Source organism: Poecile atricapillus, chromosome 1 (genome assembly GCF_030490865.1).
Source record: "Poecile atricapillus isolate bPoeAtr1 chromosome 1, bPoeAtr1.hap1, whole genome shotgun sequence".
Taxonomy (NCBI): Eukaryota; Metazoa; Chordata; class Aves; order Passeriformes; family Paridae; genus Poecile; species Poecile atricapillus.
Window position 1 is genome coordinate 174,751,298 of NC_081249.1, and position 54,878 is coordinate 174,806,175.

A 54,878-nucleotide genomic window follows, 5' to 3' on the forward strand; every position below is an offset into this window, starting at 1 on the left:
ACTGCCAGGACAGTTGGTGGTAGGAATTTTTACATACCCCTAGGCTCAAACAGCTACCACAGCAGAAAATAGCTTCCCTGATAGGTATCTAGAAGATAGGTAGTTTTCTTGAACTTGGCCAGATGAATCCATTGAGTTCCACTTCTGATGCCCAAAGTAAGAATTGTAGAACCTATCCATCATGACAGCACATTTATTTAATGACTTGGATGTTTGAGGGCAAGTCTCATAACCCTATGTATTTTAACTCACCATCCCAAACATCTAATTACTTACTTCATGATGAGATTTTAAAGATTAATTTACATTTGAGGAAATGGCTCTAAGGTCCCTAGGGAAATGGTCACAGCACCAAACCTACTGGAGTTCAAGAAGTGTTTGGACAATGCTCTAGGGTACACTGTGTGGGCTGTCCTGTGCAGGGCAGGACTTTGATGATCCTTATGGGTCCCTTCCAACTCAGGATATTCTGTGATATATCACAGACACACATGTAATCCTGAGCACTTTCCATGTAATTAAAAAGAGCAGCAAGTGTTACCCTGAGAGTGAGAGCTGGCAGAACCACCGGCTCCATCCCAAATACTTGTCATACAGGTTCTGAATCGCCCTGGGATGCACAGGTTGCATTACCTGAAAAAGGGTGCAGCAGTAAGGCAGGCAAGTTGTTCTGAGTATCACCATATGTGCAGAGCACACCTGGCCTTTTCCTGAGAACCTCCCCAGGACTGGGAGGATGTAACACTCCAAAGATGGAAGATTGATGGAGGTGGATTGCTGGCATTTTCAGCCGATTGAAAAAAAATGGCTCTTGGTGATGTCGTGGATGTTCTCAACTCACCTGCAACAAAGAGGACCACAATGAGAGTGAATTAATGTTGGCTATCACGTTGTTAAAAAGGCTTAGACCTAGCAAGAGCTCTGACCACTTGGCATTTTTATCAAAAGTGGGCATCCTACCCTGTAAAAATGTGCCAGCTACCCAATTATTTATAAAAGTAATCATAACTGACTACCATCAGTAGATCCTGTATTGTATTGAATTTAAGGTATCTCCCTTTTAGTCCTGCCTGAGGCATGGGATGGAGTTTCAGAGCCATCCTCACCCTTGGTTTGTTATCAGCCAGCTCCAAACAACTCTCTCATCTGCCTGCAGATCTCCTGGTCTGTCTGTCAAGGTATCTGCCTTTTCCACGAAGGATGAACACATTTCCCAAACTGTGGTTTCTTTTCCCTCTCTGAATAAAAAAATAATAAATGTTGTCAGAAAGGATCCTCGGGAATCTTTGCCTCCTCCTACTCGAGGGATGAGTAACTTGACACACCCTTGAAAATGAATCTGCTCTATTTCATAATCTTGGCAATTTGCGATCTTCCAAGGAAAAAAAAGTCCAGAACTGACAAAAGCACACATCTGTGAATGCAAAGGCAAATTCCCCTCAGCTGTACATCTTAAACTTTACATCCTGATTCTCCCAGCATATCAAATCCCTCTTCCCTAGGGATTTATTTGGCACATCTAAGCCTTGTCTTGTTACCTACACATGAACTTTTGAGCCTGATGGGAAGATTTGAACATGCTCCTCCCTTTCACATCACAGGATGCCACATGGTGAACTTCCTGCTCCTGCTCTTCAGGCTGATTCCCATGAATTCCTTCCCATTCTTGTGGTGTGGTGTGCATCCCTTTGATGAGACCAAGGAATCACAATGGCTCTAGTTTCTTGAAAAGAAGCTTTTTCTGTTGTTTTTTTCCCCCAAAGCTGTAATTCCTAGGATGTGATCTCCTTCCTAGGTGCCCTCCCAACTCTGCAATGCCCTTCGAAGTGGGTTGTTTTCATCCTTGGCTTGGGGATAAGGCCTTTGAACTGTCCCATAAGTGAGCAGGTTCTGCTCCTGGGGAACCAGAGGAGGAATCTCTGCTGCTCTCAGCGTGCTCCAACAAGAATCTTCCTGCTCCCAGGAGTTCTCAGCAGCTGTTTGCCCCTGCAGCAGAGTTGGCTTTCAGACACGGATGTAATGCCAATCCTGCACACAGAATTCGGTCCAAAGTGCAGTAAGTTCAGTTGATGCCAGTCAGGATGCAAGAACCTAATCCTTTCTTAAAGGACAGGTATCTTTAAGGGATCTGCAAAAATTTCAAGGATAAAAAGGCTGAAAGTACAGTATAACCACCAGAGTCCCAATGATGCATGGAAGAGGGAATCCTCTAATTTTGGGCTCCAGGTTGATGAAGGGCTGTGCACAAATTTTGGTTGGTTGGGGTTTTTTAATTCTACCCCTCCTCTGCTGCCTCGTAATAAAGTAATAAAGTAATAAAACATCACTATAAAATAATGCAGTGATGGGTGATGGCACCCAAACATGCTCAGGCACAAGTTAGCAACTTGTCCCTCCCATAGAAAAATGCTGTGGATAATAAAGGAAAGCATGGGAATGAAAGCAGAATCAGTTATTCCGGGTGAAAACAAGGAATTCTGCAATTTAATCCCTGGTAGCCAGAGAGAAGAAGTAACTTCCAGAAATGAGAGTTTCACACCCACAACTAGGTATTATTAGCTCAAACTTCAGAAAAAGCAGGAGCCTAAACCTCCCCCTCTTTTTCTATTTTTTTTTTTTAATTCTGTGTTTCTGAAAAAGAGCAAATGTACTCTGCCCACCTACAAAGCAACCAATGTCTCCCCTGTCTCCCCAAATTTAATTATTTTCAATTCCACTTCCTGGGATGAGGAAGCAAAAAAGACCAGGGATTTATTGTTGCTTTAGGATTTGTTAGTCTCTTTGAGAAACCACAGGGGAAAAATAAAACAATCACCATTTTCTCACCACGCAGTCAGCATATCACTGAATTAAAAATTTAAAATTACAGGAACATGGGAAAATGGAAGAAATGAAAGTATAATGAAACTGTTACCAAATCAGTATCTTTTCCTCAGTAGTAAAATTAAGGGGGTGGTAATCACATGTTCCACTCCCTCGCAGAGTTGTTCTGATGTGTTGCCAATTAAGAACTGTAAGACACTGAGATAAGTGTATTTTAAGATAATGTTGAAAATGGAATAATCTAATTTTTAACACAACAGAAACACTCCTTAATTAATGACATCTTATCTGAATTGTGTTTGAGGTGGCATGTGACAGGGTTAAATACATGGATTTAAGTTCACAGAAGAATGAAAGGACTATAACAACTACATTCCTAGAACAGCTTTAGAAAGGAGACTCCATTACTGCATCTCTTTTACTACTTATTTTCAACTTTTTTATTCTTGTTTGCTGTAACGAATCACAGCACTGCACACCTGGCATCAGCATACAACCACGCTGTCGCTAAAATTCTGTGCCTTTCCCAGATTATGTGCTGATACAGACATGCAGAGAAGAAAAAAAAAAGAAAAACCAGCCCAAGCAGCTGGGCAAACTCTGGAATGATGGGCACACTTGGCTCTCATCTAAATGAGGCAGCAGTATAATGAGAAATACATCTTGTGACATGAGAGCATGTGCTGCTGTGCCACCCTGGGCTAAAATAGCAACACACCAAAGCCAGCTAATTCCAGTCCCTGCAAAATCCAAGCTTGTAACTCCAAAGCAAAACACTGTTCAAACAAAGCCTGTGCTTTCTGCTTTTGGTGCTCATGGTCCCATTGCTAAGGTAATATTATTTGGGCCTTCATCTTTCAATTTATCCTGTCTGCCAAGGGATCAGATTTCTGAGGTACCCAGTCATCTTTCCCTATCATGCCCAAATGCCAAAGCACTGTGTGTGCACAATTTAACAGATTAACAAAGAAAATAATACAGGCAAAATGTTATAAAACACCACCACCACCAAAAAATGTTCTCCTGCATAGAGAACTTAGAGCATTATCCTGCAGAAATAAATGCATATCCAGGCTAAATTGAAATCAGGATATTGCAGCAAGTCGTTGAATTAATTTTTTACTGCAATGGTAAAATTTTTAGCATAGCAATTAGAACACTACCAAAAAACAAAACAAAACAAAACCCTCCCCCTAAAACCACAAGAACCAACCTTATTCTTTCCAAACTCCCGAGGATTTTTGGGCTTTTTGCCCATGCAGAATGACATAGTTGTTACATCTTACCTAAGAGAAGTGCTACATTGTCTCATTACATACATTTTTACTAAAGACAGCTCAATTCCTTAAAGTTCCATTGAAAAGGTCTCACTGAGATTCATGAGGAATAAATTCTACAGAGATAAGCAATATTTTAATACCTTAAATTGCTTACTAAGAAAAATACTGTGCAGGACTCAGCAACAACCAAGTACAACCTAAGTGAGCTGAAAACCCTTCAGTCTGTTCTTTCTCCCACTGTTGTAATGGTACATTAGCACTTGTCCTGCACCTTCACTGAGCTATTGCAATAGCTCATAGCTCATACTCAGGAACAAATTAAAACAATCTCAGGCTTTTTTTTTTTTTTTTTCCTTTTTTTTTTTTCCCTTTTTTTTTTTTTCCTTTTTTTTTGCTTAGAGCAATAAGCATTAATTAGAAATTAAATCCATTTTCCCTTATTCTCTCATGTATTTTTCAAGACTTATAATAAAACTTATAATAAATACAATCTTGCCTTTCCAAATCTGGGCACTCAGCTCACTAATTTCTTTAAAAATTCATAAGAAACCTGATATGGTTAGCACATTTTATTCATTGACATTCAAAAATCAGCTAAAATGAAGCTTTCCTCTGACTCTAGGCACTTTAACATCATTAATAATATAACACAACCCTAGCAGCATTAGAATAATTATTTCAACATGATGGCAGTCCTTCAGACCTCTGTGGATACTCCTTCCCATGCTTCCTCATGCTGGGAAATAATCTTAATTCTCTTGACAAAATACTCTCCTACATGCCTTTGGCACTAAAAGATTACTAGATTCAAGCTGTTTCTGGTGATGACAGAAAACAATCCCCCAGTCCTGTAGAACATCTTGACACCTGCTCCTTCAGTTTTATTAGGACATAAAACCAACTGGCTTCTGCTGACTGGGATAAACTGGTTTGCAATTGTTAAAAGCTTTACAAGGCAGAACTGGTGTGTTAAATACCAGTGCCCATTTAAGAGGGTGCCAAGCAAGATGTTCTGCTTCAAAAAGGAACTCCTGGTGCTGTTCCTATCACTGGGGCAGGGCTGTGACAGCAGCAGCTGTAAGTGGGATGAGTTCTGCACCTCATTTGCCATGGATTCCCACAGCTGTCTTGTCAAATCCTGCCAGCCTGCAGAACACGGCTGCGAGTGCACTGCGTTGCCAGGCATCCTTGGAAATGCACGTTACGGGAGTCAGCTCAGGCAGCCCTTGTGTGCTGAGCTGAAATGGATCCAGAACAGCCTTGGGGCCATCTTCTGCAGATACTACAAAGACACACAATTTCTGTCCAAGTTCAGCGTTAGGGCGCACCCCAACCTCCTCTTGGAGTGCCCACTGCAATCGTAACTTGCCTTAAAATGCACAGAGGTAATTTAAAAGCTCCCTCAGTATTAATGTCATGCCATTTTCACACTAACAGTTCAAAGTCAAAGTAAACAAGTTTCAGCCACACACACAAACACTTTCTGCCTTTTCAAGTTACCAAGCACATACCATAAAGACAAGTCTTGCTTTGTAACCACTGATTTTCCCTCCTGTACAGTTATTCAGATCCCATTCCAGAATTCGTCATCTGGTTAATTAACAGATTTTAGTTTGTTCTGTGTTTGAGGGGAGATTGTTTGTGGCTTGACTCTGGGAAAATGCACAAACGAGGCAGCAGCTTGTTTTTCAGCTCCTGTCTTTGCATTTTCTGCCCAAGAGCCAGGGAAGCATGTAAATTAGGAAGCACATGCATCTTGCAGGATTAGCATTTCTCAGAAGGCAGAGAAATGACAGCACACCTTCCAGTCTCAAGACAGAAAAATTCATCATGTACCATTTCGGGGGTGGCTTTTTTCATGTTTCTCTGCCAAGCTACTGATCTGAAATCTTATTTTTATTTCATTCATTCTTTCAGTAACAGCAGCTCCTCTTTTGGTAATACGATGCCTCAAGTGAGGTTAAGGCTGCATGATGAAAACATATGTCACATACAAATATACATAATGTACAATATAGGAAATCTATCAAGATTCATTTGGTGCAGTTACCTGAGCACTCTGCATAATAATCCCACAAGAAATATTTCATAATGTGAACATCAAATATGTAAAATTGCCTCAAGGCCAAGAGAATCAGAATGCACCAAATGAATTTCCTTGTAAGGATATAGTCCTTCAGAGATTTAAATTAAAATGCAAAGAAATTTTCCCAAGTAATCCCAAGAGTGTAAATTTAAGAAGGAAAAGGCCAAAACCTTTAGATATTTTCTTAGTAAATATATTCTGAAGCTAAAAGCTTAATTCAGATCAGCTTTTTTATGGTGCATAGGTATTTCAAGGCAAAAAAGAATTGATTCTAATGCTCATGGTACTAAATGAAATGTCTGCTTCTGGCACTTAGAATTTGAAACACAATGGTCCCAGGAGATCAACTTGATGCTGTGCTTATCATGGGCCATCAGATTTCAACCAGCATTCATCCAATAAAATAAAGCATAACTTCTGCTTGGCTAAAAACTAATTTTCAGAAATATATCTAATCTTCAACAGAAGACACGAAATGACGGCAAATCCTCATCTTCTCTTGGGAATGTGTTCTGGTGGTTAACCATGGAAAAACGTGTGTCTTATTTCCTATTTGAATTTTTCTGGCTTTTGCCTCTGGTCATTACTTCTTATTATGCCTTTCTTCAATAGATTAAAGAACCCTTTAATATCCTGTATTTCCCCTCAGGAATGTTCCTATACACTACAATCAGGTCACCACCAATCAAGTCAATTCTCTTCCAGATAACTTTAACAGCCTGAGCTCTTAAAACATTCCAGTGTAAGGCATTTTCTCCAACCACTAGAACATTTTGCTTCATTTTTTTGCTCTCTCTTATTTGCCAGTGTGCTTCTTAAAATCTGAAAACCAGCACTGTCTGCACTACCTTGTGATGATATTATTGAGGTCAAACATGAGAGGTAAAACAAACACTTTTTAATTCCTTTGTTTATACATTGATTAATCCTTTTCTACCATAGCAACATAGGAGAGCCCTTATCTGATTGTTTACTTATCTGACCCTTAAATCCTTCTCAAAGTCATTAGCTTCAGAGTCTTCTATTTTCCAGTTATGGTTTCCACAGTTGGGTTTTAGGATAGACAGCTATTTGGTTTGATGAACAAAAATTCACTAGGTTTGAACAAGCTGCCTGTATAAACTGTATTGACCAGTGCCCCATCCACATCATTATTTACAATTCCATTAATTCTGGAGCTGAATTTTTGCAGCAGTAGGTTTGGATCTGCTTCCAGATCATTGCTTAAAATGTAGTAGGACATGGAACCTGCTACTAGGACCTTTTTAGACACCATCTCTTTCAACTAAGTCATCATACAGATTTCTTCTTGAGACATGGCAGCAAATTCCATTTTTAAGGTTTGTTGGCATTGTATAATGAGACTATCACACAGCACCAAGTCAAATACTCCTCAAAACAGTATTGATAGATATTTTAAGTAAAACACTGTAGATCTGCATCATATTCCTTTGTTTCAACTTTTTATTATTTGAATTCCACATCAGATTTTCTCTTTTGGTTAGGGTAAATATTAAGCTAACCAGTTGCTTGGGTCATATTACTCACCCTTTTAAAAATGGCATAAAGCAACAGTTAAACTTTTGTTTTACCTCCTGATTTTAAGGCAAGACAAGAATACACAGGAGAAGCATCTATAGTACAAGCAGAAGCAACAGTGGGCAGCAGGTGTCCAGAGATCGCGTTTCTCACAGCATTTCCAGGATGGAAATCGCAGGAACTGCGGACTTGCAAAGTACCTGCTCACAAATATCCTGGTCCTGCTCAACTCCCAGCCCTGCACACACACACACTAAAGGAGATGTGGAGTCTCCTCCCGAGTATGGGGCCGGGATGAGACACGGCTCACGCCTCAGGCACTGCAGAACCTCCCCGGGCGGCTCCGCAGCCCTGCGGCCACTGCCTGCCTCCATCGCTGAACCGGCCTGACCGCCGGGGCAGTGACCGCTCGCAGCCTCCGCTTTCCCTCTCGTGTTTACACCACCTGATTGAGGCTCCGAGAAAACTTAAGCAGCACCAAGGGAGGTTTAGGTTGGACATCAGGAAGAATTTCTTCACTGAAAGGGTGAAGCTATTGGAATGGGCTGCCCAGGGAGCTGGTAGAGTCGCTGTCCCTGGAGGTATTTAAGGAAAGACTGGATGGGGCAATCAGTGCCACGGTCTGGTGGACAAGGTGGTGATCAGTCACAGGCGGGACTCAACGATCTCAGAGGTCTCCTCCACCCCAAGTGATTGTGTGTTTCTATAACGAAGAAGAAGGAGGAAAAGGAGGTGAAGGAGGCTCCAAGGCGCCACGGTACACACAGCACCGCACCGGCCGCCCTCAGCCGCCTCTGCCCCTCACGCCCCAGGCCACCGCGCTCCGCCTCGCGCTGTGCCGAGCTCCGATTGGCTACACTGCCCTTGGGGGCGGGACCGAGGGAGAGCCGCGGCCAATCCGCGCCGCGATGGACGTTTCCCGCGGGGTGGGGGCTGCGCGCAGGCGCGGCGGGGCGGGGCCGGCGCGGGCGTGAGGGAGGGAGCGAACGGGGAGGGCGTGAGGGAGCGAGCCGGGAGCGAGCGGTGGGGGGGGACCGGCTGAGGCGAGGGTAGTCCCGCGCTATCCGCGGCGCCTCGCCTTGCCTTGCCTTGCCTTCCAGCGGGTTTCTCTTCAGGGGCTTTCTTTTGCCGCGGAGCCCCTATCCCCCTCTCCGCCCCTCAGACGAAGTCCCCCGCCGCCCTCAGCCCGCCCCCGCTCCAGCCGCTATGTCTCTCGGCCAGCGCTTGGCCCGGCTGGCCGCCCACCTGCAGGACCCGCGGAAAGTGGCCGCGTTCCAGCGGCTGTGTGGGGTTGAGGGGCCCTCGGGCTGGGCCGGCGGGGAGCAACGGGGGCCGGTGGCGAACGGTGGCCCCGCGGGCGAGCAGGCGCATCCCACTGGGAACGGGGCCGTGCCCGGCGCGGGAACCCCGCGGCGCTGGAGAAGGAGGCCGCGCCGAAACTCGCTGACGGAGGAGGACGGCAGCCAGGAGTTCGCCACTCGCAGCCGCTTCCTCTACTATCTGTTCAGCCTGGGCACGGAGCTGGGCAACGAGCTCTTCTACATCCTCTTTTTCCCTTTCTGCATCTGGAATGTGGACGCCTGGCTGGGCCGGAGGCTCATCATCATCTGGGTGTGGGTGATGTACCTGGGGCAGTGCACCAAGGATGTGATCCGCTGGCCGCGTCCTGCCTCGCCTCCCGTGGTGAAGCTGGAGGTCTTCTACAACTCCGAGTACAGCATGCCCTCCACCCACGCCATGTCGGGTACCGCCATCCCCCTGGCGCTCCTGCTGCTCAGCTACGGCCGCTGGCAGGTAATGCTCACACCTCCGTGTCCTCATCCTTGCGCTTGCCAACCCCGGGCTGTCAGGATGTGGCAGACCTGATTTCAGGAGGGGAGGTGGCTGAGTTTGGTTGGAAAATGTGAGATTGGTAGCTTTTTCCTTGCCTCACTCTTTTTTCCCCTCTGTGATTTAAGCGAGTGCTCAGGTAACGAGAAGTGTTCTAGTAATTCTGTCTTGTGAATGGAGGTTATGCTGGCTTTGGGGATTAGCTCAGCACGCATGAAAAGTTGGCGGTAACAATCTGCTTTTTGTTCCTGTCAAAGTTTTTTTCAGCTTGTCTATTTGCTCAAAGTTTGGATAAGCATCCAGTGTTTTTACAGGCATTTTGTCTTACAGAGTGAGAGTTTGGTAGAGAGCCAGTAACTAAAGGACTTCTTGTTGATCCTTCTTTGCTTCGAGTCACTTTTTAGCGTCAGAGTTGTAGCTTTAGCCTTTTCTTTAATGATTTTATTTTCATCAACCACAATCTGGAAATGATTCTGGTATTTTTACTTTCAGGGAGTTCTGCAATCTATCAATTTGTTCATAATTAGCAGGAATTGATAATCAGTGATATTTTCAGCACCTTCATTCAGCAGAATCTCTAAAATCTGATTATTTTACTTGGGGTCAATAGATAAGTTAAAATAACACTGTTGATCGTCTGATTTACGCAAGCAGTGGCATGTGCTTTGGCGCTGGCTGCTGGAAGTATGGCAACAGCAGCAACTCCAAAGAAAGCACATCCAGCTCTAAATCACTGCACCACTTTCAGCAGTAACTGAGGGAGAAGGCTTTCCCAGATAAATATCCAGTGCAGCGTTTTGCTATGTAGTGTTTAAGTTAGGCAGTAATTCGACTCTTAAGTTGTTAATGTTTAGTAATCCTTACTGTAATACTTGCCTGGTTTAAGTTGGATATAAGTCATGTCGGTAGAGAGAACTAGCTCTGATTCTAACCTTCGTGCAGGGGCTTAACTCTTGTCTTCCCAGTTACTGGTAACAATCACCAGCTGTCTGCGGGTGCTGCCTGACACTTTGTGTCTCTATCTCGGCATCTAGAATGGGTGACTGAAAGGAGTGAGAGGATTAAGGGTTAGAGATTTTATTTGGCCTCTCCAACCAAAGTTTACGTATCTATTTCTGCATGTGCCTAAAAGGAAGCTTTTAGGATTCAAGTTTTCTAGGAAAAGGTGAAGTATTATCTGCTGGAGTTATGCAGGCATAATAATTACATATATATAATATTGTCATGTTTTGTGAGTGTTTGAAAAAAATATTTGAAGTTTTGCCACTGAGATGCTTAATTCCAAAGCTGTTTTTATTAAATCTGTATATTTGATTATTGCCTGTTAGATCTGTAGGGCTGGTGTCAGCTGGAAGAACAAACTGGATTTGTACTTCTCTGCATGTGGGAAAGCTCATTTAGCAGTACCAGTCGATCAGCTTTGCACAGACTGATGTCATGTGTGCAGAGGAGAACCTGTCTCGATTGCCTTTATAAACCAGCAAACAGGGTGTGAAATGGTGTTTTTGCCGATGAACCAAGTTTGATCTATGGTTTGCCACCCCTGCCACTGCAGTCTGTGAAACACTTTGCTAATTGACTAAACATATTTACAGTGAATGGTAAGAAATCATAAGCATTCAGCATTATTATTCATGTAGGACTGTGCTTAAGAAATTAAGAAGTGTTTGAGTCTTGATTTTAATTCCTTTTTCTTAGAAAGTGAGTATGAATAAGAGACCTCTCTGAAACCAATTTATATAATTTAAAAATATTCATGTAAGAAAAAAATCCCTTCTGATTTTTAAATTATTTCCAAAAATCAATCAGTAATTAGCCAATGGCATGTCAAGTCAATCATGTTTTGATTAACCTATAGAGTTAACCTTTCATCTGACACTTCTTGTGTCCTCCCTATTTTACTTCTCTTGAAAGGGAGTAGAACCTACGTGACATCTTTTTGTCATGGAAAATGGTATTTTTCTGTAGATGCTGTTAAAAAAGACTGACCTCAGAAGTTCTTGGAAAGCTATTAAAGATAAAGGAATTTTTAATACAGTTTTTATTAAGTTCTACAAATTTATCAGTAGATGCAGGTGGCTAGATTTAAACCTGTAAGCAAACTCTTTCTGTATATATTTAGTATAAAGAAGCCTTACACAGAGCCTGATTGTGATGAGACAGTATCTTGGGACTATTGGTTCAGCAAATCATTGTGGAGCGAGGCTGAGGATGACTTCAAGCAGATAAAGGTGTAACTCTCTGCAGAGACTTTTACTCTGCAATACAGGCAGCTTTGAGTTTGTCACTTTGAAGTTTATACTAAACCAAAGAAAGCTGCTCTTGCTCTAAAAGATGTTGCACCAGTGAGGAGGGAATCTCTTGTGTAGCTCATTTGCAGTTTGCTTTCAGTGATCTATGACTTCCTGCTATTGTATGATAGTTCTTTTCTGTCAAAGGCAATCTAGTTGGGTCTTTTTCTTGAAGAACATAGAGAACAGAGAAAATGTGCTCCTATTTTTCTAGATGTGGCCCAGATTGTCTATTTAAAAACATGTTTGGCTTACAGTAAGGTTTTTTTCTTAACCTGTTAAGTTTGTGCTTTTTGATTTTTCAATGCCTTTAAGCAATCCTGTTACAATTATTTTCTTTTCACATGGTATTCAAAAGGATTTTTGACTATAGAATTAAAATTCTTTCTATGAATGTAAGTAAAATATTTTCAGAGATAATGTATTTTAAAGATGGTTTTTGCAACTTATCACAATTAGAGACTTTGAGCATAGGGAATATTCAATTAAACTGTCTTTCAGACAGAAGAGAGTTACATATTAAGGTAACTTTCATAATTGCTAACTGTTTTATCTATTGTATCCAGTTTTTTTCAGTTTCTTATTGTATTATGAAAGCTTACTTTAAACTTTTGATTTTCCTTGTATAATCCATATTTATTTATTTCTTTATTTAATATGTTACATTTCTGCAGGGAGAGCCATTTGTTTCAAAGACATTTCAGTAACATTGAAATACAAGCTCATGTCAAAGACTAATGAAAATTTGGGAATGTTATAGATATTGATTTTTATTTTTTTTTCTCTTGTCTTTGAAGTGCTGGTACCCTGAAAGAGGAGAGCAAACACTTATAAAACAGTGAGGTTATAGATCTTGATACGATGTAGGAAAAAGTAACCTTTATCAAACTGGGGAAAACTTGCTTTCTTTGAAATAGTGACAGTTTGAGCCAGCCTGGTTTATATCATGTCCCAGATGGGGGGAGGAAGATGCAGTGTGGACTGCTAATTATCCACAAAATCTCCACAGGCTCAGGCTGAGACTACTGGAAAAAGTATTTTTCATATTTTGTTTATGTTGAACTGCTGATTTCAAATAAATGTCAAGATGTATTTTATTAGAAATGGTCTTTGATTTGGGATGGTACCTGAATGTGTCATAACTCTGCTGGCTTATTTTGAGGAGAAAAAAATATCAGCCAGGGGAAACAGAAAATTCACTTCTGTCCCAGAGTTCCTCCAGGAAGCAGCCTGGCTCTAGCAGTAGCTGTCTGCATTAGGAAATGATGGGTTTGCCCTCCTTCCTGAGCTCTGCATTAATGAGCTCAGTGAGGAACTGCTGACTCTCGCTGTAGCCACTGGGCAAACTTTGGTTGATATTCAGCAGGAGCCCAGAGCCTGGGCTGATGAGTAGCAGGCCTTTAACTAAATTAACCAATGCTGATTTACCTTCTGAAGCAGCTTGTGATACTGAATATGACAGCCTTGTCCTCCCTGGGAGTGTGTCTGGCAATGCCTGATGTGCAAAGCCTGTCATCAGTGGGTGCCTTTTCACCCTGCTGCTGCTAATGGTGACCTGGATAAACAGCACAGCTAAATTCACAGTAGGTGCATCTATTCTCCAATGGCCTCTCTGATGTATTTTTCATTTACAGTTTTCATTTACTCAGTGCTCTTTTGACTCTCTGTGGTACTGGTTGTGTAAGACTCTTATGTGGTACCATGTGAAACTCCCTTCCAGAAATCTTTCATCTGCACTGTGACTTTTATCAACCAAAGCTGGTGAATGTAATTAAATGAGATGGGTTTGACAGGGTCTGTGTTGGGATTTTAGGGAGATCTCCATCGCTCTGTGGTTCTGATTGACCACTACTGAAGATTACCTCTAGAATTATCTGCCTGCTCTTTCATTTCAAAAGGCTAAATTGTCTGATTCCCACTAGAAATAGGAAGTAATTGGTTACTGGGGGTGAATAAACAGCCTAATCACAACAGTGCTGTAGTGAGGATTTTGTGGAAAGGGGCACATCCTAGTTTTAAATGTCTGTCCTTGGTGAAAGGCTTGCATTTTCAGTAAGATTGAATGTAATGATAAACTGGACGCTACACATAGAAAAAAACATCTCTTACATACAAAATCTGTGTGCAGGAACAAGTGCAGTCCCTCAGAAGGAGACACATCACTTCTCAGAGAAGCCCAAATGGGCTTTTGGCTAAACTACTAAAATGTTGAGAAGAAACGCTGGCAAAGAGATGTGTGCATGCTTGTCTAATTGGTCTTCTTGTACATGTTTCTTAACAGTCAAACAAAAACTCTTCTGACATGGAAAGCATGGCTGAAGGGATGATATGAAAACACAGAACTACGCACACAGTGATTTGAGAGAAAGAGATTGGAATTTGGAGGGTCAGCACTGGCCTTGTCTTGTGTGTTTGAGATGTAAGGTCTTCTGTGGGCCATACTAATGCCTGTAGTTTGTAAAGGAAGCTGAAAAAAGTTATTTGATGCAGGTGTTCTTAAAATTTGAAAAGAGCACAGCCACTTCTGACAAATGTCACTGGGGGATCTCTGCCAGAGGAATACAACAGCCTGTCTTATTAGACTGTGTTGATTGTCACTGAATAGATTTTTCAGTTTTGCCTAAGCAAATCTTTCATTAATGTAAAGGGTCTTGAGGGAGAACATGTAAAAACAAATGCTCTAAGGTTGGATACAGAGTTTTTGATGAAAAGATATTCAAAGGGAATAATTCTTAAGCAGTTTTTTTTCTTGGTGCATTGTATACATGTAAAGCACTCCTTGTTCTTTCAAATAGGGTGTATTGATTAAACTGAGAAAACACTATTTTGCAGGAAAAATGTGGTTTCAGGTATTGGGGCATAAACAGAGCAAGCCATAAGTGATTCTTGCTAGCTATGTTCAGAGAGGGATTATTTTTTTAATGACTGCAATGAAAAGAAATAACAAGCTAATTCCTATTGTTACTCCTTACTTTCTTTTTCAGATTAGGTGTAGCAGAAAATTAAATATTTTAACTTCCTTCAGGACTGGCATTGAAAAGTTTATCTTGGAATTTTAAAAAGAGGTTCTTGTAGTGCCATGTAACCGAGATTTTTATGTCTCTTGATATTAATGTTAGTGCAAGAAAGGAGAAAATAATTGCTAAATGTAGCTTAACCAGTGGTATTTACCACCTGGGCCATTTTGAAAGAAAAAGTTTGTTTATTTTTCCTAAAATGACTTGATTGGTGGTCTCTCTTTTCTAACAAACCACTTTTTCCTTTTCTTCTGCTGCCTTCACAAAATCATTTTTATGCTGTGCTTTTTGAACTCATCTGTCCAGCCAGGGTGCTGGAGTCATTCCCATAAACATTGATTATAGCTTTTCATATCACTATTGCCAATACATGGCCCAAATACCTTATTAAAAGCCTGGTGCAGCAAGTGCTCCTTGGATTCTTTCAGTGAACTTTAGCCCAGAATAATTGTCTCAAACTCAAGTTGGACTTCTGAGTTATCATATGATTTAAAAAGGTCATTGAATACTGAAGAACACTGAAAATATTAGAAAGTTACTTTGGAATTATTCGTGGGTGCTAGAAACTTCTCCGGTGTAGAATGTGCTTAAAAAAGGTAAGAAGTGAGCATTTAGAATGTCTTTTAATAATGTTCCCTTATGAAAGAAGGAATTTTCTGACCTAGGTCAAAGCTTTTAGGACAGATTGTTTCCTTATGAGCATTTTTAAACAATGGTTATGTTATTAAGACTCTTGGCAAAAAGATCAAGGAGAGGGAGGAGGATAGGGAAGGGTTTTGTGTGTAGTCCAGTCAGAAGTTTGCAAGCCTGTTTTGGAGGATGTAGTGGAATTTTCTGTAGGATCAGAGTTTTCTTTTAAAAACGTAGGGCATAAAGTTCCCAAAGACTCACTGAGAGTAGTTTCACTGCTGTTTTACAAATATGAATTTAATTCAAAATTAAAACAAGGTTCTGGATATGGGAACAAAATTGCGATCTGAAACACAATGAGTAGTTTATTCAGTCAGCTTTATCCCTAGCTTTGTCTTACTATGTGAAGTTAAGAAATCAATTCTTTTGGTTTGGGATTCTTTAATTTATATATAAAAAAAAAAAAAAGAAAGCAGTATGCAGTTCAAAAAACTCCCCACACTCAGAATTGTTGAGGTGGCATGTTAGCTATGGAGGCATAAGGAGTTTTTGAGGATATACCATAAGATGGTCTTAATTGAGGGCATGTAGACAGGGTTTGAGATGTTTGTATCAAATGGGCTGCTCCTGAATATCTGACTGAAAGTGACACGCAGTCTGTCACAGAACCATGATACATCAATTCTTTCATGAAAAAGAACAAGCTGAGAGAATAAAACCTGGTTTCTATGTCTACCTCTCCCAGCTGTGATCTCTGACAACCTTCCACACCCTCATCTGGACCAACATGTGATGCCAGTTTGCCTTCTGATGCTTAAATGAGTAAAACCAACAGTGAATCAGGGAAGAGGATAGAAGTAAACTTGTGATCATTTGTCATTTGTGCCTCTGTAGGTCTGATCTGGCATGCCAAGAGCCATGGGACTAAAACTGCTGGAATTCAGGTGTCTTGCTTTAGTATCTCTCATTTAAGTAAAGACCTGAGTCAACATAATGAAAAGTGCTTATGACTTTCTTCCCTGAACACTTGATATGAGTTTATATTCAGGTTTTCACATTACTCTTTCATAAAATGTTTTAAGTAGAAAACCTAGTAAAAGCTGTTATTTTTTTTTTCTTTGAATATTCATTTGTGATTGGGAGAGGAGATTTCTGAAATCTATTATTGTAAAACAGTATTATTATAAGGCTTGCTGGTACCTCAGCCTTGCAGGCAACGATTTGGAAGTGAGTTTATGGCATCAGCCTTTTTTACAAGGATCCAGGTGATGTCCCCTGTTGGTGGTATGACTCGGCATGCTGCAGAGCTCAGAGGTGTGTGGGAGTGCTGATATTCTCCTTCAGTCACTTTGTGCACTTCACCCTGCGTGTGAGGACCAAATACACGCCTGCCTTACCACCGCAGGGCAGATTTTAAGCAGGTGCTACCAGATTGGTGTTCTGGGAGTTCCTCAACCCAGTGGCTGCTTTAAAAGGTAGGAGTGCAAACAGGCCAAGGAGGATGCTGGGTGTTTGGCTTAATTTGTGATCAGAACTAGAAAGGTGGGCACCAACTCCTTTGGGCCTTCTGTGATAGGGGAAGGGTGATGGTTCTAAACTGAACAGAGGGTTAATTTAGATCATATGCAGGGAAGAAGTTTTTTACTTCTGGTGGTGAAACACTGGCACAGGTTGCCCAGAGAGGAGGTGGATGCACCATCCCTGGAAACATTGAGGGCCTGGTTGGATGGGGCTCTGAGCAACCTGTTCAGGTTAAAGATGTCCTTGCCCCTAGCAGGGGATTTGGACTAGATGGCTTTGGACTGTCTCTTTCTACCCAAGCTATTCTACTCTGCTTTGCTACAGAGAAACTAAACTAACCCATGTCCTCAGATGGTTTTAGGGATATTTATTCAGAATTAGAGTGAGATATGACAGAGCCAAATAATCTTTCGAAAACATTCTTCAGAACTGGAGTTTCTGTTTCTTTCTTCCTGAAACACTCCTCCCCTGTGAGTTCCCTGACAGCAAGCATTTCTTCTTTCATTTTCAGAATTACCGTAGTCTTTCTGCTATTTACAGTCATCTGCTCAGGACTTCTAAAACAAGACTTCTTATCTAACTATTTCCTTCGTACTCCTTGTTCTCAGGATTTTGCTGTTTAGCTGTTCCAACCTCTTCCCTCCCCCAATTCCACCTCTCACCCACAGTATCATGAACGGCTGCTGAGGCTGGCACTTCATTCATCTTCCTGCTAAAGCTCCAGCCTCTGCTTCTGTCAGTTACTGCAGAAACAGGACAAGTCCTTATTTATTGAAGAAAAGCCTTATCTCTGGGCTCTGAAAGCACCGAAGATGTGTATCAAGAGACAAGGATGGACATATAGTGTATCAAGTGATGGCCAAACAGTTTGAAACTGGAAGGTGCTCCTTGCTTCAGAGGCCACAGGGTACAGCTGTCCCTGCACAGACAGCATTTCTGCTTGGGGAGTCCTGTGGGAGGGAGGGAGGGAGGGAGAGTGGAGCAGCACTGTGCAGGGAGGGTGTGTGGCTGGTGCAGGCAGCATTCCTTCTACCCTGAGGCCTGTGCAAAGGGAGAAGCACAATGGGGCAGAGGGTTGTGGCTGCACTTGTAACGTACCAAAAGGGCTGCTTTTGTGGCTGCTGTAGCAGTGTTGGTATCTGATAACTCTGCAATTGTGTGTACGTGTGACAGAGTTATGGGTGCATTGCCTGGGATTAGCAGAGTTCCAAAAGGCAGGAAACTGAATTTTTTCCTTCATCATTGCAGTCAGAAATGAGTTACAAGTACACAGTTCTGTTTAGATTCAGTGTGTAGATGAATGTGATAGAAGCAAAGACAAATGTTGCTACAGGAAGTAGAGTTTAGTCTAGATGGAACACAGCTATAAGCTGGGTGTTTAGAATTTGTTTTAATGTGAAATCTGCTTCTTATGTGAAATGTAAGCTTCCTGATTTTCTCTTAGTTTGAGAATGGTTATTTTAGGTTTGTCATGCAAACATGGTCCTGGAGTTGAGAATTCAGGGAAGGTTGGTAAAATGCAGATTTTGGAACTTTACAAATCTGGTAAATGGCCTTCACAGAGGACACAGAACTTCCTCCAGTAATTTTAAAGGTATTTTCTCTAATCTGTTGGAAATTCTACCCTTCAGGTTACCTGTAAAAGGAACAAAGGAAAGGGCAAGAAAACTGTCTGTAATTCTTAGATTTTGTTTCTAGTTTTGAGTACATCTAGACTGCCTGTTTATATTGAAAATGTTTATCGTAGGAAGGAAAGCAATTTTGGAAACTTGCCATTTTATCTTGTGACTGTGTCTTTTGTAGAATAGTGGCAAAAAAGGAAGCTGTGTCCTCTCTTGTAGAACATTTTGCAATAGTGGGGAAAGTATTTCTTACCATGCTGTAATATGTAAATTAGCGTAGTTTTATCCAAAACCTGAGAAAGTTAAAAAACTGTGTTTCTGATCTGTGATTATTATTATTATTAAACTATGTAAGATATGTACTTATTAAAGGTAAGTATTTTATTTTTCCTGGTAAACAGTCTTTATTAATAAAATATGAGAAGACAAAAATAATTTGAAGTAATTATTTCATTATTTTTGTTTAACAAATATGGTTTGTAGGAGGAAACTTATGTGGGTTTGGAAAGAGCAAAAAAGATTACTGTTTTAGGAGTTTCATGCTGATGTCCAGAGATTGAGTCAACAATTGCAGAAACTCTGAAACAAAGAATTGAAGAAGGAATTGAATTTCTTTGTAATTTTTTTTATGAGTTTCTCCTTTTCAGGAAGAAAAGTGAAGCCACTCCATTCTGCCTGGGTAATTGCTAACATTACTGGTATGTGATGGAGCTGCTTCACCCGGTGTAAAACTGTTGCACAGTTTAACACCCCTATGTCTCTGCCTGTGTGGTCAATTTGGGATATCAGAGCATGGCAAGACAACTGCTATTCATTTCTTACTGCATTGGAAAGATGTGACCAAAGCACTGAAATTCAAGTATTTTGAATACAGAGAAGAGAAGGGAAGGTTGAAAGCTTGGCTTAATGGTGACTTTATGAAAAGGTGCTCTGCTAGGCCTGTGGAGGCTAGGGCAAAGAAAAGGGTAAGCATCAGTGGCATTAACTGGAATTAATTAGAAAATACTCATAGAGTGATTTTTTTTTTTAATTTTTTTTTTCCAAATTGTAATACAGTTTCTGCATTTTTCTTCTCTACCAGTATCCCCTTATGTTTGGACTGATCCTGGCATGCTGCTGGTGTTCTTTGGTTTGCTGTAGTCGAATTTATATGGGAATGCATTCAATTTTGGTAAGAAAATAATCTAATCTACTACTAAACTTCTGTTTTAATTCTGTTCTGATTTTATAAACTTCAATCACATAGAATGTTTTACAGGGCAAAATTGCATACAGCTGTACTTTTTGGAATGTTCTACCATATAGAAACAGAAGGCTTGCATTTCTTTAACATAGAAATTGATAAAATAGCTAAGAGTGGCTCTCATGCTAAACTTACACTTATCTTTTATAAGCTAAATCCACAGTTGAAACTTAACGGGTATTTAATGCCATTTTTAGTGCAGAAATTGATGACTGCTCTAAACTGTAGACTAAATTTTCCTCTACAGAGTAGAAGTCATTTTGCAGAATGAGAAAGTGGCTGTTAAAGTTCACATCTGCTGCTCAAAGCATGAGCATTTCAGAGTGCTAGAGTTTCATCTAGCAGAGTTTCTTAAACCAGGTAACAATGTTGTCATCTTGGAAAAACAAACTCATTTATTAAACAGGATTAAGACTCCCAGACTGAAACACAGTTGTATGCAGTGTAAAAATGAGAAAACAAGAACACTACAAAGTGGTAATTGCAATGGAGGTTGCTAAAGATGTTTTTGGGGATCACATGCTAGAAGAAAAGCTAATAGACAGAAAAGGGTAGGCCTGGTAGGGAGTAGAAAAGCTGGTAGATGAACACAGTGTAAAAGGAGCATGGGAAAATAAGGCAGCTCAGAAAATCTAAATGACATTTTTGCATCAGTAGTTAGGGGGCTTCCCAATCTAAAGCCACTCTGTCAAGGATGATGTGTTGGACCAATAGTTCAGCTGACACAAAATGTCATAGAACAAAGTCATGCAACAAATAGTGAGCATGCAGACAGGGCTGTTTTGGAGTTTCACATCTGAATCCTCTGCAGAGTTTGAGGGAATACAGTTCACCATGTGGTGCCTGCAATATACCTCAACCACAGTGCCTAAGTTTGTGGGGAGTAAGTGGCAAATAGAGCAGAAAGTTTTTGTAGCTTCTGAAATGAACGAGTCTGATGTTTATATCAGTCAATTTTATTAGAGCTTTTATCAAGCTTTCAATTAGTGGAAGCAAATAAAAATGATTTACTGAAGCTGGAGCAATACAAACTCTGCTGAAGTCCCACCTCTTGGCTCATGTGGAAGAGCTGATAAGCATGAAAATGAAGGCAGGTTGCTTTGTAGTGCTTGGATTGCACAAATTATTCTTTAACAATCAAAGGTGACAAAAGTAGCAGAGAATTCCATGCAACTGAGTGATCAGTCAACAGTTGACTGAAATTTAATGCTGAAGTAAAAAATAATTGAGTAACCTTTTAATTAAGAAAAGACCTTTAAAAACAATAGTAAAACTGAAAATCAGTCACAGAGGTTATCTCTTCCTCTCCTTTAATATTTGGAAACAGTTCACATTCTTCGAGCATTGTTAATTCTGAAGCTGGAGTGGAAAGTTGAAGCTGCTCTAGTTGCTGGCTGCAGTGGTCCTTGACTGCTGCACCTGCTGCTGCTGCTGCCAGTGTTGGGTGTGTTGGTACCTGGGTCCTCAGCACCACTGTTGAGCTGTTTCAGCAAACTTAAGTTGGCAGAACATATTTAGCTGGGCTGGATTTGTGCTGACTGTAGGTTGGAGTGCCCTGGCCCTGGACAGGGATCAATGTTGCCAGCAGAAAAAATCCTAGAAGAATCAGAGAATAGTTTTGGGTTGGTAGAGACCTTTAAAGATCATCTAGTCCAAGCCCCCTGCAATAAGCAGGGGCATCTTCAACCAGAACAGGTTGCTCAGAAGCTCATCTGACCTGACCTTGAATGTTTCCAGAGACAGGGCATCCACCACCTCTCTGGACGACCTCTACCAGTGCCTTATCACGCTCATTGGGAAAAAAAAGTCTTCCTTATATCCAGTCTGAATCTCTCCTTTCTCAGTTTAAAACCATCACCCCTTGCCCTGTCGCAACAGGCCTTACTAAAATATCCAGACCTGCAAGTTCCATGAAGGATCCTTTGATCATAACTTCATTCATGATCTGGTCAGGATGCAGGTGATCTGTTAATAGGTGATCAAATGCAATTCCTTACCTTATGTTTAACATAAGAAAGATTTAATTTTCTAAAAGGGAGAAGATGGCAATCCGTAAGTTGCTTTTAACACTACAGCAGCGAGTCTTGTATTCTTGCTAATGTAACTTGAAGGTTTTTTTTATATAGCTATTACACTGAAACCATGTCTTTCTCTTCAACAGGATGTTATTGCTGGATTTCTGTATGCTATTCTTATCCTGGTTGTCTTCCATCCAGTTGTGGACCTGATTGATAACTTCAACTTAACTTACAAATACGCACCCTTAATTATCATCAGTCTTCATTTGGCGCTGGGCATCTTCTCTTTCACCCTGGACACGTGGAGCACGTCACGAGGAGACACAGCTCAGATCCTGGGCTGCGGTGCCGGCGTGGCCTGTGGCTCTCACGTCAACTACATCCTGGGTCTGCAGCTGGATCCTCCTCCCCACGCCTTGCCCTTGTCTCTGTCCTCCCTCACCGTGACTGTGTTTGGAAAAGCCATCCTGCGGTTGTTGATTGGAGTCATCATTCTGTTGTTAACAAAAGTGGCCATGAAGAAAGCCACGATTCCGCTGGCGTGTAAAATATTCCGCATCCCTCACGACGACGTGCGGAGAGCCAGGCAGCGCATGGAGGTTGAGCTGCCCTATCGCTACATTACCTATGGAATGGTTGGGTTCTCCCTCATGTTTATTGTTCCTTGCCTCTTCCATTTCATTGGTCTTTCCTGATGCAGTTTGATCACTTTGAGTAGGGAGAACTGAGCTAGTTGCTTTTTGAAGAGGTGCACTAGTTTGCTAAGGGAAGGCCGGCCGGCTTGGCTTTAGCAGGGTCTTCCTATTAACAGCAATACAAAGCAGGCAAAGCATTTAAAGGGCTTTGCACATCTCTGGGGATGGTTTAGGGCCAGCAGTCAAACATCAGTCCAGGAGAAGTGCTGACCTCTGTAAATGCTGTTTTTGGACTTATTGCTGTAACCAAGTCTGTGTGTGTGATGCAGTGAATGTATCTGGGATGGCTGCCAGTCTGTACCTGTGTACACTGACGCTTCAGCAGCAATGTCTGACAGCTCATCAGAAGGCTCCATTCACGATCTGTTTGCCATTTCACGGTAATTAGTTCAAGTCATTGGACCACAGGCTGTTAAATTTGCTTTCTTGTATTCTTTCCTGAAGTCCTGCTTCAAGGTATTTCAGCTAATAGTTATTTCTAACGGACCAAACTTGTAATGAGGTTGAATTTTTCTAAATAAACAAGCAGAAGCCTTTTTCTTTAGCCCCCTTTGCAGAGAAAAATGTCTGGATTAGCATTGGTAGATATCGCTAGAGTATATAATTCAGGTACTGTATTTTATGGTTTAATAACTGTGCCTTTCTGTTGCTAAATTAAGAAATGCCATATATACTGTGATGTAAAAATGCCTAATTTTATTGAAAATCCTATGTAATTAGGCAGATATTAAAAAATGTTAGATTGTCCATGTTGCTGACATGGTCCAAGTTAACCAGAATGTTCAGTTTTTCCTGATCGAAATTGCATAAATGAAATGACCCAGGAATTGTGTCCTTGAGCTCAAGATATTGTAAATGAACAGTAGTCTCTTTTGTAAGTATTTTTAATGTGTGTCGTAAGTTACTGCAAGAGGATATATTTTTCTGGAGATTGTTTATACTGTGGATATTCAAAATTAATTATTTAAACATATAAACAATAAAATCCCCCCATTCTGCAGAGAAATGGGCTTCACTTATTATTCCAAACTAATCTAGAAGGACCACTGCTTTTAGATATTTGGTTAGAAAAATATAATACTTATTCTAGAAAAATCTGTATTTTTATGCATTAACATGCTATATTTAAAGATGGTAATCACTTTTACCCGATTTAGATAGTTATAAGACAATGTAACAATTAAAGGAAACTTGTAATCATTCTGATTGACAGATTGTGAGCAGTCAAGACAGAATGGTCAATGCATGAACAGTTTCTGATGTCTAAATTTGGCCGGATTTTATTATGTGCTTTTGAGCTTTTCATGATCCTTTTCCATTTAAGTGTAATTTCATGTGCCTTTTTTCTGTTTCATTTTGTTTTGTTCATGTGTTGCCTGATCTGTTCTTTCCACGTCAGCAACAGTTACTGCAGGAAGCGCTGTTGTAGTGTCTGGCCAGACACAAATGACTTAGTTTTGTATTGTACATGTTTTTCAGGAAAAGCATCATTTGGTTGGGAAATATGGTGATTAGATAGAATGCAAAGCCTACAGTTTTTGTAAACAATATTTGTTTTCAGAAAGTTTGTGTTGGAGATGATATCTCCAAGCTGTTCATATGTAGATTTACAAAATTAACTTGACTTTCTTTAAAGCAGACAAAGTTGATGGTACGCTGGCACTGGATGATGTGAAAAATTTTTCTGGTGCATTTCTCCAGTGCATCCTGAATGTACTGCTATGAATGTATTCAAACTGAGTTATTCAGAACTGAGAGTGTTAACTTCCATAGCTGAAAAGTACCCAGTAGAAAATGGTTAGCTTGCTTCAGTGTGTATTTCTGGATCTGATTTTTCTGTCTGTTCCTCTTTTGCAGTTCAATGCTGAATGTGCAGGAAAAGGTAAATTGGTTTCTGGGATTTTGAGAGTGGGATTTCCACTGATTTGGCTTCACACACCAAGATAGCCATTAAATAAATAGCTGGGGGAATGTACACAAAATGCCTTACACTTAGAGCCCTAAGCAAGTGGTGTAGTTTCAATTATATTCAATTAGTCTGAGGACTGTTAAAAATAATAGGATAACTTTCTCTGAAATTTAGGGCATATTCTCTTTAAATATCCTAGCTTTACAGTTTATAGCAAAAATGTTTAGATTTTAGCACAGAAAAGGTAAGTGAGCAAAATTAATTTTTTAAGGTACATATTTGACTTCTAGAAACTTCAAGTTTACATCATAAAGAGCATAATTAAAGCTGTATTTTCTAGCTGTGCTTGCTCTCTTGTAGTATTAATGAAACATGAGGTGTACTGTGGAGGATCTGGAAGGGGTGAAAAAGATCACACAGAGCTTTCAACAGGCTAAGGAAAATTGCACTGTAGCTTATTCTACTGTCATAAATGTATTTTTTATATTTTTATACATTACATTGAGTAAGTTCAAAATGTCATGTTCTATATACTACTACCCAGGAAATGTCCATCAGAATGTTTATACAGCACCTTCAGCAACTACTCCACTGAAGTTTACATGAGAAAAAGTTCTATTTTCATGTTTTATAAGGGGTTAGGCTCGAGAGGGCAGTTAGCACAAAATCTCATGCAATATGAAAATAAAGAATCGCAGACATGCAAATGCTTAAAAATCCATGTAAAGTATTTGTATTGTAGTATAATTTTGTTTACTAATAAGCTAAGCTTCCTTGGAATTGGGCATAACAAAGCAGCAGGTAAAACTAGAGCACTTTCTTTGCCCTAATCTAAGAGTTGAACATGAAAAATGTTTCTAGTGTGAGAACCAGCTGGTACCAAATTCTTTTATTTATGAAGTTAACATAGCTTTAAGAGGTAGTCAAATGTCTTTCCAGAAAGACAATATGCTTGAAACCCTTTATGATGTGGTGATAAACATCCTGCTAGTGAACTCCCTCAGTCCCAGAGAGAAATACTACTTTATAGAACCAGGTATAAATGCACATTTACTACAAAAAGCTGCAGGCTAAATTTGCCTTTTTTAATTATTGTATGAAATAAAGCCAACAGGCAGGTAGAGAGCAATTTGACACAAATTTAAGTTTTAATTTAAGTTTAAAGCAGTCTCAGACTAATTTGCATCTCTTCAGCCTCTCGGAAAAGAAGAGGTTTTCCAAGAGGCTGAAGAGATGCTCATTAATCTGAGACTGCCTTAAACATAGGAGCGGGATTTTTCTGACCTGGCCCTCGGTCTGAACTGATGTGTGCATTGCATCTTGGGTGAGTTTTAGAATCTGTTATTTTGGAAACAAGTTCCATGTTTATAAAAAAGTGTTGCTTTTGCTTTCTCGTGTGAGATCACCTGTGAAGGTGTTGGGTCTCTGATCAGGAGGTGGAGTGTCTTTAAGGCAAATTGGCAAACCAAAGGGAGTTGGGTTTTGTTTATTTATTTGGATTTTTTTTTTTAAGGTTATGTACAGCATTTCTCCTGGAAAGAAAAACCAAACAGAAAGATGCATTTCTTTTAAAACAGCATCTCCAAATGTGATATGTGGCTTTTGTGTTGTTTATTTTTTTTTTCCTTACCAGAACAGTGTTAAATTGTCTGGATATTAGAAGATAATGTTTTCCTTTTTTTTTTTTTAATTACTGTTTTCAGTATTTTTTTACTCCATTTTTGCTTATTTCTGAGGGAGCGCCCAGAACTTCTGTAAGCAATTGCTACTTATGTAAAGATTGTAATTTTGAACTTGTAAATAATTAAGGTTTTCTAGCTGCAAAAATATATAAAAACAAATCCTTGCATGCTCTAAGTAAATACATCTGTTGTGCTAAAAGTTGTTTCTGTTTCAGTATTTGCTTTCTCAATTAAAAAATCCAGTTTTCACACACAATACAGAAGATATTTAATAATTCAATGGTATGAAGGGGCATTGCTGTCCAACTCCTGCTAACTTTACTGGGAGTTCTGCACTTGGTTCTTTCCACAGGACACTGTGGAAATGAGTCCTGAAGGGCAAGTCCATGCTGACCTGTGAGCAGGCTCAGTGTGTGTGAAGTGACTTAGCTTCTAAATGTGGTAGCCTTGCTTTTGGGTGATTTTCCTTGTTAAAATCACACTTAGCCCTGCTTTTACAAGATTGCTAAAGGGCTTAACTTGGAACCTCATTCTCTGCAGGTGGAACTGGCTGCACGTTTCTAACACTCCCCCTTTGTACCATAATTCTGTGAATGAAGAGACCCCAGAATAAAGTCAGTAGATAAAATGAGAGGAGAATTTATTTCTTGGGGTATTGTGACTGAGCTTACTGTAATTGATTCTTGAGTGGTTCTTTGGTCTAATGTAGAATGTTTGTTGGTTATATAATTTATTTCTGTATTCTACAAACAATATTGACGAAGCTTAACTTTTTTGTTGAATGACTTCTTGCCAGACTTCATTCTACAGGAAAGCTTAAGTGACCTTTTTGTTTCAGAAAAAAAAAATGACTGTTTTAAAATTTACTACAAATGATTTGTCAAACTGATGGATTAATTGGGTCACTACCATCGTTGTTCTTGCAATACCAAACAAAGGCAATGAAACCTGAATTTGGAAACAAAATATGATTTTGTGTGGCAGAGAGGACTTTGGGACTAAAGAAAGCACTTCAGGTGTTCTCTAAAAAGCAAGTATCTCATGCTGGTTTCGAAGCAAATTTAGCCATGCATTAGAAAAATTTCTTTGCACTCCATTCTGCACCAGAAATTATTTGCATGTTGGTAAGAGGCCTTGTAAGAAAAGGAAGGGAGGGTGTGCTTGCAGTGTATGATCAGTAACTGTTCCTGCAGGATCAAGGGAGAAGAGAGGGTACATGGGATAATAGTACCTTAAAGATACTGACTGGTAAATGTAAATAATTCCCACCAAGTTGGAGAATTTTACTACTCACTGAACTTTGACTAAATTAGTCACTAGTTTTCCCACAAATTTATTTTTGTTAGAAAGTGTAATGAAAGATAAGTGATATTACTGAAATGGAAATTAGCTCTTAAGACAATTCTAGGTATCTAAAGTATCAAAATTGAAAAAGATCGGTTCAGGAGCAGGTAATGGGAACAGTAAGAATAGAGTCTAAAGGGGGATTTTGTATTAAACTTAATGCACTTAAAAATTATGCCAAAATTTGGCCTACACTTGATTTATATAAAATCTGTAGTACAATATAGATGTATATATTTAATATTGTGTATTGGAGTTTAATTTTTTTTTATGTATAGATTATTTTTTTCTTGTTACTGCCTTCCCTGATAAAAGGAAGTGTTGATAAAATACAGACCAGCTTTCTCTGAATAAGGTAAGGCTGTATGTTAGTAGCCTTTTGGGAAATAATGCAGTTGTAACCCAGTCTTTCAATCTCTTGGAGAGCTTGATTTAAAAAAAACCCAAAACATTTGAGGCGCAAGCCCTGAGTTAGTTGAGGATCACATAATGGTTGCTGTACAATAGTGTACAACTGATGTTTTAAAAATTAATACACCAGAACTTTTTGTTACACTCTTGTTAATTATTTTGTACTCATTGTACACTTTCTGAGTTGTCAATTAATACTTAAGCTTATATTGACTGGTAACCGAAGTGTCTAACTTCATCTGCAATGTGTGGGTAATAAACTCCTGTTGGATTCAGTTGTTTTATTGTCTTTATTCCTTCCAGTGCTCAGAGACAAGACTTGAGTTCTTGAATGGATTCAAACCCCAAAGTTTGTTTTCTGAAAATTCTTTTTCCCTTAAATGTGTAAGGCTGATTTGATGCAGTAGCTTAGCAAGCATAAGCAGAAAGTACATTCTGCTTCCGTGTCAGTTGAATTATTTAACCCAGCACATTTTTTCATCTCTCCTGGTATTCCGGTAGCCATACGTGGGTGGGAATTCCTGCTGTAGAGAGTTCAGTCCTGATGGCTAATCAAATCCACAACTGCCTTGGGAAGATTGCCAAAATAATGCCTGTAATGAAGAATTCCTTTGCAATTGCTTACCTCATGCTGTTAGGCAAAGGGATGTAATCATGTTTGCCTCGTATAGAATGATTAAATTTCAGAACACGATGACCCAGATTTCTAACAACATGCAAAGATTTTTGAACTGGAAATTTAGAGATGCTGTTTCCCATGATTCACTGTATGCAGCAGGTACTTCAATAATTTGCTTTAGGTGATTTACTGTTTGCAGCATTATTCATGCTGTAATGGCCCCTGATTGCTTAGTGGTCGTTGCTGTGGACTGCAGTACATCAGCTGCAGATGCTGAAACTCTAAATTAAATAAAGCTTTTACTCAAATTGACACTTTCAGCTTTAAGACTGATAATATCTTCTCTGAGGTGATGATTATGGGACATAATGCTTTCTCTGATCATTTTTAATAAGGTTTGAAGGTGTAAAAGTTGCTAATCTCTTTAATGCAGTGGTAAAAGCACAGAGTCAACAGGCCTGGCATTCAGCGTGATTTCATACCGATGGTAATTAGCACTGCACTGTGCTTGCCTTGCAGCAGCAGTTCAGATCTTTCCTGATGCACTGGCCGTGTGGCAGTGCTGGCATTGTGTCTAGACTTCAGGCTGACTAACCTCACTTATGTATAGTTGAGAGAAAAATAATAAATGCTTTGGACCAGGTTGGCTCTTTACACTCAGTGGCCTCTTTGGGTACCTTTTTTCAACCTCTGGTTGCCGAGTTTTCTTTCTTGTCAATGCAAATAAGTGACTGTTTTTGAGTTTATATACAAGACACTGCAATAGTTGTGCAAGCACCTTATTCTAGGATGAAGAGTTCTGAAATACACATCTGATACAGTGGCCTGAACTTGGGATTTTGGGGACCAGTCTTCTGTAAGTGATCTCGATGTCAATCTGTCTCAGTGGGGTAAGGAGATCAGACGCTGAAGCAAAAATAAAGATGGTACGTACCCTCCCAAGAAAAACCTGTACAGCCTGTGGAATCTGACAAATCTTCCTTCTCAAGGAACTGCCCCTCCCAAAAGGCAGTAAGCAGCAGATCTGAGCTGCTTCATAATGCATGCCTTTTACATTCAGGAATCTCACACGTGGGTGGGTTGAGGTTCTTGGGAAAAGCCAGCAAGAAGGGTAATGGCCCAAGCTTGGCTCCACTGTTTTGGCTCTGTACAAGTACCGAAAAACTGAGAGTGCATTAGGTGAGCTGTGCACTTCAGGTGCCCTCTGCTACCCCTCAGGTGCAAGGAAGGCTCCTGCTTTAGTGCCCAGCTTGAGCTTTCTGCTTTGGGGAGGAATCTGGAATTCTTGCCACTAACAAAATTGCCAGTAAAAAAAAAATCAAATTTCAATATATAAACCCCTAACAGGGGTGTTCAAGTAGTGAGGAGGACCAGGAAAACAGAAATACGTGTCTGCAGTCTGTTTTTCCTACCTGAACATGCCTAGAACATCCACTCAGCCTCTTGGGGACAGTTACAGGAAACGGAGGCTGAGGAGGAGCAGGCAGTGCACGGCCCAGGTTTTTCCTTTCAACAGAACCCAATATAAAATCTTAACCTGGCACCCTGTGCAGGTATGAGATATTGTGAGCACTGTTTCCAACAGCAGCATTATTAAAACAAAGAATTGCTATAATAAAGAGATGAAAGACACACAGCTCTGTTACTGCAGAATGAAGGAAGGTTATGTAAAGTCAGGCACTGCTAGCTCTGAGCTGACCTCTAAAAATGGTGTCCTTACCCAACAACTTGACTTTGCAATCAAAACTTCTTTTTATTGTACTATGTAATTAGAGTATATAATTTAAACAGCCTTTGATTTTGGTTTATTAAATGCTTATTTAGCACTAAGTGGCAATTAAGCATTGAAGTGCCTTCAGTAAATCCCAAAACTTGATTATCATCAGTCGTAATAAATTTGCCTCACTTGTACGCTTGGTCAAGTTCTGCAGAGAGAACTGCCAAAGAATGCCAGGGAGAGGTTTGTGAGCTCCTGCTCCCCCTTATCCCCAACAAACAGAGGAGAACTGAAAAGTGAAACCAATAAGCTGTACCTTTAAAAGATGTTAAAAATAAACCCCTTTCTCCAGTAAACCACATTAACTTCTGCTACTTCAGCTGCAGGAATCTGCTGATGGAGTTATGTTCATTGATCCCTGGTATGTAACACTTTGCCTCTATGCACATACGAGCTAATTGCAAATCGCTGGACTGAAAAAGTTGGCAAAGGTAGCCAAACTACACTGCCACAAAATTAACCTTGGCATATTAGGTAGATGCAAACACACAGCAAAAGAGAAAATTCTCATTCTAGACAATTTGCTGTTTAAGTTCTTGACCTCTGGCCCAGAGTACATGACACTGAAACTCAGGATTTGTTTAGACTTTGGTTTCTTATTAGGTGGATTCCTTTCTCAAAGTATCTTTTATGTCTGTAAAGTAACTGTCAAGAGATACAAGTGATCTCTGGAGCATCTGCCCCGCAATTCCTGTAGTAAACTTCACAGCTGCATCTCTCCCATGGTACACTGTGACTCAGCAGCACTGCTGTGCTATCCAAAAAATGCTATTTTCTGTTAATACAGCTGCAGTCGTCTGGGAGTACTGGGCACCAAATCTGTGGCTGTGAACTGTGGCTTCCCAGTTATCTTGCAGCTGTTTTTACCACATGAACAATGAACAGAAGGTATTTGATGAATTCGTGGCAACTGCCCCAGGAAACTCGGATGAAAAACTACCAGCTGAAAATATTATTGTAATACTGACATTTGAAATACGGCCTTATAATGCATATTGTGTGTTCAGTGAAATAATCTGCCTCCTGTTTGGAAATCTTCAGAACTAATCTCACCAGTGTGAGCAGACTTTAGTTCTGGGTGACAGCTCTGGCAGGATGAGGCTTCACAATGAGGGAAAAGTATTTACTATGAAAACAAGAGTGTAATGTGGGTCTTTGTGCTTTGATATATTTAGATATTTTTCTGTGTTCAGTGCACTGTAAAATTGTCAACCAAATACCTGTTAGGGAGCAAAAATAAACAAAATGGGGGCACTTTTTCATGGCAGGTGGGAGTTTGGAGAGCTGTGCATCTGTGACTCCTCAGGAATGCGAATATCTGGTTCTAATAAACTACTCAAAATGTTATCAGTAGAAAAGGGTAATCTCTGCTCACAGAAAGATAATTGCACTGGTAGAACATAAATACATAATTTATATACCTACATACGTAGAAATAGTAAAAATAAGTTATACTAAAGCTTGTAGAATTAAAATTTTGCAAATGGGCAGTGACAGACAAATGAAACTGTATTTTGAAGTCTTTTGATTGACTTTCTGCTTTAAAGTGTCATTAAACTGAACTACTTGGCATTTTTTATGCTGCTCTATGGTCATTGTCCATGTAACTTGACCATGTCATTTGGTTTAGCTAAAGCTTTTTTTATCTGGCTAGAACATTACATAGTCAGCTCAAATGCTTAGATTTCAATTTTAAAAAATGGAAGTGCAAACTAAGCTAATGAAAATATTTCTATGCTTAAAAAAAAGTATTGAAATTATTTATTTGTCTATATTATTATTTACACCATTTATCAGAAAAAAAACATATCTTATTTGAACTGCTATGAAAATAAAGGTACAAATTCTTTTCTTCACTGAGTAACATCCATCCAAGGTTATGGATTAATGCTACTCATCAGTGCTGAACAGTAAATTCAGAGTAGAACAAGGAATTTTGAATTGCAAAACTTGGGGCAGTATTAAAAAAAAAACATTAAAAGAATATGTTAATTATTCCATCTTCCTTTTCATAGCCTGGATGTGTTAGCGTAGTAATTGGTAAGCAAAAAAAAGGAGAAAAACACTATTTGGAAGTTTAACTGGAAAAAAAAAATAAGGACCTGGGAAAATCTAACAGCAAGCTGAAGGAAAAGGAAACCTAATTAACCTTCTTGTCCTTCTTCGTGTTTGGGTCCCTCCTAGGAAATAATCCTCTGTGTTCCTGCTCTCCTGGAGGATGCAGCTCCGCGTGCCAGCCCTGCGTGGCTCCATAGCCCTGGAGCACATCTCCCCGTTCCCGGTTCTGTTTCCCATTTCCCGGTGTCCGTTTCCCCGTTCCCATTCCCGTTCCCGATTCCCGTTTCCCCGTTCCCATTCCCGTTCCCTATTCCCGTTTCCCCATTCCCGTTTCCCGTTTCCCATTTCCCCATTCCCGTTCCCGTTTTCCGGGCCAGGCTCCCGCCGCCCTCCACCCGCGCCCCGCCCGCGCGCAGCCGCACCACGGCCCCGGGGCGGGGCTTCCCTGCGCCAGCCAATCAAACCGCGCCGATTACTGGCACCGCCCCCTCCGCCTTTGCACCAATCCCCTTCCCGTGCGTCGCTTCCTTCCCCGCCTCTCAGGACGGAAGATGGCGGCCGCTGCAGCCAATGGGGCGGCGGGGGCGGGGCTGGCGGGGGCAGCGCGGCGCGCACGCGGCGGCGGCTGGGGCCCCTCTGAGGGACCGGGACCGGGACCGGGATCGGGATCAGAATCAGGATCCGGGTTAGGAACACCGGCAGGGACAGGGACAAGGACCGGATCAGGACCGGGACCGGGATAAAGATCCGGGTAAGGAACACCGGCAGGGAACAGGCTAAGGCAGGGCAGTGCTGGAATCGCCGTCCCTTGGAAATGTTCAGAACCGTGTGGATGTGATGCTGGAGACAGGTTTAGTGGTGCCCTTGGCAGTGCTGAGTTAATGTCTGGGCTCGATCATAAATGTCTTTTTCAGCCCTAATGGTTCTGTAATTCAAAAAAATGCGTGTATTGTGGAGTTGTGCTGGTAAGCACCAGCTGACCTCACCCAGGTTCGGTGCAGATGGGAATCTTTATTAATAATTATAACAGTCTAAAACAACAAAAAAAACCCACACCCCAACAAATCTGGAAAAGATCAGAAGAAGAAATGAAAAGTTGCACTTTGTTTTTTTTTTGTTTGGTAGTTTTACTCCCTTGGGGAAGAAAGGAAAAGAAACTTTTCTATGGTTTGGAATAAAAAAGTAGTTACAGAAACTACTGCCAAAGCTATAATATGCCTATCTTTAAATTATATTTTGTATGATCAACGGATATCTCAAAGTATGTTATGTTGCAGAGGTAACTTTTCCTACAAGATACAGGGAGTGGAATTGTCAGTTCTGTGTTATGTTATTAGCTCATACTGGTTATAATCCTATAATTCTAAATTAATTTTTCCTAGACGTGTGTTACATATTTGAAAGAATGCAGAAACACAAGCTCTTTTCTTAGTATGCTGGTTTTCAACTCTGTAAAACTTTGCTCTCAGAATTAAGTTATGTTAATGCCTTTTATTTCCTAATATTTTCAGTGGGTTTCCTGTTTGAGAGAATAATCAGATTTAGTGAAGTGTGTGTGCAGGGCAGCTCCTTGAAGATATTTGTTCCTGTCAGCAGAGTAATCGAGCAGGTTGGTGTCCATGTAAACCCCTTGGTTTCTGGGTGCTAATTTTATATGGTGCTTGTTTAAAGTTTACATGTTGGTTTCTTTTTGTTCAGAGTTAAAGACTGGTGTAGCTGTTTATGTTTTCTTCCAAATATCTTTTTATGGGGCAAGGGCAGCCCTGTACAGAAAGGTGGGCCCAGAATTCCTGGGCAAACATTGACCTGTGGCCTGCCTCTTTTCAGACTTTTTGGAAATAAATATAATAATTTTTTTTCCACATAAGAGTTCTTCTGTGCATGGGATGATCGATGATGTTCAGGTGGCTTTTTAATTTTTTTTAAAAACGAGCATAGAATCATAGAATTGTTTGGGTTGAAAGGAACCTTAAAATCTCATTCCAACCACCCTGCCATGGGCAGGGACACCTTCCAACAGGCCAGGTTGCTCCAAGTCCCATCCAGCCTGGCCTTGAACATTCCCAGGGATGGGGCAGCCACAGCTTCTGTGGGCAGCCTGTGCCAGGGCCTCACACCTTCACAGTAAAGAATTTCTTCCTGCCCTCTGTCAGTTTGAATGCATTTCCCCTTGTCCTGTCACTCCAGCATCTGGCAAATAGTCTCTCTCCATCTCTCTTGCAGGCTCCCTTCAGGTACTGGAAGGCTGCAATTAGGTCACCCCAAAGCCTTCTCTTTTCCAGGCTGAACAATCCCAATTCTCTCAATCTTTCATGATATTTTTTTTTTTAAATGTTTTTTTCTTTCACTGCATCATTTTTGCAGGGCAGCCCTGGGGTCTGATCTGTACCTGACTGCGTGGGAGGTCTCCTGAGATTTGGATGGTTCTTACCAGCTGGCAGCATTTTCCAGCTTTGTTGTGCTTTTTACTGGAAGTATAGAAATAATGGTATTTCCAAGATTTTCTTGGGGAAGAAAAAGAAAAATGGGAAAAACAGAAGGAAATCAGCACTACCATGCTGCTCGGCTGTGTTGATACCAAGCTGCCTCTGCAGACAATCTAAGACTTGGCTTTATTTGGTGAGTGAAAAGATGTTTTTTATGGGGCACAGCTTCTTCTGTGTGAGGACAAGCCCATAAGTGGCTTTCACACCAGGCATTGAAAAGAAGTGTTGAGAATTGTGAATCAGGCACTTGGCAAGGTTTTGGGGTGTGCTTTTGCAGTTCAGGTGCAAGATGGGCGATGGAGGACATAAGAAAGGCAGAAAAAGAGTGTATTGCCCAATCCCGTGTGGGGTTAGGAAGTTCAACCTCAACTTTGTCCTCCTCAAGGACCTTCAGCCTGACCCACCACCCACCCCTCCCTTAGATCTTCCCCTTCTGGTGTCCCTGCAACTGTCCCCTTTCCTTTAAGGGAGGAGTTAACACAGAAGAGTTACATAAATTCTCACTGGTGCACTTTTCTTTCTTATTTCCTCCTGCATTTAGTTTGGGGCTGGTTAGTTAAATATATGTTCTGCACGTGACTGATACAGTGCCTTTTTAGCTTCTTAAGTGAATGGAAGGTGGAGGGACTGGGAAATGGGATAGAGATGGGTGCTTTGGTAAATGAAGCTTTAGACTGGGAGTGAAGGATGTCTGATGCCAAAATGTTGGATCGGCTGAATTGTTTCCATTATGTATTTTTGCCTTAGCTGATACTTTGAGGCAAGTTTTAACAAACTGTTTCAGTGAGAACAAAGCAGGAATTGAGGGTGGGAAAGAAGCTAAGGCAGTGTACAGGACTGTAAAAAATGCAGCACAAGCACTTGGTGATTCCAGTAGGCTGTTCTGAAGGTCCCAGCGAAGAGTGTGTTTTCTATTCTGTTTCTTGGTCTTACAGGATGAGTCTTTTCAACAGTCAGTATAATTTAGAAGTACTGGCAGGAAGCAAATATTTGCAGCTGTCCATTTTAACAAGTTCATATTATGCTATAAACTCTTCAGTCTGATAAATTTTGATTCTGGTTATGTCAGGTGTTAAAGTCCAGAAGGACTATTACATTATCTACTATCTATCATCTATCCTTTGCAACATAAACCATCTATACTCTTGTTTATACCCATTAAAGACTTTAATTTATCACCTCTCTTTCACATTAATCTGAAAACACTTCCTCCAGATTGTTAATATTATCAGGGTTTTGTATTATTTTTTTATCACATTGTTTGTATTGCTGAAAATGCTTTGAGGTGACCTTAAAGTTTGAGACTAAATTTGCAGGAGATGGAGGAATGCAAGTATTTCAAAATGTATTAGCTCCTATTGCTTTCCTCTTTGAGACTTGTTTCATATAAGAATGCACAGTGGCCTTAAAAGGACACTTACAGTTTTTTTAAAAAATGATGTAGTTTTCCAAATAAATGAAAACCTAATAAAAAAATCAAAATGAAAGCTTCTTTGTTTAATATGGCAACTGAATCTCATCTGTGAAAATGTGGGTGCATTAACATGCTCTTAGTTTTTATGCTGATTTAAATTAAATTATGTAAATTCAAAATAAGTTTTAAAGTAAAGTAATTGTTTTGCTGTATTGTTTATAACCTTTCTTGCAATTTCTTTTTTTCTTTAACAGAAACTTTTTTTTTTTTTGTATTTTTAACTGATTAACAACTTTTCATGTGCACCTCTCTCTGCAGCTCACTATAACTACTGGGATCTTTCTTCTTTCTCCTGCATAAACTATTGCTCAGCTGCTCATTAAAAATAAGATACAAAATTGCTGTACAATTGGTGAGCAGTTAAATTGGTGAAAAGACAGCCCAACATTTAATTAAAATTGGCAAATTTGAGTTGTATGCTGGCAGTACCTGGAATAGGAAGCTTCAGATATTGTTCACTTCTCAATAATTTGAGGATTTTTTCATAATAATAATTTGTGTATCTTTGTTGCTGTGGGAATGAGTGGAAGAATTGGAATTATGCGTTATTACTCCTTTGTGCACTCAGAAGGGACAAGCAGCTGTGAAAGCAAAATTTCCTGTTTAGAAACATAAAGTTCTTACTAGTAATTCTAACTTATTTTTTATGCGATTTATGAAGGAGTTTTTTGGGGGTAAGAGGATATGATTTTATTTTATTCAATGTCTGTCAGGATATCTAAGGAAATACATACTCAGTTTTGAACGGGAGAAAAACAGATTTAAAGAGAAGTTAATTCTAGTGGTTTAATGTCTTGGGCAGCTATTACCTTGCACGTGCATTGATCATTCCTGCTTCAGGAATGTTTGTGGGAGGTAGACAAGAGTGTAAGAGATTGAGGGAGGAAGGGTTCTGTAGTTGCTGGGTTTGGTTTGTTCATCTCTTCCCTAGGAAGTTTGGGTGATGGGCAAATACAAATGCACAATCAGTCATTCCCTGTATGTTCATGTGTGCCTTGCATGGACATATGAACTGCATCTCGCATTATTAGGAAGTCTGAATGATCGAAATCTGTGGATTAAAGTCACCAAATGAGAATTTAATAAAGAACGTGTACATTTTTAACCCCTGATGGTTCAGAAAGACAAGTTGTGGTGTTAGTTGAATTTGGCTGGGTTGTTTTTTTTTTTCCTTCCTTTTTTCGCACTAGGCAGTTCTAAGAGAAGGCCGAGATTTTTGATTAACGGTCTGATTTGAGGAACGGGGTCTTCTAAGAGGAAGAAATAAAATATTGATGCTTTATTAAGGATCGGGTAAATCGCCACTCCCGCTCTGAGCTGCTCTGGGCGGTCACTGGCGACACCCGGTGGCCGAGAGCGGAATGACAGCCCCTGGCTGTCCCAAACTTGGGCTTTTCCACCCCAAATCCTTGGCATTAGATGTGTCTGTGTGGAGGCTCAGCTCCTTCGGCTGCTGTCCCGACATTCGGGAGCGTGGAGAGGAGGCCAGCTTAGGCTGGATGCTGGGTGCTCTCTGTGCACATACATGCTCTCCTTAATGAGATCCTAACGCTGCTTTTGAAACTATGGACTGAGCAAATACTGTGTCTTGCTGTTGTCTGCCTGGCAGCATGGTATCTTCCAGAAGGGAGTAGTGAGCCAGCTTATCTCAGAGTTGCTTGTTTCTCAGTGTGCCTTCCTATTTGGGTTCTTTGCTGTGCAAGGACAGTGGTGGGTGCCAAGCTGGCGCAGTTGTAAAAGCAGATGAAGACAGTTAAAAGTTTTTACCTCCACTGTTATAACTGGGAAGTATTTTGTAAGATAAACTTTATGATTTCTGCTCCATATTTTATTTATGGTCAGTTTATGCTCTTAAATTCTTGTGCCAGTATTGTTCTTGAGTAGCTCCCCTCCCTCCCCAGCATTTATTCCTTTGATGTGTCTGTAGATAGTCATTGTATCCCGCTCAAGCTACACAAGGCAAAACATCCAGCTGCTTCTTGTGAAATAAACAATCCATTACCTGCATCATCTAACCCTTTCTTCTCTGCACTTGATTATGGCTTAGTTATCCAGACATTGGCCTCAGCAGAGGGCATTGCTGGCACTGCTATGACCCTGTGAAATATGGGTTTACTTAAGCATTGAGAACAAACATGGCTTGGCAGCAGGGTTATCAAAATGCAAAAAGCTCTCGACTTTGCTTTTTATCCCTGTCTTATTTTGGGGCAACAGGCTGCTGAAGACATTTGGAAAGGTTTTTGTGGTTCTCATAAAAGTAAGTTCCCCACCTAGGTCTTCAGAGTTCGTGGGTCCTAGCAAAAACATGGAGTTCTGTTTTTACCAGCAGGGATTGTCTGTGTTGCTGCCTACAGTGGACCTCTTGATCAGAAAGTCTGGAGTAACAATACCTGCACACTTTCTTCTTTGATCTTCCCTTTCATAATTTTATTTCTTGTGACTGAGTCCTAAATCACTTAAAGAGTGAAAAAGCAGTTGAATGTGAACTTCCAGTGGAGTATGGAAAATCATTGTGCATTTGGGTGTCATGAAAAGGAAAAGCTGATTTTTTTTTTTTGTCTTTTATGGCATTGGTGAAGCGGCTGCTGGAGTTTCATGTATGGTTCAAGAGTAAGCACTGTCTAAAGGCTCCAGAAAACAAAGAGCTGAAGAGAGTGCCTTGTTCAATGTTCACATCCTTGATGCCTTAGCATCTTTTGTGGAGACTCAAAAGTAAATTCTCCTGATAAGGATAAAAGCAACATAGCTCTGAAACCCTTTATTTCACCCTCTTCCATCCTCCTGTTGTCACTTAGATGACATCTTTTCCTTTTGTCTGCTATAAAGCATTGAAAATTGAGCTTAGGGCATGATAAAGATTCAGCAGAGCCTCCAGCTGTCAGACTGTGCACAAAGAGCATGTTTTGGAAACCGATAGTCTGTGAGCTGTCATGGGCACACAGAGATCTCAAGTTTCTCTTGTTGCTTTGAAACTAGAGAGGGTCTGACAAATTACCTTGACATGGGGACGTTCTGCAGTAGCTAAATATAAAAAATAATGGATATTGTGGGATGTGACTGGCAAAGACACTTTGGTGATCTGCAGATTCTGGGGAAGCAGATGAGGAAAATGAGGAGAAGTCGTTTTCCCTGCTTAGGCTTGGCAGATGTTTGTGTCTGTGCAATACATCTGGAACAGCAGAGAATTGCTTGAGCTGTGATGTTAGAGTGGGGCTGAGAATTACCAAGCACACAGATGTTGTTTGGCTTGTATTCCCCTACATCTGCACGTGCAGGGAATTATCTCCTTACCTGCTTCACCAGCAACTGATTTGAGCTTGGGTTGTTAAGAAAAGACTCTTGAAAACGTAATAGTTTTGTGTTTTGAAGAATGAGCTCTAATAAAGTCTAATAATGAAGTGTGCTTAAGGTAAATTACTGTTGTGAAAGAATTTCTAAAATATTCCAGTAAATAAAACATTGACTTTATGTCATTGTAAATATTTTAAATATCAACGTGTGGTAGTAGAAGCTCTTTTTCCAATTACAGCAAAGTTTCTTTATATCCTTTTATTACGGTTGCTGCAAAATTCAGGCTGAAATTTCCCAGGCTTCCTGTGGTGTAGAAATAAATTCTTTGGAAGAATTTCAGCAGATTTTATTAATCTTTGGGAAAATTTCTTACTTACGTCCAGGTTTCTTCTATCTGAGGATGATGGTATTAAGTGGCAGTGTCTGAATTGAAGGAAATAAACGGCGTTTCAGAGTCAATAAATTATTCATGCAGCTTTGTAAGTAATTTTTTCCTTTCACCTTTCTCTGTAGGGTGGATCATTGGTGTTGCCTGTTCATGTGGTATTTTGTTCAGCTTAAAATGGCCCTGCAAATTGTCACTCTTGGAGTCCTTTCTTGTAATCCCAAACTTGAAAGGGCATCAGTGCACTTTCTGATTGTGGACTTTGCAGGTGCTCTACACTCTCACAGTGACTTTTGCATTGTATCTTGTAGTGTAGATATTCAGAGCAAGGCTTTTTGTGTGAAAGTGTGCTGCTGGCTGTACTTACTAACGTTAGTGTGCACAAGGATTGTGAGCTGGGAAAACACTGTCCTTGTTTCACTGATTGGGAAAGTGAGGAGTGAATGTTGGCCCTTGCTGGGAATTGCTCAGCAAGCTGTTCTGCCACAGTCGGAGCTGGGAAGTGTTTGTAGGCCAGGCTCTTGTTCAAATCCACTTAGATAAATACTTTATTTCTGTCTGGTTTGAGATGACCATCTCAGTGCATAGCTCTAGTGCCAAGTCAGACAGCAAAGCTGTTGGACCTCTTCACAAAGGAGAATGCTGTTAGTGAGCGTGAACCTCTGAGCTGCTCGTGGCTGCTGTGTTGAAATGTGAATGGATCAAAACTTAATGCTACATGCAGGTGACCATTGTACCCTCCGTGTTTGATTTCCAGCAGCTGTTGGCTGGCTGTTATTTGAGAAGCTGATTAGTCCTGGATCTTCTTTCCATTGTTTGTGGTTGCAAGGAGTCATCTCAGGATGATGCGTTCGGTGGGAGGCGCTTGCAGGAGAAAGGAAATGACTTTTCTGTGGTGGCTGTGGTCTGATGAGATAAGCACAAGTGCAGAATGCCGAGACTTGGATTCTCTTCAAGGTTTGCAGCAGAAAGGCAGGACAGCTGTGGTTCCATTACAGGCAGCAGGCACAACAAGCCTTAGCTTTGACCCCCATATCAGAGCCTTGCTCTGTGCAAAAGCAAGGGCCCAGCAATAGGACAGTTTTCCTGTTCTCTAGAATCCAGTTCAAAAAGCCTGTTCAGAGGCTTCTGAGAGTGCAGTTTAGGCACAGATGAGCTTTCAGAGTGTTTTTAAATACAGTACTCTTTGCCAGAAGGAAAGAAGAAGAAAACATAATATATAGAATTTAGAATACGAATAGCCCAATTGCAGTACCTCTTTCTGAAATTTACCCTTTGCCTGGGACTCTTTCAGACCTGCCCTTATAAGATAGGATTGCTTCTGCCAGCTTGATCTGAGAATAGCCAGGAGAGTAAAACAGAGCATCTCTTATCCTCTTATTACTTCCTTATTGGATGACCACCTCACCCACACCTGGATGCAGTTGCATCCTCTACCTGGTCAGGTCACTACAAGAAAAGTTCCCACTCACAGGGAAGTTCTTGGTTGGGTCCAGCTGCTCATGGCAGAGTGGGATTTCAGGGACAGTTTCCTTTCTGGCTCCTCTGTTAGTAGGTCTGTGTCACCAGCATGGAATTGGAGGAAAACAGAAGATTGAAAAAGGGATATTCTCAAACATGCTTGAATTACTGTTTTACACAGTTTCTTAGAGTATATAGAAACTTCTGTTTCCCATGTTAGCAATCTGAGCATCATATTTTAATAAATTTGCCTTAATTTTGAAGCCAAAATTTGTAATTTGACATTTTTATAGTTTTGTGTAGGGCTTTCTAGCTTATTTGAGTTTTTTAATTGTACATTGGATTATTCTACACTTTTTCAATTGGTCATCTGATCTTTTGCAGCTCTTTACCATCTCTTTGGTTCATGAATTTCTGTCAATAGGCTTTCAGGTACTCAAGTTTGAATGTTAATTCATTGCACTTTGGACCTGAAGGCAAGCCTAAGTGTTTTAGATCTCTCTAGACCTCCACCAGATTTTCCAGTGCTGGATGCAAAATCAGGATAGATCTTTCTAGTTGGAATGCAGACTTACACCAAAAAAAACCAACCTGAAAGTTTTCTTTTGATGAAAATAGTCACTGTATGGTTTTTATGATCTATGCATTTAAAGCTGTGCTTAAATGCAATTCAGAAGTTGTTTTTGCAATCTCTCTCTATGGATGTCCAGTATAATATTCAAAAGAGGTTTTATTTCTGCATTGATGTGGACACTTGCTTATGCCCCCAAAGGATGAGTTCAGAACAGTTGTAGTTTCCATTAATTTTTTTTTTTCTCAATTATTGAACCCCAAAGCACTGAGCCTTTTTCCTTTTTTTCTCACCTACCTCTGACTCTTATTTTTTCCCTCCAACCAATACTATTTAAGGCCATTTCCATGGTTCTCTCTCCCACCTACACTCCTCTCTCCATTGCTAAACAGGATTGTACCCCAAAGCTCATTCCTGGTGGGAGGGCAGGGACTGATTTCATCAAAGGCAAGTAGGTTGGTAGACCTAATTTTTTTGATCTTCCCATAGACTTTGTGTTTTATCTTTTTCTCCTTTCCATTCTGCTGATAGAATTTTCTCTGTACTGCAAATGAAGAATTACATGGAGCTTCTTTCTGACTGTGCCTTACATTTGGAAGCAAGATGTAGCTGATTGGAGAGCATGAAATAATTCTCTTGGCAGTTACATCTTGTCTCTGCACTTTAGCGTAGCCTCTCGTGGATTTTATTCCCTTCCTGCCTGATGACTAAATGCTCTTTGCCTTCAGCAGGCTTTGTGGGAATGCTGGAAAAACCTCTTCTCCCTCTGTTTGGGTGAAATAACAAACCCAGCTATGGGAGAGTGTGTGCTGGAGAAACTGAGTTCCTTGGGGCTGTTTTGTGCTTCCCCTCTGTGCTCAGATAATTTGCTGGTCCATCCTCTCATGGGGAGTGGTGCCAGTGGGGAGAGATCTCTGCAGGCTGCTGCAATGGGGAAATGCACTGGTGTGTTCTCCCTGCAGTGGGGAAATGCACTGGGGTGTTCTCCCTGCAGTGGGGAAATGCACTGGGGTGTTCTCCCTGCAGTGGGGAAATGCACTGGTGTGTTCTCCCTGCACTGAGGAAATGCACTGGTGTGTCCTCCCTGCAGTGGGGAAATGCACTGGTGTGTTCTCCCTGCACTGGGGAAATGCACTGGGGTGTTCTCCCTGCACTGGAGAGGTGCAGCACTGCACTGGCAGCTCTGCTCCCAAATGCAAACCACACGTCCTGTGCATGCACGAGCTGCCTCCCGCTGCCCAGAGCTCCGAGTTTGTTCTCAGCTTGCTCTGGAACTTTTAATAATTGTGAAAATAAAGGGAGGGTCTGTTTGTATTGTTTATTGTAGGAAAGAACAGTGTAAGATTTCATCTGCTGCTGTTCAGATCCCTCGCTATTTTTGGTATTTGACCTCTGCAGAGAAGATTGCCAGAACTACAGGTCTTCTTAATTTTTATTACGTGTTTCTGCCCTCCTACTCATAAGTTACTCTTATGTTAGTGATTAAATCTTTGAGAATGTGCCATTTTTCCATAATTTTCCCTGTATTTTTCAAAGGAAAATTTGTATTTCTCTATATTTTTGAGCTAACTTTCCCTTTTGGAAAGAAGAACTATGCCACTTGGCAGCATCTTCTGTACACCACTCAAAGGAAAAGGGAAATAACTTATGATTTGCTGGTTTGTCTTTTGAAAAACATTCTGGACTGAAGAGGACTGATGAGCCTGTTGTCTTGAACTGAAGCTGCAACGTTTAGAATACTGCACAAACAGCACAGCAGTATGTGCTGAGACAGTGTTAAGTGTTTAGTTTGGGCAGATAGGTACTTGCTTTTCATTTCTCCACGGTTGGAAAGGGCTGCCTTTGGCACAGCCATTTGCTTCTAGTCTTGCTGTGTGGCTGTTTCCACACTCCACCAGTGAAAACCACATAAGAACAGCATCTGAAAATCCTGTCCTGCTTCTTTGGCTTCACTTCCACTGCGTGTCTTCTATTCTAAACATTGAGTTTATTTCTTTTTTAAAGGAGCCTCGTAGGATGCCCTGGAGGTCAAAATATTTTAGGTTATTTCAGAGAATGGTATTTATTCTGAGTTCCCAAGATGTAATGAGTTTTGAGTGTCCTTCCAGAAGCTTATTGTTTCTGGTAGTTGTGGTATCCAGGAGATATGTAGGGGTTGCATATAACAGTGTACTGAATTCATAGAATAAATCACCTGCGTGTAGTTCCAGCAGTCTAGATATAATTACATAGAAGTTTCAGGTTTAATTATAAAAGGTGGCTTTTCTTGGCTCGGAGGGTGCAGATGTGGATGCAGCTGAAAGGTTCAGCTGTTCCACGTAAGGAATGGTGATCCCAAAGGATGGGATTGCACCTCTCTTTCAAGCACAAGTGAGTGGCCAGAGCCAGACACCTTCAGCCAGGTGTGTCATCCCAGTGGTGGTGGTTTCCTGGCACCTTGACATCACCTGGATTTTGTCAGTGTTGAGACTATAGATGCAGACCATGGGTGACTTTGCTGGAGAAAGTGAAAAACGTGAATGTAATGAACTACCTCACGTTCTGAGCAGAGGAGGAGCCATGGGAAAAGATGACCTTTTGGCCAGTGCCCTCTGTGATTTTCTTCTGAGACTGGAGCAGTCCAAGAGCAAGCTGTTGGTACAACTCTTTGTGTCAGAGAGCTTGTCATACGAACATGAGCAGTTCTTCTCTCTGGTCATCACAACTGGCTTTTCTGCTATGTCCAAAACATTTCCAAGACTCAGATTTTGCCAAAGGATTCTTTGGAAAACAGATACCTCTGTTGTTGAACTTAAGGAACTAAAAGTGCTTCAGTGCAGAGGACCATGTGCTTTGTAGGTGGCTGCAGTCCAGTGCTCAGTTATCTTCTATTGTGTTTGGAAGACCATTGTTTCCTATTTGTCTCATAAATTTAACATAGATCCTATTCCTGCCATTTAAACTTTCCCATCAAAATACAACAGTGACTTCCCCTTCTGAAAAGGAAGGGCTGGCAGCTACACCCTGAAGTTTGAGCATGAATTGTTTATATAACCTTCAATCACAATTTCATAATAGTCTGAAGACTTTCTTACTAAGGCAGACATTTTGCTGAGTTTTTAGCAAAAAACTGGCTGCCATCAAACACAACTTTTAGTCTTAGTTGTTGCAGTGGCAATAGAATTGAAAACAGAACCCTTCAGCTTCCTGATGGAAGAAATTGCACTTCTGCCTGAAAACATGAACAGCATTTTCTGGTATTTCAGAATAGCTGTACTTAAGTTATTCTGGGCAAAAGAGTTGTGTTGAGCTAATTTTATTTCCCAGAAAACATTATTAAAACTGAATGAACCTTCTTTTGCAGACTCTGGCTTTTTACAACTTCTGAGTATTTGTAGAGTTCCCTCACCTTCCCCAGCAGTAAAAGCTCTGACATGAGTGTTGTAGAAACTGCTTATTGAAAGATACTCTCTATCATAGTCAGTAATATTTAAACAACTGCAGCTTGCCTTCCAAATGGATGACGTTTGTCAGGAACATGTCTGTTTGAGTTTACTTGGCCTTTTGAGTAGACAAAGTCTGAATATTTAGAGCTTGAAATTCAGGTCAGCTTGGAAAACTACATTTTTCTTACAAGAAATTTACAGATATAAGCTGATTTTTTTTAGTAACCATAACACTGCAGGAGAGTTGGTTTACAGAAACTCCTTTCTTCACCCTCAAGCATGCATGTTTGAAACTATTTAAATAGAAGCTTCCATTGTAATTCTTCAGTAAATTGAATTAAGCAGTTTTCCTAATTAATAATGTTACAAATATTTTATTTCTTCAGTTTATATTATTGATTTGCATGGATATTTAACAGTTTTGTGTTTAAGCAGCGTAGCAAACAGTGTTTGAGAACAGTTGGCTTTATGTAATAGTTCTAGTAAAAGCTTGTTTCATCTGAGGACATACCCAGAAAAGTAAGTAGGGAACAAGTTCTGTGGGTAGGATGTACTCAGGGTAATGCCAGAAAACACGTTGAACTTCTTTGCTTCAGAGGGGAAAGGAGTTTCCACAGGATGTCTGCATTTTATGGCAAAAATGACGGGTAGATGTACTCTGAAAGGTTGCTTTGATGTAGAAGATTAACCTGGGGACCTCATTGTCAGGATCTTACTGAGGCAAATAGCTTAGTGAGATTATTTGTGACTTGGGAATTAAGTTTTTATGTGTGCCTGCTTAAGCTGTTTTTTAAGAATTTGCTGGTTTGTCACATGGTGTCGTGAATATTTGTGTGCACCAAACCAGAGGAGGGAAAGCAAACCCCTGAAACCACAAACAACGCTAAGAAGAAAAAAAAAAGCAGAATGCAGCTTTGTCATAGCAACTTCTTCTTTGTTTTTGGTCTCTCATGGACAATTAAAATAATTATGACTAAAGCAAGTAATACACGGAAACTTGCACATTCCACCCCCAAAAATCGAGCCTGTAGCATTTGCAGGAAAATTGATGATAGAACAGCTGGGAAGGCATGAGAATATTTTCTTGCATTCTGTGTCTGCCTGATTTTTATTCCATTTCTTTTTGGGTTTTTTTTTTTTTTAAAGGATCATTTCAGGCATGTGGTGCCTGGGATTGGCTGCTGGTCCAGATCTTAAGGAAATATCAGTACCAGTGAGAAATCACTAGACCCCTTAAAACTTGCTGTGATTCCCTCAATGTTTAGGTTTTGATTCTTTTTAAAAACAGAATAGTGTTATAATTGAACCTGTGTTTTTGACAGAAGTGGATGACTGCAATAACATAACTACATCTTCCTTATAAAAATGATTGTAGTTTGTGAACCACTAAATCCATTGCAAATATCTCTTTAAAATGTAAATGCTGCTGTGCTTTTCCTGACTGTGAATTTATGGAGTCTTTACTTCAATTACAGAATACAATTTTCTTTTGTGTTATAAAAACTATGTTTTTCCTTTGTTTTTAGGGCATATTTTACAAATGAATCTGTGAGAGGATCCAAGAGAATTTTGTTCAATTTTAGTTTTGCTGGGTAAAGTTTGCATTTGTGTGCATTGCTGAAATAGTTTGGGTTTCTAGGAGTGTTTGGTAGTGCCAGAGAGGAATTGCCTCTGAAGGGAAGATTTTTATCAGCTGCACTAAAAGCCAGTGTTCTGTGGTTTTACAGGAGGCTCAGAAAACGTTGAGGTGCTTAATTGCAGTGAATTCCACAGGTCACTAGCCTGTTTAGGTGGTCCCTGATACGCTGGCAGGTGTTTCTGTGCGTCATTGGGCACCTAAATACTTGTAAAATTACCTCACCAGGCCATTTCAGGCTGTAGTGCTGTGTAATTTTGGTCTTGTTCTCTTTCTCCCCTGTGCACATCCCTCAGCACAGAAGTTCACTTAAGAAGTCTCCCGCAGTTGTACGGATGCAGCTGTTTGTGGGCTGTGCTTCCTAGAACAAAACTTATTCCTGCTCAGGTAGAGGGGGTGACTTCATTATTGTTTCCACTTGTGGAGAACATCACGTTACTCTATAAAAATAATAAAGCAAATTTAGCTAAGTGACTTTCCCAGGATTTCCAGATAGACTGTTTAATCTGTTAAGGGGATTATCTGGTGTAGTGCTTACAGACACAGGAGACTGAACTCCTTGAATCAGGGAGCCCTTTCCTGTTCTGTGTTCCTGTGAATGAAGCTGTGCTGAGGAGGACATCAGGATAATTGAATCTTAGCTCCGTGCCTCACCTCTGCACGAGATGCTTCCTCGTACGTGCTTTTAAAGCTAACACTGTTGAAGAATGTTGTAATTAAAACTCTCCTTGGCTTTTACTTGCTGCAGGTTTCTGGCCAGGCTGGGGAGATGACAGCAGTGGACAAGGTGGAGGAGCAGCTGGCGGCTCTGCGCATAGCCAGGCGCTGCGTGCCCAGCGAGAAACCTTCCTACCTGCTGGACATCGACACCTCCACGGCCGCCCAGCCCGGGAGCAGCCGCTTCGTGGCAGTTTCCTGTTCCAACAAATCCATCAGGGTGTACGACAGGGAGACGCTGCGCTTCCTGCGGGAGTACCGCGGCCACCCCGGGATCCTCAGCGGGGTCAGGTTTGCACACACGTGTGACAGCGTGGTGTTCTCAGCCTGCAGCCAGGGCGCGGTGAAGTGCTGGGATGTTCGCTCAGCCGCGCAGGAGCCTGTGCAGGTGTTCAGTGGCTATCCCTCAAACGTCTTCATCAGCTTCGATGTCAGCTGCAGTGACCTCATCGTTTGTGCCGGAACGGAAAAAGTTGAAAACGACACGTTCCTGGTGTTTTGGGATGCGAGAGGCATTACAGACTGTGCCAGTGCCACTAAAGAACCCTTGGGAGTCTATTCTGAAAGTCACAATGATGACATCACCAAAATCTGTTTCCATCCTGTTGAACCCAATTTGGTAGTGTCTGGGTCAACCGATGGCTTGGTGAATGTGTTTGACATCAATAAGGATAATGAAGATGATGCTTTGATATCGACTTGCAATTCAGATTCATCAGTGAGTTCTCTTGGCTGGTCTGGGGAAGATTACAAACAGATCTATTGCATGACACACGATGAGGGGTTCTGCTGGTGGGACATGGCTCAGCTGGACACCGAAGAGCCAATAACCCTGCTGCATGTTCTGGATGTCAGAGAGTCAGTCCGCACTGAAAACCACAGCCTGCATTACCTGGTGGGTGGCTTGTACCACGAAAAGGCAGGGAAACTCTTCCTGGTTGGGGGAACCTCCACAGGAGACATCCACCTGGTCAGCTGTGGCACCGATGGCCTGAGCCTGGTGGGGACCCTGTGTGGGGGACACTCGGCCACCGTCCGCTCCTTCTGCTGGAGCCCCACGGATGAGTCTCTGCTGACGGGTGGAGAGGATGCTCAGCTGTTGCTATGGAAACCTGGGGCTGTGGAAAGGTCCCTCACAAAGAAAGCATCTCTGAAGATCTCTTCTTCCTTGCAGAAGAGAGTGAGAGTTCACAACACCTCCCTCAAAAGCAGGAAAAAGTGAAATGCCTAAAGTGGGAATCTCTGCCGTGCAGAGCTTTCCTGGTGTTTAATCTCCCTAGGCAATACTTGGCTGTGTTTTATTTAGAGGTTTTCTGTGGAAAGAACTGTGGTGCTTGAATTCCCCCTGGGAATGTATTTCAGTCATCAGAAGAATGCCCTTTATTTTTTTTTAAGTTGCTAATATTAATCAGAAAAGAGTAAATGTTTGCTCCTGAGTTCTTCAACAGCTGATGTTAAATCATATTATATAAAATTATTTCTGTGGTTATTTAATGTCTCAGACAATGTTTTAAATGTGTAATACAGGCCTGTGGCTTGCATAGTTCGTTACCTTCCCAATGATATTTCCTGGCACATTTTAAAAGCTTTTGTATTCCATGCTGTATTTTGCTTTCTTCACAGAAAACTTAATGAAATTGCTCAATTTAGTAAAAGATTTTATGTCACATCTTAATGCCTGAAGGAATTACTTTCTGATGGAACAGAAAATAAGTAGTGTTGCACTGTCACATCACTGGTTTAGAACAGGCTCATAAAGAAGCAGCTGATAGAGCCATCTTTTTCATAGCAGATATGAATGTATTCAACCAAACAGCAGCTAATTTGTATGAGTATGAGAACTGTTAAACTGGCATTATTTCCTGCATGAAAATACCCAAGAATTTTGCAAGCAGCTTCATTCTCTCCTACTAAGTGCACCTGGAAGATTGGGGAGATCTTTGGTGCGTTGGAGAAATTGATGGGTATAATTACACCAGTGCTGCTTAAAATCCTAAACCCTGACTTGAAAGAAACTGGTATCACATGCCAAGTGGGAATGCTAAAACCCAGAAATGAACACTGCCTTCAGAGACTGTAGTTATGGAGGAACAGCCTGATATGAGGTGACTTCAACAAAACCTTTTAGAGGTTGGCCTGGGTCCTTTAAGAAATGTTTCTCTCTGCACAGAGGTTTATGCTTGGACATCTCCCCAGGAGAGCTTTGTTTTATTATTCCACCAAATATCCACTGAGTGGTGCAAAACCAGCCCTGTTCTTGTAAAATGGGTGAGACTTCATGCTTATTCTGCTTTGCTGGAAGCCTCCAGCCTGTGCTTCTGGCTCTGCACACACACTCACCTCCAGCCTTCCCAGGACCACTGCAGGCAAATGGTATTTGAGGCTGTAGTTACACATGTGCACTACAACTGAAACCAGCACCAGAATATTTAAGAATTGCTCTGTTATAGATTAGCTGGCAAAGGTTTTTAAGAGGGGTTGGGTTATTTTATCTTTTCCCTTGAGGGTGGATAGGTAATTCTTTCAGAAAAAGTCCTGAACATCAGGTTTAGAGGATTATCCTGGAGTTTAGAAACAGTTTCTGAGGTACAGAACATATTCCAGTGTATGGTTACAGCTGTGCTGAAGATGCCTGAATCATCGCTGGAATTGAATCCTTTTCAACCACAAGTATCGAGTTTCCACATGATGTTTCACAAACTGTTAATACCCTTTAGCCACAACTGTGAATCCATTGTTAGTTTGGGTTTGCCTGTTGGTGATAAGATGATTCACTTGGTTTTGTTACTGCTGGTTATTTAAAAGTGCAGCTTCAATTTGAAGATCACAGCTCTCTACATTTTTTTTTGTTACTTGTGTTAAATTCATGTTGCCCCAACATCCTTATCTGTTGCTTTCCAGATTACATTGTGCTATTTTGAGATGAGGTGGGCAGTGAGTGTCAGGGCTATGATGCACCTGGGTCATGTGCCCTCTCAAGATTTATTATCCCAGGTCACTGTTTTTTGCCTATTGTGTACAGAGTGGACCAAGAGCTTTAGACTCTGAATTCACTGTAAAGCCCTCATGGGCCTGACTTGGTTCAGTGCCAATGGGGGTGGGGGACTGAAGGATGATTCTGAGACCTATTTCATTGCAGGTACAGTGTATAACTTGCTGGCAAACAATAACTTGCTGTAAAGCATCTAAAAAAGATGTTTATCCACTCTTTTCCTGGTATCTTGACACATTCAGTAGATAATGTCGTTGGGTCTGTCTCATGCTTAATTTCTTGAAGACAGGTTAGTGTGCACATAGAGAAATGCACAGAGAGGGAGCTTGTGGTTGCCTCCACTTGCTTTCAAGTGTCTGCTGAGTGAAATTCCAGTGTGCTCTGCCAGCTGCCTCTGAATTAAAGCAGCAGAGGTGGGGAGTTCTGGGACTGAAGAGTTTGCAGTATGCAACCTGTGCCTGTTATCTTGTTTCTGGATTATGTGGATATTGATTTGTTCTGTATCAGTCACAGCTGAAGCCATGATTTTCCCTGGGAAGCTGATTTCTCCCTTTTACGTGCATAACAGAAATAGCTGCGGAAGGGAAAAAATGTGTGTCTGTATCTTAAAATTCCGCAAAGCCACAGCAGCTGTCACGAGACTGAGGCTTGTGTTGCCTCTGAAAATACTCAATTTTGTTGTTTCTCTTTTTCTTTTGTGTTGACTTAATTTCAGGTTAATACCCACAAAATAAACATAGATGGAACCACATGTGAACAAGTAATTAGCACTGCTTGCTTCTGTAGGCTGCAGACACTATTTTATAGAGCACAGAGCACAGGCACAATCCATGTGTGATCACATAAATAATAATAGACTCGAAATCAGGTTAACTTGTCTGACAGTATTTAATCTCTTAGGTTAATTTTGACATCTCCAAGTTGGCTTCAGCATTGGTAAGAATCATGGAATCACAGAATGGTTTGGGTTGAAAGGAACCTTTAAAGGCCATTTAGTCCAACCCCCCTGCAAGGAGAAGGGACATCTTCAATGCATCCATGTTGCTCAGAGCCCATCCAGTCTGACCTCAAATGTTTCCAGAGGTGGGGCATCCAGCCTGTGCCAGTGTTTCACCACCCTCATTGTCAAAAATGCCTTCCTTATATATAGGCTGAATCTACTCTCTTATTCAAAACCTTTACCCCTTGTCCCATCCCAGTAGGGTCTGCTAAAACTTTTGTCCTTATCTTTTCCATAGGCCCCCTTCAGGTATGGAAGGACTGCAGCAAGGTCTGAGCAGAGCCTTCTCTTCTCCAGGCTGCCCACCCCAGCTCTCAGCCTGTGCTCACAGCAGAGGTGCTCCAGCCCTCTGAGCATCTCTGTGGCCTCCTTTGAACCATGTCTCCTGTGCTGGGGATCCCAGAGCTGGATGCAGCACTGCAGGTGGGCTCTCAGAGAGGGGCAGAGGGGCAGAATGCCCTCCCTGGCCCTGCTGCCCACACTGCTGGGGATGCAGCCCAGGATGGGATTTGTGTTCTGGGCTGCAAGTGCTCATTGCCAGCTCCTGGCCAGCCTCTCCAGCATCAGCACTGAGTCCATCTTGGCAGGGTTGCTCTGGATGCCTTCATCCCCAGCCTGGACTGACACCAAGGGATGCCCTGACCCAGGTGCAGCACCAGCACTTGATTCCTGTGGTCCCACTTGAGCTTCTTGAGCTTGTACGGTTCCCTGTGGATGGCATTTCATCCTTCAGGAGTGTCAACAGTGCCACTGGGCTTGGTATCATGTGCTGATCTGAGGCTGCACTCGATCCCACTTCTGTGCCATTAATCAAACAGTGCTGGTCCCAGTACAGACCCCTGAGGGACCCCCTGACCTCTATCTGGACATTGAGCTGTTGTCATTACCCTCTGGATGTGACCATCCAACCAATTCCTCATCCACCCGACAGTCCATCATCAAATCCATCTCTCTCCGGTTCAGAAGGATGCAGTAGGGGACTGTGTCAAAGGCCTTGCAGGAGCCCAGCTCTGACCTTTATAAAACTTACGTAATTGAAGCTATGTGCTAGTAGCTTTCGGAAATCATCACTGTGTGAATTGTTTAACCCCAGGGGAAGCTTGAATTCCGGAAGCAGTATCAGATTTGTTCCAGTAAATGAAAAGCAGAAATCCAGATAGTCTGTTTAAATGCAAAAACCAGTGTCCATCTTTATTCAGAGTTTATAGTAAACCTGCTGTACGATGTATCTGAGCAGCAGGAGATTATCCTGCTGTAAACACATGAAAATTAAATTACTTATATTTGGCACGTCCTGAAATTTACTTTGTTTCTTCTTCTTTTCTCTGTAATTAAAGTGCAGTACTTGCACACTTACCACTGCTTTTCAAGTAAAAGACATTCAGGATGACATCCCATAGTCTGTGGATAACTTCATCAATTACTTGACTGTAGGATTTTACCCACGCTTTAGGGTTGAGAAGGAAATTATTTAACAAATCCAAAGTTGTGAATTCATTTCTGGGTGGAATTTATTTAGCCAGTTGCCAGCCATAAACTATTCTGTGGGCCAGATTGTATATGGCACATGTCCTGTGTATTCAAACTGCAAATCTACATTGAAATATCCCTTAGCAGAGAAGCTGATAGAGTAAAATGTTTAAAAGACATGAAATGCAAGCTTTATGCTGTTCCAAATGACAGCTTTCTCTTGGCTCCTGCCGTGCTGTGGCTCTGTAGGTCAGAGAGTTGTGTGAAGCAATGCATTTTGTCATGGGAAGTGCTGACTCAGCCCCTGCACACTCCTGGAGCTGCATCTTGTGTTTTACAGGATCCTGGACTGGTTGGGGTTGGAAGGGACCTCTGGAGATCATCTGGTCCAACCCCCTGCTTGAGCAGGTTCACCTAGAGCAGGTTGCACAGGGTTGTGTTCAGGCAGGGTTTGATTATCTCCAAGGACTTTCTGGACAGCTGTTCCTGTGCTCTGCCACCCTCACAATAAACAACTTTTTCCTCATATTCAGATGGAACTTCCTGTGCATCAGTTTCTGCCCATTGCCCCATGTCCTGTCACTGAAAAGAGCCTGGTCCCATCCTCTTGACACTCACCCTTAAATATTTGTGTTTTGGGGAGAGGCTCCCTTCTTTCAGGAGGGCATTGGGTATGAATACAGTTAATTGCAGTGTCAGTTCATTGACAAAGCTTCTGTACTGAAGGAACTGACACACTTGCCATCTCCTAAAGCTTGTCTGCATTTGCCACGGTTAATTTGGAGTTGTTTCTCTCCACCCCTTCAAAATGGTCTTCTGTTGTTTGTCTTCTTGGTCTCTTTAATAGGTAGTGGCAAATTGTGTTGGCACCTGCTTTTCTGAAGAGATGGGTCCTGTTCCTTTCCTCTGGGAGCTCCTGCCCTGTGCATGGGCTGCTGGACTCTGCACTTCCACATCACACCAAATGGAGGGTGGGAAGCACAGGGAGGGAAGACCAAGGGGAGGTTGGCCAAGCTGACCCTCCGACAGGGCATCTCTCCAGGGGAAGCTCCTTGATAAGGAGCTGGACCCTCTACCTTTAGAAATACATGTAAGAGCTTATTCTTGAGCTTGATGTAAGAAGGATAGGACCTCAAATAAATTATGCAAGACATAAACACCCTTTAAGCATAAAAGCCAGTTCCCGTTTGTGTGATTTGGCAGTGAAACAGGTGAGAGGCAGAAGGTGTTCACTCGCCAGGGCTGGGTGTTCTTTACTTCCAGGAGCAGTAAGCAGAGCCACTGGTTGAGCCACTCCTGCTCTCCCTGCTCTGCAGGAGCCGATGGATTTGGGGATTCCAATACCATGAAAAACAGGGGGGCGGGAGTTGGTGTGGAGGTGACATCATTCAGTCTGTGAACTTTCTGCTGTTGGGGTGATTGTACAGCTCCCTGGCTCCTTATCAGAGTCATTTGCTGATAACCTAACAAGCGGTTCTGAGGATATTTGATAACTTTTTGGTTTCTGTTTCGTTTTTCTGCACCAGTTTGTGCCCTGGCACAGGTATGTTGGCTAAGGGGAGAGGGGTTACCTGC

General features: G+C 41.2%; 2 protein-coding genes across 4 annotated transcripts; both read left to right on the forward strand.

The window, feature by feature from the left end:
- Positions 1 to 8,747: 8,747 nt before the first annotated feature.
- SGPP1 (sphingosine-1-phosphate phosphatase 1) lies at positions 8,748 to 28,216 on the forward strand. The gene is made up of 3 exons (XM_058850710.1): positions 8,748 to 9,522; positions 19,721 to 19,810; positions 22,044 to 28,216. Exons 1-3 carry the CDS (start codon positions 8,935 to 8,937, stop codon positions 22,593 to 22,595), a joined length of 1,230 nt encoding a protein of 409 aa, XP_058706693.1. The 5' UTR covers positions 8,748 to 8,934; the 3' UTR covers positions 22,596 to 28,216.
- Positions 28,217 to 33,045: 4,829 nt separating this feature from the next.
- WDR89 (WD repeat domain 89) lies at positions 33,046 to 54,572 on the forward strand. Of its 3 annotated transcripts, XM_058826166.1 has the most exons (4): positions 33,046 to 33,146; positions 33,907 to 34,004; positions 34,760 to 35,014; positions 47,873 to 54,571. In XM_058826166.1, exon 4 carries the CDS (start codon positions 47,894 to 47,896, stop codon positions 49,061 to 49,063), a length of 1,170 nt encoding a protein of 389 aa, XP_058682149.1. In that variant the 5' UTR covers positions 33,046 to 33,146; positions 33,907 to 34,004; positions 34,760 to 35,014; positions 47,873 to 47,893; the 3' UTR covers positions 49,064 to 54,571. The 3 variants fall into 3 exon arrangements, with proteins under 3 accessions (XP_058682149.1, XP_058682166.1, XP_058682157.1); XM_058826174.1 differs by lacking the exon at positions 34,760 to 35,014 and having other exon boundaries at positions 33,078 to 33,146; positions 47,873 to 54,572; XM_058826183.1 differs by lacking the exons at positions 33,907 to 34,004; positions 34,760 to 35,014 and having other exon boundaries at positions 33,055 to 33,146.
- Positions 54,573 to 54,878: the final 306 nt, after the last annotated feature.

Coding starts and splice junctions, on each gene's coding strand:
- SGPP1 (XM_058850710.1), top strand. CDS start 8,935: ATGTCTCTCGGCCAGCGCTTGGCCCGGCTGGCCGCCCACCTGCAGGAC. Junction 9,523..19,720: donor TCAGCTACGGCCGCTGGCAG/GTAATGCTCACA, acceptor CTTCTCTACCAG/TATCCCCTTATGTTTGGACT. Junction 19,811..22,043: donor TGGGAATGCATTCAATTTTG/GTAAGAAAATAA, acceptor TCTCTTCAACAG/GATGTTATTGCTGGATTTCT.
- WDR89 (XM_058826166.1), top strand. CDS start 47,894: ATGACAGCAGTGGACAAGGTGGAGGAGCAGCTGGCGGCTCTGCGCATA.